Below are 72,089 nucleotides of genomic sequence, written 5' to 3'. Positions count from 1 at the left end.
TAGTGTCCCTCTTGAACCTCATGATGACCTTATAAATTAGATGTTACCATGTTACTGTGTGATTTCCAAGTTAATATTCAGGGCCCAGAAAGGCTGTGTCCCAGGTTAAAAAAGGTAATATAACACTGCAAAGCAATGACATAAAACCACAATGACTGACTTTAACCTACTGCACACACATTTACCCATAATTTGAACTACATTGTATCAGTAACAAGAAGATAAAAGCCTATGTTGATAATAATGACTATTAGAAACTTTGAATCTACAATTTGCAAATTTTATTTCCTGCTACATTTTAAGTAATGTTATAGTCATTTTGACATTCATAACGGCACAGATTCTGGTATAAAATGATTTCAGTTTTATTTTACCTATTAATCGTATTAATCTTTCAATAGCCTGGGAATCTTTCAATGGCCTCATCTTCAAAATATTCTCACATAATTCAAGGTGAAAATACACTGCCAAATAACACAAACAACCTCACGGGAAAGATTATAACTTTACCGGAAATATGGTATTGCAGCCATTATATAAGATGTATTTGAATTTTTTCTATTTATTTATTTGTTGTGTTTTGTTCTTCCTTGGTCTGGTTACTGTGCTCATTACAGAGAGCACAGGCTACACATGACACATTAGAGATGTAGTTCAAGCGTGAGCTCTCTTGGCCTTAATTTCTCTCTGCGAGGTATAGTGGTGCTGCTGTCTTGTCAGGAAGGAAAACACTGAATACTGCACACGTAGTTAATTGTCACTAGTGTTTTCATCACCTGGATACTCCTCTTGCTTTGTTCTATTTTAGTCAGTTATTTTTCATAATTCATTTCCATTCTTTCTGATGAAGCTCCAGAGGTAGTTTCTTTCCTTATAGCCAGCATTATTTTTGTAGCTTTGAACATAAGAAATTTATGAGGAGGAGTGATTTTTCAAGCTATACTTTTTCTATTCCTTTTTTTTAATAGATAATTTTTCAGTCATCACTTCCTTTCTTTATCAGCTCATCAATATACATTAGTCTCACTGAAAAATATTTATTAGGTTAATTTCTGAATAAAAATAGCTCAGCAGACTTATGTCACTTTAAAAAGTAATGATTCCTAAAGAAAAATGGAAGGTCAGGTATAACATTGAAACCTAGTTTGTTCAGATTTAGTATCTATGCCCTGAGAAATATAGTAGTATATAGACTACAACCAGAATCAAACCAGTTGCCATCAAGTTGATTCTGACTCATGGTGATCCCATGTGCACAGAGTAGAAATGCACTCCACAGAGTTTTCAAGGATGTGATCTTTTTGAAAGCAGATCATCAGAGCTTTCTGAATCCGGGGAGCCTCTGGGTAGATTCGAACCACCAATCTTTCAGTTAGTAGCTGAACACTAAGCCATATGGACCACCCCAAACTCTAGTATATAGAATACTATAGATTATTTTTTAAAGGTATTGTTGAGGTATAATCCACATACAACTCACCCACCTAAAGTGTAAATTTAATAGATTTTAATATATTCACAGAGTTGTTCTGTCATCACCACAGTCAATTTTAGAATAACTTCAACAGCCCAGAAAGAAATCCCGTGACCACTAGCACTCTTTCCCCATTTTCCCCAACTCCCTCTAGCCTCCGTTCCAGCTTTAGAAAATGCACTTTCTGTTTCTATAGATTTACTTATTCTGGACATTTCCTACAGATCCAATAATAAAATCTTTTTTTTTTTTCTCTGACTGGCTTATTTCACTTCACATAATAATTTCAAGGTTCATCTATGCCGTAGTGAGCATAAATATAGCATTCCTTTTTACAGTCATTGTGTGGCTCTACCACATTTGTCTATTCATCAGTCCCTGGCCATTAGGATGGTTCTCACTTTTTCGTTATTATGACTAATGCTGCTAAGAACACATTTTATGTAGCATATGTTTTCATTACTCCTAGTTAGATACAAAGGAGTGTATTTACTGGGTCATAAGGTATGCTTCACCTTGTGAGGAGCTATCAGACTGTTTTCCAAGTGGTTATGCCATTTTACTTTCCCTCCAGCAAGGTATGAGGGCTTCAATTGCTTCAAATTTTGTTAACTCTTGTTACTATCTGTTTGTTTTTTAATAATCATTTCTTAATGGCTAATGATATTAAACACTTATTTGTGGGGTTGTTGGCTATTCATATATCTTCTTTGGAGAAATGTGTATTCAGATCCTTTTCCTGTTTTTTGTTTGTTTGCTTGTTTTTAATTGAGTTTTTTGTCTTTTTTATTATTGAGTTGAAAGAATTCACTTTCTCTCATTTTGTATGTTGTGATTTCAGTTCCTAATGGTATCTACTTAAGCACAAATGATTTTAGTTTTGATGAAGCTAGGTTTATCTTTTTTTTTTTCTTTTGGTTTCAGGATTATCTATAGCTAAGAATATTTCATCCACCCAACGTCAGAAAGACTTAATGGTATATTTTCTTCTAAGCATTTTAGTTTTATGTCTTACACTTAAAGCATTTTGAGTTAACTTTTATACATTTTCTTGTTTCTCATGTGAGTATCTGGTTTTTCCAATACCATTATTTGGAAAAAAAAAAAAAGTTGTTTTTCACTTTTGGATTATTTTGGCACCCTGGTCGAAAAGCATTTGGCTCTAAATATGAGGGTTACTTTCTGAATCTCGATTTTATTCCCTTGATATATATGTCCATTTTTATGCCAGTTCCTTTTCTACCCACACACTTCAGTAAGTTCATTTCATATATATATATAAGTTAGATTATTTTGTTGCATTTTTCATTCTGTTATGGGATCCTCTGACCTCCTAACTGTTTTATTTAAAATAATGTATATTGAGGACTTAAAGGAGGTATGTATGGTGATTCCCACCACATTCACATTCAGTTTACTTATTTGGCCTCTGCTGCAAAGAGAGAGATTTTGGAGAATGACAATGAATTATCATAAATTTTAATAGATGGCAACTCCAATTTCAACTGCTCTTCCTGATGTGGTTTTATTGCTTGAGCAAATTCATACATCCCCTGGTATGCAGCTATCAATCTAGCAAGTGCATTCTTCAAGATGTCTGTTAGCAATGACCACCAAAAGTAGTTTGCTTTCAGCTGGCATTGCGAGCAATACACCGTCACTACCCTACCTCATAGATACATCAGCTGTCCAGTCATCTGTCATAATAAAAAAAGCCTGTTGCCAAGGCATTGATTCCAACTCATAGCGACCATATATGACAGAGTAGAACTGCACCATAGGGTTTCTAAGGAGCACCTGGTGGATTCGAACTGCTGACCTTTTGATTAGCATCTGTAGCTCTTCACCACTACGCCACCAGGGACTTTAATTGTCCTTACTGTCACAAGACATCATACTTGCCCATTCATTACATTGATGACAATATGCTGTTGAACCTAGTGAGCAAAAAGTAGCAACTATTCTAGTCTTATTACATGTCAGAGAGTGGAAAATAAATCCAACAAAAATTTAGAGAGAGAATGTATATGTCTGTCTATCTGCATTGCACATTCACGCACGCCGTGCTGTTAAATTTCAAGCAGCCAAAGACTGCTAGGAATGAGACACATACACCCACTGGCATCAGCCACTCTGTGGATGTTATGTTCATCTGTGATAAAAATAGACACATGAGATACTTACACAGTGTTGGCAAGGTGAAAGCCATTATTATATTTATAGGTAGCAAACAGTAAACAATAACAGATTCTCAAAAGGAGAACCGCTTACCCTTCACCAAATTGTCCATGTCAATCTTATCTTACCAGAAAGGTGTGTGTGGTTCAGGTCAGATGTCAGATGCTGTTTTTCACATCACCACTGCTTCTGACTACCACTATGCTGCTCGGAGGGCCTGCACAGATTCCAACACTTCTGCTCTGCTGCCAGGTCTTGTGGTCTCTGCTGCCAGCTTCTGCCATGCCACCTGGGCCTGTGGAGCTCTCTTGCCACCTGCTGCCCAGGGGAAAAAGCATGAAACCCCTTTCACAGGGAACACTTAGGCCTCTCTTGCCCTGCACAAGCAAGTGTTTTGGCTCTTTTAGCTGTACTGGCAACCTTTCTGCCAAGAGGTATTCAACTCCTTCCTGATGTGGGAAGACCCCTGCACAGGATCCTCCAAGGTAACCCCTGCACAGGGCAAATTCATGCCTCTGCCCCGCACAGGCAAGTATATAGCTCTTTTAGGTCTGCTGACAAGCATCCTGCCTGAAGGTATTCAGCTCTCTATCTGTGGGCCACCAATGCCACCATAGCAACCTCACTCCCACCTCTATCTCTCACCGTCTTGCACCATCTTCAATATTTGCTCTTCCTTCTGTGTCTAGCAGGTGCTCAGCTCAAGAGCCCCATGTCCTTGGTCCAAAGGACATGATTCTCTCCCGATTCTTGTTCTTGATGGGTCTTCTGCACCTCTGTGGGGTTGATCTTTACATAAGCCTACTCCTTGTCAATTTCAAGGCATGGTACTCTCCACTAGGACCACAAACTGGCCAAGCCCTTCAGTAGACCATAAGTTACTCAATTTGCATAGTAAACTGACCAATTCCTTGCAAGACTGTGATGCAGCCAATCATTTTCGGGGAGTTAGAAGACCATGTAAAAGCAATTCAGTGCAGTGAAAAGGCTTTCCACCTTAGTGAAATTTCTAAAGTTCCAGTGATGTAAGACATGTCAAGATATCACTTCTACCATGAAAGACAAGTTGTTGCATCTGGCCTTTCCTACAGTCAAAAAGAGCCCAATACCTAGTAGGTCTCTTTGGATTTCTGAGGCAATATGTCTCTCATTTAGGTCTACCAAACCAAAAAGACCCAAACCTATTGCCATTGAGTCAATTCCAACTCATAGGAACCCTATAGGACAGAGTAGAACTGCCCCATAGAGTTTCCAAGGAGTGGCTAGAGGATTTGAACTGCTGACCTTTTGGTTAGCAGCCAAGCTCTTAACCATTGTGGCACCAGGGCTCCTTAGGTATACTACTCCAGCCTACTTACTGAGTCACCTGAAAATCTGCTGGTTTTGAGCAAAGCCAAGAATGAAAGAAGGCTCTGAAACAGATCTATGCTGTGGTGCAACCTGCTTTGCCACTTGGGCCATATAATCCAGCAGATCCAATGTTGCTTGAAGTGTCAAGAGCATATAGAGATACTGTTTGGAGTCTTTGGAAGGACTCTCATCGTTGAAGGGGCAGCATTTCGTTCTTACTGAAATAGACATTCTCAATAAGGAACTATCTTCTCTGAACACAATATTCCTGCTCAAATTATCATCTGTGGTCTTAAAGAAATAACTTATCCAGTGTCATGGCATGCCACACAACATTGCTTCTCATCAAGTAACTAACTTCACAGCAAATAAAGTGCAGTAATTGTTCCATGGTAATGGAATTCACTGGTTTTACCATGTGCCTATTATCCTAAAGTAGTTGGGCTGATAAAATGGTAAAATGGCCTTTGAAGACAGATTTTTCTTGTAGTAAGTACAGGAGTGATAATTTCCAAGCTAGGCAGAAAAACATTGTAGATCCAGGGCAATATTCTCTTAGGACATGCTGTAAATCAGTATCCAGTATACAGTGCCATTTCTCCCATAATTGGGATTCGTGAGTCCAGGAATCAAAGAGTAAAAATGAAAGTGGCATCACTCACTATTACCCCTAGTAATCCACTGGCACAATTTTTGCTACATGTCCTGTGATTTTATGCCCTGTCGGTGTAGTGATCTTGACTTCAAAAAGAAGAAGGTTTTCACCAGAAGACACAACCATAAGTTCATTGAACTGAAAATTGAGGCTGCCAACCAGCCACCGTCGGCTTTGAACACCTTGAAATTGGCAGGAAAAGGAGGGAGTTACTGTGCTGATTGAAGTTACTGATGCTGATCACAAAAGAGAAATTGGGCCTCTACTGCACAGTGGAAGCAAGAAAGAGTGTGGCTAGAACACAGTAGATCCCTTAAGGTGTCTCTTAGTACTATCATGCCCTGTGATCAAACTCAGTTTATACAGGACTACTCATGGCCCAAATCCTTCAGAAATAATGCTTTGGATCACGCCTCCAGACAAAGAAACTTGACCAGCAGAGAGAGGTGCTTGCTGTGGGCAAGAGAGAAAATGGAATGGGCAGTGGAAGAAGGTAGGTTTTTTTTCTTTGTTTTGTTTTGTTTATTTTTATACTGCCCAGTACTTCCTTACATATCTACATCATTACCAGTGTATGTCCTTGAAGTCCTGATCCATGCCGACTATGATTTTTCCCCATTAATGAGACAAGGTAACTGGGAGAGAGGGATCTTTCCTCATCCTAGCTGAGATAAGACTCTAGCAAAATTTTTTTTTTTTTTTTTTTCTGGTGTGTAGGTCTTTGTTCCATGAGAACCTGGTGGCACTCCTGGAGGTGAATCCTACAAAAGTATGGGGATGTTCCTAAGACTGTGGCCTCTTGTCTTTTCTTATTCTCAAGCTAGTCCATACTCAGCCTCCATCAGTTCATCAAAATTACCAGTTAATTGTTCACACCAGTTTATGGTGCCAACAGCTTTTGTTCTAAGTAAGCAGATTGGTTACATCTCTCTGAATGCCCCTTGATTTTGGAGTGCTAGTTTGTACTGTGATCTCCTGAGAGTTATATCAAAATTATTAATTTTCAGTTTGTCCAGCATTTTTTTTTTTTTTTTAGTAAGGACAGGAGTAGTAATTTCTAAGCTGTTTACACATCAGAGCTGAAACCAAAAATCCCTGGTAGTATTTTTAAAGATTTTTATTTAACACTGCAAAGGATCCACTTGGTAATTACTCATTTCCAATTAAAAACAAAGAAGCAAAAACAAAACAAAACAAAACAAAACAAAAACCTCAAGTGTCATCATAATACTGTAATAGGTAATACATTTGCCCCAGATAATCCACTTCATAAATTATTGTTTCATGGGTTTAGGCTTAATTTCCTATGCCTATATTTCCCGGTGATATCTAGAGTACTGGCCCACAATTTTTGTCATTAACTTTTCTTGAGAGGTAAAAGTAACATGGAATATTACATGTCACATACATTAACATGTGGCACAAAACCAATACAAGAAATGATAAATTCTAGATGATCTCATTTTGCAAATGTATCAACATATTTGATACATGTATGTATGCGTGCAATACGTGTGCATGTATTTTTGTGTCTATGTAATGCATAAATATACAGTTGCTATTTTTCTTATGTGGTAATGCAAAACATTAAGGTTCATTCACTTTTATGGTTTACCTCCTGAACCTTCTTAGCACTTTACACAAAGCTGATTCTTGGAAAACCTCCAAGGTGTATATTTTGATGTCTGTGTTTGTTCAGTTATTCTGTCTTACCTTACACACATCAGCACAAATTATTTTTCTTTATAAAAGGTCGTGAAGCTTTTTCTTCTTGCGTTTTATGAAACCACTAATAGGCTGTAGTTGCTGACCATATAGGCTGCTCTCCAACCTGAACATACAAAACATTGTGTGCTCTCAAATATCATGGGGGTAGTGGAAACTAATCCCTTAACCAATGAAATCCATCTTATCTTTCTCTCTCTCTCTGTTTTTTTAGTTTTCTCTTATCTTTTTTTTTTTTTTCTCTTTTGTTCAGACAGTTGCTTTCCATCAGTGCTTCCAAATTCAGTTTTCTGGTTGCTTTTGTGCTTCTACCTTCCAGTGTTTCCTTATAAAATTATATAATCAAATCTATATTATCCTTTCACATTCAATAATAACCGAATAATAGCAAAGATAGAAAAGCAAGGAGTTATTGAAGAAAGATATGGTTAATAAAAATAGAAAATCAATATTGCTAAAGATAATTTTATAACTCCAATGTAAATAAAATCTTAATAAGAAAATTTATTTTGTGTACTGAACTATTTCTAGACCTACAGTTTTTAACCTTATTCAGTTATATATATATATATATATATATGTACTTATGTGCTGCATTTTTTCATGTTTATTCTTTGGCCTTATCCACTTTTCTACTTCTCATGCAATATTCTTTCCCCAAATGATGTTTCTCTTATCTAGGACTTCAAATGCCATTTAAAGTTATTCTCCTAAGAATATAAACCAAGGTGACAGTTCATGGCATAATCTGAGTTTCAGGAACTCTAAACAACTGCCTGCTTGTCATCTCATGCAAATATCTCTTAAGTATTTGAATCAAAATGTTAAAGCCTGAATTCGTCACAATTCCCTAACAGGGGGAAAAAAAGTAAAACTAAAAGAAAATGAAATAAAATTTATAGTGTTTTGTGCCTCACTGAATGGTGACATCATTCATTCTATGCAAAGGCATTTGACTGTGTGAATGATAATAAATTATGGATAACATTGTGAAGAATGGGAATTCCAGTGCAGTTAATTTTTTTTTTCCTGAAGAAGCAGTACATAGACCATGGGCAGTCATTCGAACAAAACAAGTGGGAACTGCATGGTTTAAAATCAGGAATGGTGTGTGTCGGCACTGTATCCTTTCACCATACTTATTCAATACTTATGCTGAGCAAAAACTCCAAGAAGCTGGACTATATGAAGAAGAATGAGACGTCAGAATTAGAGGAAGACTCATTAACAACCCGCTGTATGTAGATGACACAGATTTGGTTTCTGAAAATGAAGAGGACTTGAAGCATTTACTGATGAAGATCAAAGACTCTATCCTTCAAATGGATTACACCTCAGCATAAAGAAAACAAAACTCACAACTGAACCAATAAGCAACATCATAATAAATGGAGAAAATATTGAACTTGCCAAGCATTTTACTTGGATGCACAATCAACACCCATGGAAACAGCAGTCAAGAAATCTAAGGATGTATTGCATTGGGAAAACCTGCTGCAAAAAACAAAAACAAACTTTTTAAAGTGTTAAAAAGCAAATATGTCACTTTGAGGACTAAGATATGGCTTACCCAGGCTGTGGTATTTTCAATAGCCTCATATGCATGCAAAAGCTGGACAATGAACAAGGGAGACTGAATAAGAATTAATGCATTTGAATTACGATATTGGTGAAGAATATTGAATATACCATGAACTGCCAGAAAACCAAATAAATCTGCCTTAGAAGAAGTACAGCCAACATGTTCCTTATAAGTGAGGATAGTGATACATCGCTTTGCTCACTTTGGACATGTTATCAGGAGGGACCAGTTTCTGGAGAAGGACATCATGCTTGGTAAAGTAGAGGGTCAATGAAAAAGAAGAAAAACACAAGCAGATGTATTGACACAGTGGGTGCAGCAGAGGCCTCAAATATAGCAATGATAGTAAGGATGGAGCAGGATGGGGCATTGTTTCATTTGGTTGCTGTGATTGGGAACCAACTAGAGGGCACGGATTTGTCTTCCTGCCGTCGCTCTCCACTTCATCAAAGTCAAAAGTATCTTTTTTAAAAAGTAAAGAATGATAATGTCGCCACCTGCTTAAGAATCTTCTGTAGTTGCTCATTGTTCTTCATCTAAATCCTAAACTTTTACCTTTTACTTGAAGGTCCTGCAGGATCTAGATTTTGCCTACTATCTGGTACTGACATTGTACCATTTTCCCTTGCTTTTTTATTTCTGTTCAGATTTTCTTTGTCTCTGTTCCTTAATGACTATATTTCTTTCTGTTTTGAATACTTCCCCAAAGCCATTGAGAATATCTCCCTCCACCTTTCCTTTTTTCTGTTAGTTCAGACTCAAATATTCATAGCTTACCTAAAATGACTCTTTTTGTTTTATTTTTTTTAATTTTTGTTGTGCATTAGCTGAAAGTTTACAGAGCAAGTTAGTTTGCATTCCACAGTTTGTACATAAAGTGTTTCATGACATTGGTTTCATTCCCCATAATGGGTCAGCACTCTTCCTATTTCTACCTTAGTTTCCCTGTTTCCTTTCTTGCTGATTTTCTCCCTCTTCCTGCCTTCTCATCTTTGCTTTTGGGCAAATGTTGCCCTTTTGATCTATTATAACTGATTGTTCTAAGAAGCACATTCCTCTAGGGTGCTTTTGTTTACTTTATGGGCGTATCTATGGTTGACTGAAAATTTGTCTCCAGGGATGGCTTCAGATTCAGTTTAGAAGGGTGGCTTGGGGCTGTAGTTTCAGGGGCTCCTCCAGTCTCTGTCAGACCGGGGAGTTTGGTCTTATTTGTGAATTTGATTATTTGTTCTATAATTTTCCTCCTTTCTCTCCAGGACCCTCTGTTGTGATCCCAGGCAGAGTGATTGAAAAATTTTTTTTTAAAAAAGACTCTCCTTTGAACTTTTAGTCCTGATTTGGTCTTCTTCTTATATGTCAGCATAGTACTATTTTAATTTTTACAATTGCTATTAAACAATTGGTTGTGTATATTAAAATTAAAATTACTGTTCAATACAGTGGGGATTATATATTTCCTTTTCATTGATTTAATCTTAGATAATAGCATAATGCTTGCTTTACAGTAGAGCCTCTGTTAATATTTGTTGAACAAACGATAATGCTAACAAAGTACAAAACAGAGACATTTTTCCAAGTGTATTAGCCATTTAATTCTGTTTTAACCCCCAAAGTTTGAAATCTACATATACTGTTGTTACTGTATGCCATGGAATCAATTCTGATTAATGACATATATTAAAAAACCCTAATTCTAGACTTCCAGCCAACATGGTGCCATAGACAGAAGCACCACACTGTCTCTCCACAGCAAAGACCCAAAAAACTAAGTAAAACAGAGACAAACATCAATCCTGGAACCCAAAGTGTCAAATGAAGAGATAAAGAACTCAGCCAAACAGTGAATGGAATAAGAAACTGACAGAGAACAGAGAGTGAGGAGAGCTATGTTCAGAGGTTCCCCATTGGCTAACACAGGACAGGTTTCCATTTCTTGGACTTCCGTCAGAGATGGGCAGACAGGGAGCATGGGAAAGCAGATTCATAGAGCTCTCAGCAAGAGACAGAGCACCCGGTAACCAATGATATATACTTTCCCACCCTCCATCCTCTCCATACTGCTCTGTCTCCATGCTTCCTGGCTAGCAATGGTGGCTCAACTGGCTGGAAAGTGCAGCATCTGTGCTGCTTGGATTTGCCCCACCCACGCAGAGATTGAGGGACAGGAGTATGGAAAAGCAGCTTCATAAAGTTCCCAGCAGGAGACAGGGTACCTGGTAATCAGCAATATATGCTTTCCTAACCCCCAGCCTTTTTCCCCCTCCCCCTTGGCCTCCTCTGCTCCCTGTTGGCCACAGTCTCTTGGCCCAAAGAAATCTGCTTTGGTCCCAGACCTCTTGGATTCACCCACCCACAATGAGTGCCACTTGTCTGTTGCTGGAGTTGCTTCTTTCAGTTTCTTTTGTTTTCTTCTGTGCCTCCCACCACCCCCCCCCACCTTTCTCTCAAACACCTGGCTTCATGTGCCACCTTTACTTCTTGAAAGCCTGTGGAAGCGCCACTTGACTGGAGAACCACTGTCCTGGCCCATGACACCATGCTGGTGGGATCCCCCAGTATTTTTTTTTTTTCCTTTATTTTGTTTTCCTTTACTTTTCGTGGCTTGGGAGCCTCTTCTAGCTGGGCTGCAATGTACAGTTTAGAGGCCACTTTCCCAGTCTTCACAGCCGGGTCAATAGGATCCCTAAGAGCATTTCCTTTTTCTTTCCTTTTTTCTCTTTTTTTCCTTTTTGTCTTTCTTCATTTCTCATCTCTCTATACTTACCTCCTTTTTCTGTTTCCTGAATAGCTGGTGCTGTGTGACATCTGCACCCCTGCTAGCCAGGCTATACTGTGCAGCCTGGGAGCAACCTACCCTGTCTTCACAGCCACACCATTGGGTCCTCTGGAGGCTTTTCTTCTTCTTCTTTTTTTTTTTTTTTCCAAATTTTTACCTGGTTATTTTTCTTCTTTTTCCCTTTTTCTCTCTTTCTTTTCCTCCATTTCTCAATTTCTCATCTCTCCACTCAAATGGCAAGCTCCCTTAGCACTCTTTTTTTCCTTTTTGTTTGTTTTTGGTTCCTGATTCTCCTCTCTCTCCCCTTTCCTGTACCCATTTTAGCTCCACACAACACAACCTCACCCCTCCTTCTAGCCTACCTGCACTGTGAGCTGAACGGCACACCCATGAACAGCTCAGGCACAGCCTACCAGAACTTACCCTGCACTAATCCCTGGCCTGCAATGTCAGTACTACTGCCTGCCACAAACAATGCATTCCCAGCTCCTCCCCTTCAGCTGGACCTGCTCTGCTCCCCCATAGCTGAGTGACTGGCCCTGCCCATTGGACAAAGAGTTGAAAAGTATCATGATCACAGATGAGTAAACAACAAAGAACACACAGCCCACCTGCTCAAACATAAGCAAATAAAACAAAATGCAGGACAAGACAAAGAGATCTACAATCAATAAATGAAGAAAATAACTGATGGATGTCTCTAAGAAAGCAGACAATATCGAAACTGAAAAAAAAAAAAAGCAGGACAGGATGGTTCCAGTAGGTGTCCAATCTAAAACACCAGATAACTTTTCAGTAGAAGAAAAGGCACTAAAACTACCTGATAGGGAATTCAAGTCTCTAATATTCAGAGCTATCTAAGAATTGACACAAAAAGCAGACAAAAATGAGGGAAAAAATAGACAAATTCATGGGAAATACCAACAAAAATATAAGAATTCAGGAAAATAATAGAGAAACAAAATTCCAAAAGCAATTCACAACTAGAATCATACAAGAACAACAATTAGAAACCCAAAAGATAAACAACAAGATTTCAGAAATGGATATTGTCATAGAAGGGCCAAGGAGTAGGTTTGAAATGATGGACGACAGGATCAGCAAAGTTGAAGACAAACACTTGGATACAACACTGTTTGAGGAAAAAAATCTGAAAAAAGAAAGATGAAAAATGAAGAAACCCTATCAAAAGCAAAAATTTGCAAGGACTTGGAGTTCCAGAATAGGAGGAGAAAACAGAAAACACAGAGAGGATCATTAAAGAATTGCTGACAGAAAACTTCCCTGATATCATGAAAGACAAAAAGGTGACAATCCAAGAAGCTCAACGAACTCCATATACGACAGACCCAAAAAGAAAAACACCAAGGCATATCATAATCACTCTTGCTAAAACTGAAGACAAAGAAAAAATCCTGAGAGCAGCTTTAGGAAAACATCACATCCACAGAAGAAACAATAAGACTAAGCTATGGTCATTTGACAGAAACCATGCAAGCAAAAGGCAGTGGGATGACATATATAAAACCTTGAAAGAAAAATATTGCCAACCAAGAATCACATATGTCACAAAATGCTTGTTCATATATATGATGGTGAAATTAGGACATTTCCAGATAAACAGAAATTAAGGGAATATGTAAAAACCAAACCAAACTTACAAGAATTGTTAAAGGGAATCCTTGAGTCTGAGACCAAATGGCTTCACATCACAGCCTGAATCTGTGACTCAAGATGGTACCAGGCAGGTATCAACCAAGAAAAGGAACTCTCAAGGTTCCAAAATTGAAAAAAATTACAACAGGGAACCAGAGAGGTTAATCTGTAAAGGACAACAGTATCAGAAAATAAAAGAGGGAATAAATGGTGTAAGTATAGAACTTTCTAATGGAGCAGAAGGCAAGATGATACAAAGTTATAATAGACTGGTTCAAACCTAGGAAGATAAGAGTTAATTTCAACATAAACACAAAGAAAGTTAACACGCCTACACATCAAAATAAAGGAGAAAAACATGGTCTCAATAAGAACAAAACACACACACACACACAGAAATGAAAAAGAAATCCATAAACAAAAGGAATTCAGCACAGGAACATAAGAGGAACAAAGAAAATGTCAGCACCACAGAAAAAAGCACTACAAAATGACAGTGTCTTAGTAATCTAGTGCTGCTATAGCAGAAATACAAGTGGATGGTTTTAACAAAGAGATGTTTATTTTCTTACAGTAAAGTAGGCTAAAAGTCCAAATTCCAGGTGTCAGCTCCAGGGAAAGGGTTTCTCTCTCTCTGTCGGCTATGGAGGAAGGTCTTTCTGGTCATTCTTCCCCTGGTCTAGGAGCTACTCTGCACAGGAACCCAGGTCTTAAAGACATGCTCTGCTCCTGGTGCTTCTTTCTTGGTGGTATGGGGTCCACAACTCTCTGCATGCTTCCCTTTCCTTATATCTCTTGAGAGATAAAAGGTGTTGTAGGCCATACCCTAGGGAAACTCCCTTTACATTGGATTAGAGAAACTACCTGAGTAAGGGTGGTGTTAAAAACTCACCCTAATCCTCTTAACATAGAATTATAATCACAAAATGGAGGACAACTACACAATACTACGAATCATGGCCTAACCAAATGACACATATTTTCCTTTGCGGGGGGACACAATTACATCCATGACAGACAGCAATAAACTCATACCTATCAATACTTGCACGGAATGTGAATGGTCTAAATGCACCTATAAAGAGACAGAGTGACAGAATGGATTAAAAAAAACAAGATCCATCCATATGCTGTCTACAAGAGACACACCTTACAGACAAAGACGTATATTTCTTAAAACAAAAGGTTAGAGGGGGCCAAGACGGATGACTAGGTAGAAGCTACCTCGGATCCCTCTTGCAACAAAGACTCGGAAAAACAAGTGAATCGATCAAATACATGACAATCTAAGAACCCTGACTGTCAAACACAGATCTAAAGAGCTGACCTGAGTGACAGAGACTGAGAATGAACAACCATGGGGAAGCAGTGACTGTTTTCGGAGCCTGGAGCCAGCGTCCCAGTCAGGAAACCTTGGCGCCGGGCTTTGGACTAGGCGCAGGGTAGTTGAGCACGGCATCCTGAGATGCGCAAACACGGGACGCAGCCCTAGCCCCCAGAACTGACCTCGGGGGAAGCCCAGCCAGTGCACGCAGGCAGCGCAGCGATGTGGCTGATAGGAGGAAAAGTCACCAGGAGGCAATGACTGGTTTTGGAGCAGGGAGTGTGGCGTCCCAGCTGGGGAACCTTGGCACAGGGCTTTGGACTGGGAGTGGAGGAACTGACCACGGCTTCTGAAACAGCACAAGCACAGGTCACGGGCCTGACCCTCGGTGGCAATCTCGACCCAGCCAGTGCACAAGTTGATGAGCCCCTCAGGAATCTAAGATAAAACAGTCTTCCCAAGCAACATAAGTAACTTTGTCTATATTCCGGGGTCCTGCTCTCTCCTATTTATCTGAACCCTCCACTCCCCTTCCCAGGCGGCTTCATTAACATTGGAATTTCCTGAGCCAGAGAGTGAAGTGTGCTGTGGATTTTCCTTTTCTTTTTTTGGTCTTTTCCTAACCCATTCTCCTGGCCTGAGAGAAGCAGCTACAAAAAACCCAGGGACCAAAAATCCTTCCCTAATTGGACTAAAAATACAGAACCAGCTCCAGCCAAACATATGTGATCTATAGTCTTGGGCTTTCATCCCTACAGGGAACAAGGTGGCTATTATAATGCAAAGGCAATTCTGATAGTGATCTGACTGTAATTGTTTTAGCGGATTACTGGAAAGACAAGTTTCCCAGGTCTGATATCTCTCCCTTTCCAACAGAGTCCTCACTGACCCCCAACAGGGAACTGAGGGCTGAAGCTCCCCCAAGACCACCTAGCCTCCTGCCTTAGGGGTCTATGGAGAGTTACACCTACCAATCTGTAGAGGTACTTCCATTGGGGGCCAAAGGTACAGCTGCAGAGCCCACCCACCAAATTGCTTTAGGAATAGAGACACACCTACCTCCCTGGCACTTGGGGGAAGCCTGTCAGCATCCTGCCCTCCCCCACCCCCGGAGTGCGAAACCCTGCTGCTACTAGAATCTGGTGCACACAACTATCACCACTACTTCTCTAGGTGGATAGGTGACAGTCTGAACCACACACTTGATGACCCCAAATCAGATTCTACTCAAGAATAGTAAATGGACTCTTAGGCTTATATATCTGGTAACAGCCCAGACCAGCTGGTAATAGGACATAAGAGATTCAAGGACTAAAACAATAAAGGCAGTGCAATCTAGTAGCCCATCTACGTATATTGAAAGAAAATAAAACAAGACAAGATTCAGTGAGCAAATATAGAATAAATCACTACAATATCTTAGAGATGGCTTGGAGACAGCAGTCAATATCAAACCACATAAAGAAGCAGACCATGACTGCTTCTACAACTCCCCAAACTAAAGAACCAAAATCTTTCCAAATAAAGATAAAATCCTGGAATTGCCAGATACAGAATATAAAAAACTAAATTACAGAATGCTTCAAGACATTAGGGATGAACTCAGAAATGAAATAAGGCAATCTACAGAAAAAGCCAAGGAACACACTGATAAAGCAGTTGAAGAACTCAAAAAGACTATTCAAGAACATAGTGGAAATATTAATAAGCTGCAAGAATCCATAGAGAGACAGCATTCAGAAATAGAAAAGATTAACAATAAAATTACAGAATTAGACAACACAATAGGAACTCAGAGGAGCAGACTCGAGCAATGGGAATGCAGGTTGGGGGATCTGGAGAACAAGGAAATTGACACCAATATAGCTGAAAAAAAAATCAGATAAAAGAATTAAAAAAAAATGAAGAAATACTAAGAATCATGTTGGACTCTATCAAGAAGAATAACTTGAGTGTGATTGAAGTCCCAGAACAGGGAGGTATAACAGAAAATACGGAGAGAATAGTTAAAGATCTGTTGGCAGAAAAATTCCCTGACATCATGAAAGACGAAAGGATATCTATCCAAGATGCTCATCGAACCGCATTTAAGATTCATCCAAAAAGAAAATCACCAAGACATATTATCATCAAATTTGCCAAAACCGAAGATAAAGAGAAAATTTTACAAGCAGCCAGGGATAAAAGAAAGGTCTCCTACAAAGGAGAGTCAATGAGAATAAGTTCAGACTATTCAGCAGAAACAATGCAGTCAAGAAGGTAATGGGATGACATATATAGAGCACTGAAGGAGAAAAACTGCCAGCCAAGGATCATATACCCAGCAAAACTATCTCTCAAATATGAAGGCGAAATTAAAACATTTACAGATAAACACAAGCTAAGAGAATTTGTAAAAACCAAACCAAAGCTACAAGAAATAGTAAAGGAAATTGGTCAGAAAACCAATAATATCAGACACCAGCACAACGCAAGGTCACAGAACAGAACATCCTGATACCAACTCAGATACAGAAATCACAAAAACAAATTAAGATTAATTTTAAAAAGAAAAAATTCTCAAAACAGGGAATCATTGATGTCAATATGTAAAAGATCACAATAATCAAAAAGAGGGACTAAATACAGGTGGCATAGAACTGCCATATGGAGAGGGACAAAAGGCGATATAAGACAATACAAGTTAGGTTTTTACTTGGGATAAATATTAAGGTAACCACAAAGAGGTATAACAACTCCATAACTCAAAATAAAAACCAAGAAAAACGTAACGACTCAGCAAACATAAAGTCAAATACTATGAAAATGAGGAACACACAACTTACAAAGAAAAACGTCTCAGCAAAAAAAAGTAAGTGGAAAAATGAAACTGTCACCAACACACATAAAAAGGCATCAAAATGACAACACTAAACACATACTTATCTATAATTACGCTGAGTGTAAATGGACTAAATGCACCAATAAAGGGACAGAGAGTCTCAGACTGGATAAAGAAACACGATCCATCTATATGCTGCCTACAAGAGACACACCTTAGACTTAGAGACACAAACAAACTAAAACTCAAAGCATGGAAAAAAATATATCAAGCAAACAGTAAGCAAAAAAGAGCAGGAGTAGCAATATTAATTTCTCACAAAATAGAATTTAAAGTTAAATCCACCACAAAGGATAAAGAATGACACTACATAATGATAAAAGGGACAATTGACCAGGAAGATATAACAATATTAAATATTTATGCACCCAATGACAGGGCTGCAAGATACTTAAATCAAATTTTAACAGAACTGAAAAGTGAGATAGACACCTCCACAAATATAGTAGGAGACTTCAACACGCCACTTTCGGAGAAGGACTGGACATCCAGTAAGAAGCTCAATAGAGACACGGAAGACCTAATTACAACAATCAACCAACTTGACCTCATTGACTTATACAGAACTCTCCACCCAACTGCTGCAAAGTATACTTTTTTTTCTAGCGCACATGGAACGTTCTCTACAATAGACCATATATTAGGTCATAAAACAAACCTTTGCAGAATCCAAAACATCAAAACATTACAAAGCATCTTCTCAGACCACAAAGCTATAAAAGTGGAAATCAATAACAGAAAAATCAGGGAAAAGAAATCAAATACTTGGAAACTGAACAATACCCTCCTGAAAAAAGATTGGGTTATAGAAGACATTAAGAAGGGAATAAGAAAATTCATAGAATGCAACGAGAATGAAAATACTTCCTATCAAAACCTCTAGGACACAGCAAAAGCAGTGCTCAGAGGCCAGTTTATATCGATAAATGCACACATACAAAAAGAAGAAAGAGCCAAAATCAGAGATCTGTCACTACAACTTGAACAAATAGAAAGTGAGCAACAAAAGAATCCATCAGGCACCAGAAGAAAACAAATAATAAAAATTAGAGCTGAACTAAATGAATTAGAGAACAGAAAAACAATTGAAAGAATTAACAAAGCCAAAAGCTGGTTCTTTAAAAAAATTAACAAAATTGATAAACCATTGGCTAGACTGACTAAAGAAATACAGGAAAGGAAACAAATAACCCGAATAAGAAACGAGATGGGCCACATCACAACAGACCCAACTGAAATTAAAAGAATTATATCAGATTAATACGAAAAATTGTACTCTAACAAATTTGCAAACCTAGAAGAAATGGATGAATTCCTAGAAAAACATCACCTACCTAAAGTAACACAATCAGAAGTAGGACAACTAAATAGGCCATAACATCATTGAAATGGTAATCAAAAAACTCCCAACAAAAAAAAGCCCTGACCCGGATGGATTTACTGCAGAGTTCTTCCAAACTTTAAAAATAGGGGTAAATATTAAGGTAACCACAAAGAGGTATAACAATTACATAGCTCAAAATAAAAACCAAGAAAAACGTAACGACTCAGCAAATATAAAGTCAACTACTATGAAAATGAGGAACACACACTTATCTATAGTTACGCTGAGTGTAAATGGACTAAATGAACCAATAAAGAGACAGAGAGTCTCAGACTGGATAAAGGAACACGATCCGTCTATATGCTGCCTACAAGAGACACACCTTAGACTTAGAGACACAAACAAACTAAAACTCAAAGGATGGAAAAAAATACATCAAGCAAACAATAAATAAGCCAACTTTGCAAACCTGGAAGAAATGGATGAATTCCTGGAAAAACACTACCTACCTAAACTAACAAAATCAGAAGTAGAACAACTAAATAGACCCATGATAAAAAAAAAGATTGAAAAGGTAATCAAAAAACTCCCCCCCCCCAAAAAAAAAAGCCCTGGCCTCGATGGCTTTACTGCAGAGTTCTACCAAACTTTCAGAGAAGAGTTAACACCACTACTACTAAAGGTATTTCAAAGTATAGAAAATGACTCATTCTATGAACTCTATGAAGTCATTCTATGAAGCCACCATATCCCTGACACCAAAACCAGGTAAAGACATCACAAAATGGAGAATTACAGACCTATATCCCTCATGAACATAGATGTAAAAATCCTCAACAAAATTCTAGCCAATAGAATTCAACAACATATCAAAAAAATAGTCCACCATGACCAAGTGGGATTTATACCAGGTATGCAAGGCTGGTTTAATATTAGAAAAACCATTAATGTAATCCATCACATAAATAAAACAAAAGACAAAAACCACATGATCTTATCAATTGATGCAGAAAAGGCATTTGACAAAGTCCAACACCCATTTATGATAAAAACTCTCAGCAAAATAGGAACTGAAGGAAAATTCCTTAACACAATAAAGGGCATCTATACAAAGCCAAAGCCAACAGCCAACATCACTCTAAATGGAGAGAACCTGAAAGCATTTCCCTTGAGAATGGGAACCAGACAAGGATGCCCTTTATCACAGCTCTTATTCAACATTGTGCTAGAGGTCCTAGCCAGAGCAATTAGGCTAGACAAAGGAATAAAGGACATCCAGATTGGCAAGGAGGAAGTAAAATTATCTTTATTTGCAGATGACATGATCTTATACACAGAAAAGCCTAAGGAATCCTCCAGAACACTACTGAAACTAATAGAAGAGTGTGGCAGAATCTCAGGTTATAAGATAAACACAGAAAAATCAATTGAATTCCTCTACATCGACAGAAAGAACATCGAAGAGGAAATCACCAAATCAATACCATTCACAGTAGCCCCCACAAAGATAAAATACTTAGGAATAAATCTTACCAAAGATGTAAAAGATCTATACAAAGAAAACTACAAAGTACTAGTGCAAGAAACTAAAAAGGACCTACATAAGTGGAAAAACATACCTTGCTCATGGATTGGAAGACTTAACATAGTAAAAATGTCTGTTCTACCAAAAGCCATCTATACATACAATGCACTTCCGATTCAAATTCCAATGACATTTTTTAATGTGATGGAGAAACAAATCACCAACTTCATATGGAAGGGAAAGAAGCCTTGGATAAGTAAAGCATTACTGAAAAAGAAGAAGAAAGTGGGAGGCCTTACTCTACCTGATTTTAGAACCTATTATACAGCCACAGTAGTCAAAACAGCCTGGTACTGGCACAACAACAGGCACATAGACCAATGGAACAGAATTGAGAACCCAGATATAAATCCATCCACATATGAGCAGCTGATATTTGACCAAGGCCCAGTGTCAGTTAATTGGGGAAAAGATAGTCTTTTTAACAAATGGTGCTGGCACAACTGGATATCCATTTGCAAAAAAATGAAACAGGATCCATACCTCACAGCATCACAAAAACTAACACCAAGTGGATCAAAGACATAAACATAAAGACTAAAACGATAAAGATCATGGAAGAAAAAATAGGGAAAACCTTAGGAGCCCTAATACAAGGCATAAACAGAATACAAAACATTACCAAAAATGGGGCGGGGCCAAGATGGCTGACTAGGTGGACGCTACCGCGGATCCCTCTTGCAACAAAGACTCAGAAAAACAAGTGAATTGATCACATACATAACAATCTACGAACCCTGAACAACAAACACAGATTTAGAGACAGAGAACGAACAAATACGGGGAGGCAGCGATTGTTTTCAGAGCCTGGAGCCAGCGTACAAGTCAGGTGACCTTCGGCGCCCGATTTGGGGCAAAGCCCAGGGGGGCAGAGGGCACAAACAAGGGGCCTAGCCCTGGCCCTCGAACTCATTCCGGGAGGGGGCCCAGCCGGTTCGCACGGGCGGCGTGGCTACGCAGCCGGTGGGAGAAGTCCCCGGGAGGCAGTGACTGGTCTTGGAGCGGGGAGAGCAGCGTCCCAGCCGGGGAGCCGTCCCGCCTGGATTTTGGCGGACCCCCAGGCACTGCATAAGCGCCGGGAGCAGCTCCACCCCCCTGAACTGACCCCAGAGGGGGCCTAGCCGGTTCGGGAGGGCTGCGTGGCGACACAGCTGGTGGGAGAAGTCCCCGGGAGACAGTGACGGGTCTTGGAGCAGTGAGAGTGGCGTCCCAGCCGGGGAGCCGCCCCACCGGGATTTTGGCGGGGCACGGGCGCGGGGAGCTGCTCCACCCCCCTGAACTAACCCCGGGGGGGGCCCAGCCTGTTCGTGCGGACGGCGTGGCAACACAGCCGGTGGGAGAAGTCCCGGGAGACAGTGAAGGGTCTTGGAGCGGGGAGAATGGCGTCCCAGCCAGGACGCGCAGTCGTGGCGCAGGCGCGGGGAGCTGCTCTGCTTGCCTGAGCTGACCCTGGGGAGGATCCCATCCAGTTCACGGGGGTGGTACGGCGACGCGGCAGGCGGGACAGGGAGTCCCCGGGAGACAGCGACTGATTTTGGAGTCGGGAGTGCACAGGCCCAGGTTGGCAGCGGAGGATCTGACCATGACTCCAGCAGGCCAGACCACCCGGGGGCAATCTCCACACAGCCAGCACACATAGGTGACGTGCCCCGCGGAAATCTCAGATATAATAGTCATTCCAAGCAAGACAAGCAACTCTGGTTATATTCTGAGGTGCTACTCTCCTATCTCTCTGATCTCTCCACCTCTCTCCCCAGGTGGCTTCATTAACATCTGAATAGCCTGAGCCAGAGGGAGAACTCTGATAGGGATCTGACTGCATTTTTTTAAGTGGGTTTTCTGGAAAAACTAGTTTCACAGTGATGGCTCGGAGATAGCAGTCCATATCAAACCACATAAAGAGGCAGACCATGACAGCTTCTCCAACCCCCCAAGCAAAAGAATCAAAATCTTTCCCAAATGAAGATACAATCCTGGAATTATCAGATACAGAATATAAAAAACTAATTTACAGAATGCTTCAAGACATCACAAACGAAATAAGGCAAACTGCAGAAAAAGCCAAGGAACACACTGATAAAACTGTTGAAGAACTCAAAAAGATTATTCAAGAACATAGTGGAAAAACTAATAAGTTGCAAGAATCCATAGAGAGACAGCATGTAGAAATCCAAAAGATTAACAATAAAATTACAGAATTAGAAAACGCAATACGAAGTCAGAGGAGCAGACTCGAGCATTTAGAATGCAGACTGGGACATCTGGAGGACCAGGGAATCAACACCAACATAGCTGGAAAAAAAACAGATAAAAGAATTTTAAAAAATGAAGAAACCCTAAGAATCATGTGGGACTCTATCAAGAAGGATAACCTGCGGGTGATTGGAGTCCCAGAACAGGGAGGGGGGACAGAAAACACAGAGAAAATAGTTGAAGAACTCCTGACAGAAAACTTCCCTGACATCATGAAAGACGAAAGGATATCTATCCAAGATGCTCATGGAACCCCATTTAAGATGGATCCAAAAAGAAAAACACCAAGACATATTATCATCAAATTCACCAAAACCAAAGATAAACAGAAAATTTTAAAAGCAGCCAGGGAGAAAAGAAAGGTTTCCTTCAAGGGAGAATCAATAAGAATAAGTTCAGACTACTCAGCAGAAACCATGCAGGCAAGAAGGGAATGGGATGACATATACAGAGCAGTGAAGGAGAAAAACTGCCAGCCAAGGATCATATATCCAGCAAAACTCTCTCTGAAATATGAAGGCGAAATTAAGATATTTACAGATAAACACAAGTTTAGAGAATTTGCAAAAACAAAACCAAAGCTACAAGAAATAATAAAGGATATTGTTTGGTCAGAAAACCAATAATATCAGATACCAGCACATTACACGGTCACAAAACAGAATGTCCTGATATCAACTCAAATAGGGAAATCACAAAAACAAACAAATTAAGATTAATTAAAAAAAAAATAATAATACACATAACAGGGAATCATGGAAGTCAATATGTAAAAGATCACAATAATCAAAAAGAGGGACTAAATACAGGAGACATTGAACTGCCAGATGGAAAGTGATACAAGGAGATATAGAACGATATAAGTTAGGTTTTTACTTAGAAAAATAGGGGTAAATAAAAAGATAACCACAAAAAGGTATAACAACTCCAGAACTCAAGATAAAAGCCAAGAAAAACGTAACGACTCAACTAACATAAAGTCAAACACTATGAAAATGAGGATCTCAAAATTTACTAAGAAAAACGCCTCAGCACAAAAAAGTATGTGGAAAAATGAAATGGCCAACAACACACATGAAAAGGCATCAAAATGACAGCACTAAAAACTTATTTATCTATAATTACGCTGAATGTAAATGGACTAAATGCACCAATAAAGAGACAGAGAGTCTCGGACTGGATAAAGAAACACGATCCATCTATACGCTGCCTACAAGACACACACCTTAGACTTAGAGACACAAACAAACTAAAACTCAAAGGATGGAAAAAAATATATCAAGCAAACAATAAGCAAAAAAGAAGAGGAGTAGCAATATTAATTTCTGACAAAATAGACTTTAGACTTAAATCCACTACAAAGGATAAAGAAGGACACTATATAATGATAAAAGGGACAATTGATCAGGAAGACATAACCATATTAAATATTTATGCACCCAATGACAGGGCTGCAAGATACATAAATCAAAGTGTAACAGAATTGAAAAGCGAGATAGACACCTCCACATTTATAGTAGGGGACTTCAACACACCACTTTCAGAGAAGGACAGGACATCCAGTAAGAAGCTCAATAGAGACACGGAAGACCTAATTACAACAGTCAACCAACTTGACCTCATTGACTTATACAGAACTCTCCACCCAACTGCTGCAAAGTATACTTTTTTTTCTAGCGCACATGGAACGTTCTCTAGAATAGACCACATATTAGGTCATAAAACAAACCTTTGCAGAGTCCAAAACATCGAAATATTACAAAGCATCTTCTCAGACCATAAGGCAATAAAACTAGAAATCAATAACAGAAAAACTAGGGAAAAGAAATCAAATACTTGGAAACTGAACAATACCCTCCTCAAAAAAGATTGGGTTATAGAAGACATCAAGGAGGGAATAAGGAAATTCATAGAATGCAACGAGAATGAAAATACTTCCTATCAAAACCTCTGGGACACAGCAAAAGCAGTGCTCAGAGGCCAACTTATATCGATAAATGCACACATACAAAAAGAAGAAAGAGCCAAAATCAGAGAACTGTCCCTACAACTTGAACAAACAGAAAGCGAGCAACAAAACAATCCATCAGGCACCAGAAGAAAACAAATAATAAAAATTAGAGCTGAACTAAATGAATTAGAGAACAGAAAAACAATTGAAAGAATTAACAAAGCCAAAAGCTGGTTCTTTGAAAAAATTAACAAAATTGATAAACCATTGGCTAGACTGACTAAAGAAATACAGGAAAGGAAACAAATAACCCGAATAAGAAACGAGAAGGACCACATCACAACAGAACCAAATGAAATTAAAAAAACCATTTCAGATTTCTACAAAAAATTGTACTCTAACAAATTCGAAAACCTAGAAGAAATGGATGAATTCTTGGAGAAACACTACCTACCTAAACTAACACGTTCAGAAGTAGAACAACTAAATAGACCCATAACAAAAAAAGAGATTGAAACGGTAATCAAAAAACTTCCAAAAAAAAAAGCCCTGGCCCGGACGGCTTCACTGCAGAGTTCTACCAAACTTTCAGACAAGAGTTAACACCACTACTACTGAAGGTATTTCGAAGCATAGAAAAGGACGGAATACTACCCAACTCATTCTATGAAGTCACCATCTCCCTAATACCAAAACCAGGTAAAGACATTACAAACAAAGAATATTATAGACCTATATCCCTCATGAACATAGATGCAAAAATCCTCAACAAAATTCTAGCCAATAGACTCCAACAACACATCAAAAAAATAATTCACCATAATCAAGTGGGATTTATACCAGGTATGCAAGACTGGTTTAATATCAGAAAAACCATTAATGTAATCCATCACATAAATAAAACAAAAGATAAAAACCACATGATCTTATCAATTGATGCAGAAAAGGCATTTGACAAAGTCCAACACCCATTTATGATAAAAACTCTTACCAAAATAGGAATTGAAGGAAAATTCCTCAACATAGTAAAGGGCATCTATGCAAAGCCAACAGCCAATATCACTCTAAATGGAGAGAACCTGAAAGCATTTCCCTTGAGAACGGGAACCAGACAAGGATGTCCTTTATCACCGCTCTTATTCAACATCGTACTTGAAGTCCTGGCCAGGGCAATTAGGCTAGACAAAGAAATAAAGGGTATCCGGATTGGCAAGGAGGAAGTAAAGTTATCACTATTTGCAGATGACATGATCTTATACACAGAAAACCCTAAGGAATCCTCCAGAAAACTACTGAAACTAATAGAAGAGTTTGGCAGAGTCTCAGGTTATAAAATAAACATACAAAAATCACTTGGATTCCTCTACATCAACAAAAAGAACACCGAAGAGGAAATCACCAAATCAATACCATTCACAGTAGCCCCCAAGAAGATAAAATACTTAGGAATAAATCTTACCAAGGATGTAAAAGACCTATACAAAGAAAACTACAAAGCTCTACTAGAAGAAACTAAAAAGGACCTACTTCAGTGGAAAAACATACCTTGCTCATGGATAGGAAGACTTAACATAGTAAAAATGTCTATTCTACCAAAAGCCATCTATACATATAATGCAATTCCGATCCAAATTCCAATGTCATATTTTAAGGTGATGGAGAAACAAATCACCAATTTCATATGGAAGGGAAAGGAGCCCCGGATAAGCAAAGCATTACTGAAAAAGAAGAAGAAAGTGGGAGGCCTCACTCTACCTGATTTCAGAACGAATTATACAGCCACAGTAGTCAAAACAGCCTGGTATTGGTACAACAACAGGCACATAGACCAATGGAACAGAATTGAGAACCCAGATACAAATCCATCCACATATGAGCAACTGATATTTGACAAAGGCCCAGAGTCAGTTAATTGGGGAAAAGATAGTCTTTTTAACAAATGGTGCTGGCATAACTGGATATCCATTTGCAAAAGAATGAAACAGGACCCATACCTCACACCATGCACAAAAATTAACTCCAAGTGGATCAAAGACCTAAACATAAAGACTAAAACGATAAAGATCATGGAAGAAAAAATAGGGACAACCCTAGGAGCCCTAATACAAGGCATAAACAGAATACAAAACATTACCAAAAATGATGAAGAGAAACCCGATAACTGGGAGGTCTTAAAAATCAAACACCTATGCTCATCTAAAGACTTCACCAAAAGAATAAAAAGACCACCTACAGACTGGGAAAGAATTTTCAGCTATGACATCTCAGACCAGCACCTGATCTCTAAAATCTACATGATTCTGTCAAAACTCAACCACAAAAAGACAAACAACCCAATCAAGAAGTGGGCAAAGGATATGAACACACATTTCACTGAAGAAGATATTCAGGCAGCTAACAGATACATGAGAAAATGCTCTCGATCATTAGCCATTAGAGAAATGCAAATTAAAACTACGGTGAGATTCCATCTCACTCCAACAAGGCTGGCATTAATCCAAAAAACACAAAATAATAAATGTTGGAGAGGCTGCGGAGAGACTGGAACTCTTATACACTGCTGGTGGGAATGTAAAATGGTACAACCACTTTCGAAATCTATCTGGCGATATCTTAAACAGTTAGAAATAGAACTACCATACAACCCAGAAATCTCACTCCTTGGAATATACCCTAGAGATACAAGATCCTTCACACAAACAGATATATGCACACCCATGTTTATTGCAGCTCTGTTTACAATAGCAAAAAGCTGGAAACAACCAAGGTGTCCATCAACGGATGAATGGGTAAATAAATTGTGGTATATTCACACAACGGAATACTATGCATCGATAAAGAACAGTGACGAATCTGTGAAACATTTCATAACATGGAGGAACCTGGAAGGCATTATGCTGAACGAAATTAGTCAGAGGCAAAAGGACAAATATTGTATAAGACCACTATTATAAGATCTTGAGAAATAGAAAAAACTGAGAAGAACACATACTTTTGTGGTTACAAAGGGGGGGGAGGGAGGGAGGGAGGGAGAGGGTTTTTTATTAATTAATCAGTAGATAAGAACTGCTTTGTGTGAAGGGAAAGACAACACTCAATACATGGCAGGTCAGGTCAAGTGGACTCGAACAAAAGCAAAGAAGTTTCCGGGATAAAATGAATGCTTCAAAGGTCAGCAGAGCAGGGGCGGGGGTCTGGGGAACATGGTTTGAGGGGACTTCTAAGTCAATTGGCAAAATTATTCTAGTATGAAAACATTCTGCATCCCACTTTGAAATGTGGCGTCTGGGGTCTTAAATGCTAACAAGCGGCCATCTAAGATGCATCAATTGGTCTCAACCCACCTGGATCAAAGGAGAATGAAGAACACCAAGGTCACACGACAACTAAGAGCCCAAGAGACAGAAAAGGCCACATGAACCAGAGACCTACATCATCCTGAGACCAGAAGAACTAGTTGGTGCCCGGCCACAACCGATGACTGCCCTGACAGGGAGCACAACAGAGAACTCCTGAGGGAACAGGAGATCAGTGGGATGCAGACCCCAAATTCGCATAAAAAGACCAGACTTCATGGTCTGACTGAGACTAGAGGAATCCTGGCAGCCATGCTCCCCAGACCTTCTGTCGGCACAGGACAGGAACCATCCCCGAAGACAGCTCATCAGACATGAAAAGGACTGGTCAGCGGGTGGGAGAGAGACGCTGATGAAGAGTGAGCTAATTATATCAGGTGGACACTTGAGAGTGTGTTGGCAGCTCTTGTCTGGAGGGGGGATGGGAGGATAGAGAGAGAGGGAAGCTGGCAAAATTGTCACGAAAGGAGAGACTGAAAGGGCTGACTCAATAGGGGAAGAGCAGGTGGGAGTACGGAGTAAGATGTATGTAAACTTATATGTGACAGACTGATTGGATTTGTAAACGTTCACTTGAAGCTTAATAAAAGTTAAAAAAAAAAAAAATTACCAAAAATGACGAAGAGAAACCAGATAAGTGGGAGCTCCTAAAATTCAAACACCTATGCTCATCTAAAGACTTCACCAAAAGAATAAAAAGACCACCTACAGACTGGGAAAGAATTTTCAGCTATGACATCTCCGACCAGCGCCTGATCTCTAAAATCTATATGACTCTGTTAAAACTCAACCACAAAAAGACAAACAACCCAATCAAAAAGTGGGCAAAGGAGATGAACACACATTTCACTAAAGAAGATATTCAGGCAGCTAACAGATATATGAGAAAATTCTCTCAATCATTAGCCATTAGAGAAATGCAAATTAAAACTACGATGAGATTCCATCTCACTCCAACAAGGAACACAAAATAATAAATGTTGGAGAGGCTTCGGAGAGATTGGAACTCTTATACACTGCTGGTGGGAATGTAAAATGGTACAACCACTTTGGAAATCTATCTGGCGTTTTCTTAAAAAGTTAGAAATAGAACTACCATACAACGCAGAAATCCCACTCCTGGGAATATACCCTAGAGCTACAAGAACCTTCACACCAACAGATATATGCACACCCATGTTTATTGCAGCTCTGTTTACAGTAGCAAAAAGCTGGAAGCAACCAAGGTGTCCATCAATGGATGAATGGTTAAATACATTATGGTATATTTACACAGTGGAATACTATGCATCGATAAAGAATCATGACATATCTGTGAAACATTTCATAACGTGGAGGAACCTGGAAGGCATTATGCTGAGCGAAATTAGTCAGAGGCAAAAGGACAGATATTGTATAAGACCACTATCATAAGATCTTGAGAAACAGTATAAACTGAGAAGAACACATACTTTTGTGGTTATGAGGGCGGGGGGAGGGAGAGAGAGTGGGAGAGGGTTATTTACTGATTAGTTAGTAGATAAGAACTACTTTAGGTGAAGGGAATGACAATACTCAATACACGGAAGGTCAGCTCAACTGGACTGGACCAAAAGCTAAGAAGTTTCCGGGATAAACTGAATGCTTCAATGGTCAGCGGAGCAAGGGAGGGGGTTTGGGGACTATGGCTTAAGGGGACTTCTAAGTCAATTGGCAAAATAAATTCTATTATAAAAAGATTCTGCGTCCCACTTTGAGATGTGGCGTCTGGGGTCTTAAATGCTAACAAGTGGCCATCTAAGATGCATCAATTTGTCTCAACCCAACTGGATCAAAGGAGAATGAAGAACACCAAGGTCACACGATAGCTATGAGCCCAAGAGACAGAAAGGGCCACATGAACCAGAGACTTACATCATCCTGAGACTAGAAGAACTAGATCGTGCCCAGCCACAATCGATGACTGCCCTGACAGGGAACACAATGGAGAACCCTGAGGGAGCAGAAGATCAGTGGGATGCAGACCCGAAATTCTCATAAAAAGACCAGACTTAATGGTCTAACTGAGACCAGAAGAATCCCGGCGGTCATGCTCCCCAAACCTTCTGTTGGCCCAGGACAGGAACCATTCCCGAAGACAACTCATCAGACATGGAAGGGACTGGCCAATGGGTTTGAGAGAGATGCTGATGAAGAGTGAGCTACTTGTATCAGGTGGACGCTTGAGACTGTGTTGGCATCTCCTGTCTGGAGGGGAGATGGGAGGGTAGAGAGGGTTAGAAACTGGCAAAATCATCACGAAAGGAGAGACTGGAAGGAGGGAGTGTGCTGACTCATTAGGGGGAGGGTAAGTGAGAGTATGGAGTAAGGTGTATCTAAGCTTATATATGACAAACTGACTTGATTTGTAAACTTTCACTTAAAGCACAATAAAAATTATTAAAAGAAAAAAATACTAAAGGGGCACCCCAGCCCTGGGGCAGGGACTAGAAGGCAGTAGGGGATAGGAAAGCTGGTAATAAGGAACCTAAGGTTGAGAAGGGAGAGTGTTGACATGTTGTGGGGTGGTTAACCAAAGTCATAAAGCAATATGTATACCAACTGTTTAATGAGAAACTAGTTTGCTTTGTAAGCCTTCATCTAAAGTCAATAAAAATAATTTAAAAAAATAACTAAAAGAATAGAAAAAAAAATCAAGCAAATAACTACCAAAAAGAGCAGGAGTGGCTATACTAATCTCAGACAAAATAAACTTAAAAAAAAAAAAAATCCACCATAAAAGACAAAGAAGGGCATTATAAACGATTAAAGAGATGATCCATCATGAATCCTTAACCATAATAAACATCTATGTTCCCAATGACAGGCCTCCAAAATACGTAAAACAAACTCTAACAGCACTGAAAAGAGAAATTGACAGTTCCAAAATAATTGCAGGAGACTTCAAAACACCACTGTCATTAAAGAACAGAGCATCAAGAAAGAAACTCAACAAAGATATAGAAGAGGTAAAGGGTGCAATCAGCAGCTTGATCTCATAGACATGTATTGAACACTCCACCCAATAGCTTTTCAAATGCACATGCAACATTCTCCATAATGGGCCACATGTTAGGCCACAGAGGAACCCTCAACAAAATCCAAAACACTGAGATAATACAAAGTAGAAAGTGACAACAGGAAGAGTAAGGGGGAAAAAAAAAGTCAATTTTGTGGAAACTGAATAACAACTGGCTTAAAAACCCCTGGGTAATAGAAGAAATCAGAGGTGGGATCAAAAAATACCTAGAATGAAAAGAGAATGAGAACACATCATACCAAAATCTTTGGGACACAGCAAAGGCATTCCTCAGAGGTCAATTTATAGCAATAGATGCACAAGTCAAAAAAGAAGAAAGGAATACAATCAAAACATTAGCTATACAACTTGAACAAATAGGAAGAGAACAGCACTAGAAGAAAAGGTGTAATAAAGATCAGAGCAGAAATAAATGAAATAGAGAATACAAAAGCAATAGAATCAACAAAAGGAAAAGTTTGTTCTTTGAAAGGATAAACGAAATCCACAAACCACTGGCCAAATTGACAAAAGAAAAACAGGAGAGGACACAAATAACCCAAATAAGAAATGACATGGAGGACATTACAACAGATTCAACTGAAATAAAAAGGATCATAACAAAGTATTATGAAAAATTATACTGCAACAAATTTGAAAACCTAGAGGAAATGGACAAAATTCTAGAAGCACAATACCTACCCAAACTAACATAAAATGAAGTAAAAAATCTGACAGACCCATAACAAGTGAAGAGATTGAAAAGGTAATTAAAAAAAAAAAAAAAAAACTCCCAATCAAAAAAAGCCCTGGCCCAGATGGCTTCACTGGAGAATTCTACCAAACATTCAGAGGAGAGCTTAAGCCAGTACTGCTCAAATTATTTTAGAACATAGAAAAGGAAGTGATACTTCCAAATTCATTCTATGAAGCCAGCATAACCCTGATATCAAAACTAGGCAAAGACACCACAAAAAAGAAAATTACAGACCAATATCTCTCATGAATATAGTTGTGAAAATTCTCAACAAAATTCTAGCTGATGTAATTCAGTATCATATCAAAAAAATAATGCACTTGGACCAAGTAGGATTCATAACAGGTATGCAAGGATGGTTCAACATTACAAAATCAATCAACGTAAACCACCACATAAATAAAAGGAAAGAAAAGAATTACATGATCATCTCAATTGAGGTTGAAAAAGGCATTCAGCAAAGTCCAACACACATTCCTGATAAAAACTCTCAATAAAATAGGTATAAACCCAGCACCGACAAGTCGATTCTGACTTGTAGCGACCCTATACAACAGAGTAGAACTGCCCCATAGAGTTTCCAGTGAGCACCTGGCAGATTCGAACTGCTGACCCTTTGGTTAGCAGCCATAGCACTTAACCACTACACCACCAGGGTTTCCAAAATAGGTACAGAAGAGAAATTTCTCCACATAATAAAGGGCATCAATGCAAAACCAATGGCCAACAGCGTTCTCAATGGAGAGAGGCTGAAAACATTTCTCTTGAGAATAGGAACAAGACAATGATGCCCTTTATCACCACTCCTATTTAACATTGTGCTGGAAGTCCTAGCTAGAGCAATAAGGCAAGAAAAATAAATAAAGGACATCCAAATTGGTAATGAAGAAGTTAAACTGTCTGTATTTGCAGATGGTATGATGCTATACATAGAAAACCCAAAAGACTCCCAGGGAAAACTAGTGGAACTAATAGATTCAGCAGAGTAGCAGGATACAACATAAACATAAAAAAAAAAAAAATCAGCTGGCTTTCTATATATCAATAAAGTGAATGATGAAAAGGAAAACAATACCATTTATAATAGCCCCTAAAAAAATAAAATACTCAGGAATAAATCTAACCAGGGGTGTAAAGGGCCTATACAAAGAAAACTACAGAACACTATTGCAAGAAACCAAAAGAGATCTACATAAAAGGAAAAGCATACCATGCTAATGAACAGGTAGACTCAGCATTGTGAAAATGACAATTCTACCCAAAACGATTTACAAATACAATGCAATCTTGATCCAAATACTAACAATATTCTATAAAGAGATGGAAAACCTTATCAGCTAGTACAACAGATACATTGACCAATGGAACAGAATTGAAAACCCAGATGTAAATCCATCTACCCGTGGTTATCTGATCTTTGACAAGTTCCCAAATCCATCAAGTGGGGAAAAGACAGTCTTTTTAACAAATGGTACTGGCAAAACTGCATGTCCATCTGCAAAAAAATGAAATAGGACCCATTACTCACACCATATAAGAAAACTAATTCAAAATGGACCAAAGACTGAAATACAAAGCCAAAAACTCTGAAGTTCATAGAAGAAAAAATAAGATCAGCACTGGAGGCCCTAATACACTGCATTAACAGGATACAAACCACAACCTACAACACACAAACTCTAGAAGACAAACTAAATAACTGGGATGTTCTAAAAATTAAACACTTATACTCATCAAAGCACTTCACCAGAAGAGTACAAAGGAAACCTATAGATTGGGCAACAAATTTTGGCTATTACAAGTCAGATAAACGTCTAATCTCCAAAATCTACAAGAAAATCCATCCTTCTACAACAAAAAGACAAATAATCCAATTAAAAAATGGGCAAATGAACAGACACTTCATCAAAGAAGATATTCAATTAGTCAACAGATACATGAGGAAATGCTCGTGATCACTAGCCATTATAGAAATGCAAATCAAAATCAGGAGACACCATCTCACCCCAGTATTATTGTCACAAATCAAAAAAAAACAGGAAATAACAAATGTTGGGGAGGCTGCAGGGAGATCAGAACTCTTATGCACTGCTGGTGGGAATGGAAAATGATGCAACTATTTTGGAAAAAGATACGACACTTCCTTGGAAAGCTAGAAATAGAAGTACCTTATGATCCAGAATCCCAGTCCTAGGAATGTATCCTAGAGAAATAAGAGTTGTGACACAAATAGACATATGCACACCCATGTTCATTGCAGCATTGTTTACAAAAGCAAAAAGGTGGAAACAACCTAGATGCCCATCAACAGATGAATGGATAAACAAACTGTGGTACATAAACACAATGGAGTATCACACAATGTGAAAGAATAAAGATGAATCTGCGAAGCACCTCATAACATAGATGAATCTGGAGGGCATTATGCTGAGTGACATAAGTCAATCACAAAAGGACAAATATTGTATGAGATCACTACTGTAAAAACTCATGAAAAGGTTTACATACAAAAAGAAACAATCTTTGATGGTTAAGAGGGAGAGGAGGGGTGGGGGGTGGAAAAACATTAAACGGTCAAGGTAGCTTAAAAAAAAAAAGTAAAGGATAAAACAGTAAACAATACTGGGGAAGCCAGCACACCTTGTGCAAGGCAAGACCATGGAAGCTCCCTAGACACATCCAAACTCCCTGAGGGACCGAATTGCTGGTCTCAGGGGTGTGGGGACCATTGTCTTGGGGAACTTCTAGCTCAATTAGCATAACATACTTTATAAAAAAATGTCCTATATTCTACTTTGGTAAGCAGTGGCTGCGGTCTTAAAATCCTGTGAGCGGCCATCTAATATACACCACTAGTCACACCCCTTTGGGAGCAAGGAAGAATGAAGAAAACTAAAGAGATCAGACTGAGTCCAGTACAACTAGATGGTGCCCAGCTACCACCACTGACTGCTCTGACAGGGATCACAATAGTGGGTCCTGGAGAGAGCCGGAGAAAAATGTAGAACAAAATTCTAACTCACAAAAAAAACCCAGATTTGCTGGCCTGACAGAGACTGAAGAAACCCTGAGAGTATGGCCCTGGGACTCCCTGTCAGCTCAGTAATGAAGTCACTCCTGAGGTTCACCCTTCAGCCAAGGCTTGGAGAGGCCTATAAAACAAAACAAGACTAAAGGGGCACATCAGGCCAGGGGCAAGGACTAGAAGTCAGGAACCACACACAACACCACACCCACTGCCGTCAAAGCCAGGAGGGGTCAGTGAAGTTGGTAATAGGGAATCCAAAGTTGAGAAGGGAGAGTGTTGACATGTTGTAGGGTTGTTAACCAATGTCATAAAACAATTTGTGTACTCACTGTTTAATAAGAAACTGTTTTTTTTTTTTTTTTCTGTAAACCTTCATCTAAAGTACATAAAAAAACAAACCTAATTTTTAGTTGAGCAGCGTTTCAGTGAATTGGAAGAAGACTCTCAATGAGATGGATTGACACAGTTGCTGCAACAATGGGCTCAAACATAGCAATGATTGTGAGGATGGCTCAGGACGAGGCAATGTTTCGTTCTATTTTACATAGGGTCGCTACGAGTTGGAATTCACTTAAGGGCACCTAACAACAACGATGTTTAGTTGATAACACATTGAGAATACTGCTTCAAAATTTTTAAACCTTCTAGAATCAAGGTAACTTTTTCAAGAACTACCAGTAAAGAATATCAAGTATTTTAAGTTTAGAGTTTTTGAGTTAGGATGCCATTGAACTTTCACAAGAGCTTGGTTTTGGACCTCATTTTCTGAACTCATTTTTTTTTTTTTTTGGCTAGGTAATGAAGTAAGCCGATCTGTCATTTGAATAAAAATCTGATCTTATTGAAACTAGAAGAGGTTAAGTAATATCATGTTTCCACTTGTTTTCCTTTGGCTGTCATTTATCCTACTTTCTTTGTGTCCCTTTGTGAAACCCTTAACAAATCGTTATTGCTCTTTTCTATATCCACTATACAAAACTATATATATCTCATATCTCATATATCCACTATAAAGCTTAAACAAATGACTTGATTTTTTTAGGTCATTACTTGAAGTTATCTTTTGAGATCGTATACTAAATTTCAATCAGGCAAGGAAGAACAAACCTACTATATGACCTAAAAATAACATTCACTAATTTTAAGTAATTGACGAAAGTAGAATCTGAATTAGTTACACAAATTTGAAGTTATAGATTTTAAAATATGCATTTTAATTAATTTAACCACAATTACCAAAAAATGGTTTATAAACAAATTGCCAAGTAAAGGTACCATTGTTGTTGAAACCTCAACCAGTTTCTTCATCTCTAAAGTGGAAATCACTTAGTGGCAACACCTCTATGGAGACAAGCTTGATTTTATCTTCTAGTAATTTGAGCTCCTAATGAGCAATGCACTCTATAACAGAGGCTTGGTTGAATTTTTTTTTTTTAAGTGACATTTAAGTTGTACCTGACACTTTAAAGTATTATTGTAGTTACGTCCAGGACTTTGGCATTGTAAACACCTATTTGAAACCCTACTACTATTGGATTAGGCTCGGACTTTTGAGTTGTTTGAGAATCGTGTGTAATCAGAGTCCACAGAATATCAGGTATATTAAATGAAGAAACATTTTAATCCTGGTTGGTTTGTTATGGTTACAGCCTATAAGATTTACGTAACATTATTCTGAATGAAGGAACTCTGCTACAATATTTGTATTTAAGAGATTTATTTCCTTTTTGTTCTGATATTATGTCTTCACATTGTGTGATTATTTTAACTAGATATATATTAGAAAAGTACGCTCACAAACATAACTTGGGGAAAAAATCTGCTTCTTTGAATCAATTACAAAAGAATTTTTTATTTGGAAAGGTAAAAAACCTACTCTGTACAGTTGGAACCATGATTGACTAAAAGCAGGACAAGAGCAGATAATTTCTATGAAATGACATTTTTATAAATACTAAATTGATGCTTTCTAAGGTTATCAATTAAATCATATTGACCAGAATATGATATATATGTGTGTGTGTATGTGTATGTATACATATATATTTTGTTTCCTGATGTCACCTGCAATTCTCCTACAGAAAGAAGAATGTAGCCTAAGGCTTTCTTTTCAGATAATAGTTATGTTCCTGGCCTGTCCTTCCAATTGGTCTCCCTGTCTGTTGTATTAAAGTCCTGGGTGAATTTATTTATAGCCATAATCTTTTCTTTGATAATAGCTAAACCTAATGGTGTATCTTCTGTACAACCCTGACAGTCTATCTTTCTTGATTCCTCAGGGTAGCTATCGCCTGTACCTCATCACTCCATTGGATCTCTGAACAGACATCATCCTTAAAATCCCATTTGTACCATTTGGATCAGGTCAGGAAGAGTAATAGCTCTAATCTTCTTGGAATGATATTATTAATCTTGAGCAGGTGAGCTCCAAGGTACTTTCTCTAACCTACACATTTAGAAAGCAGAAGCTTTAGGGCTGTAATGAATAAAGCTAAAATGGAAGCCCGCAGCATGAGGGGAAAAGGTTGTAAGAATAAGCTGTCCTTTAGGTTTGTACTTAAACCTTGTTTACTCTGTTAAATCAAGAGCTTTGAGAAAACTAAAGAGAAGTATTAAATGGCTTCCCATCTCAATTGAGTCACAATATTTTTCTATTTTTAGTACAATTTATTTCTTCAAAACAGAGATTGTGCAAAAATCATAGTTAAATAAATTTAAAAAGTCTAATATCCTCAGAAAATTTCCGTGGTTTCTGAAACGTCTGCCTTTTATTTGTTCATAAACCTCTTTCTATAACTGACAAAATAAGCAAATACGTTTATGAGCCAAAAAAAAAAAAAAAGGTTAATGTCCTTGTTTTTCCTCTTCTCCATTCTATTCATAAACCTCATGCTTGCTGATCTAAATCCATTTCCCCTATACATGGTAGAAAGAGGTGTGTCACCTTTTTGTGACATATGCCTAGTCCTTTTCATAGGAACCAATTTTACTCGTTAATGCCTCAGGTACTCCCCCCATAGATTTATTAAATAAGCTTTTATCTTCAAATTCTGTGTTCTTTTCTTTCTAAAGCTCATGTCCTCTACACTCAAGAAGCTTCAATCACCTAATTTTCAGTGAAATATTAGAGGATATAATGTCAAATCAAATACAAATGTATAAGGTGTTGATGAAAATGTTGAAAAGTTTCAAGGTATTTCTTTTGACTAGATGTTTAAATATTTAAACGTAAATGAAAATGAATTTTCTTACATTGCTATTATCTTTTTGTGTCTATTTAGTGAAATGGTAAAAGATAATTTTGCTTATTAATAGAGATATATTTGTATTGTGGCCCCATGATTCTTTAATCATGTTATCAGGCTTTCAGATCTTATTAGCCAAGATGGTTATATGTATTTTTAAGCTGTAAATAACAACCTCAAAACTTAGACTCCTGACTTTATTTGTTATGAGTATAGATGGATGGGGCCCTAGTGGCACAGTGCTTAAGTGCTACAGCTGCTAACCAAAAGGTCGGCAGTTCAGATCCACCAGGCGCTCCTTGGAAACTCTACGGGGCAGTTCTACTCTGTCCTCTTGGGTTGTTAGGAGTCAGAATCAACTCAACAGCAACGGGTTTACTTTTTTGACTTACAGATAGATAGTCTTAAAGATTCCAGTACGTTCCACATAATAGGTGTAATGACCATAAGCAACTTAAATTCTGTTTTAATTTTAACATCTGCACGATGGACTATACAATAATATTTATATAGTTTAACTAACAGATAATGGAACACTTACTATAACCCGGCTATTGCTCTAAGTATTTTATGGTAATCATCCTATCAACTCTATCATCTCCATTTTACATATGTGAAAACTGAGGCACAGAGAAAACCCAGTTGAACCCATTGCCGTTGAGTCAATTCCGATTCTTAGAGACCCCATAGGACAGAGTAGAACTGCCCAGTAGAGATTCCAAGGAGCGCCTGGTGGATCTGAACTGCCGACCCTTTGGTTAGCAGCTGTAGCACTTAAGCACTACGCCACCAGGGTTTCCTAAGGCACAGAGATGATAAGTAATTTCATAGCTACTAAGGAGCAGAATCAGGATTCAAAGCCAGAAATTCTGGCTTCAAGTCCTAAGTGCTTAAGTACGACTTTACACTGTATCTGCACTGGCTAACACATAAGGTTTATGGAGTTACAACAAATATACAAAATACTGTTTAGAACTGTTGCTTAGAACATTGAATAGGTCATTATACATAAGAGCTACAAAATGCTGATCATTATTATTTTATTATTATTTTTCATAACTACTTTGTGCCAGGCATTATGCTAAACAGCAGGTGGCGGCTCTAGAAAGATTTATTTCTGTTTTTTCTTTAATTAAAATAATTCAGGATTAAAATTCTAGGACTGTATTTATCTAATAATTTTATCAATGGCATTGAAATGAAGCTATTTAGTTTTAATCATTCAAGAAGACTAGAATGCAATTTCTAAGACTTCAGAGCAAAATAGAAGCATGATTAAAGCAAAGGATCTTAAAAAGACTAAAAAATAAAAAATAATAATAACCCAAAATGGCAAATTTTCCAAATTAAGAACATTGATAAAAACAAAAAGGTATCGAAATTGTAGAATGAGAGCCTTCTAATAATTGTCATCATTAGTATAAACTATATAATATGTGCAAAATGCCACATATGCTGTAGCTAAGAAAGTCTAAATTCAAAGGAGGAAACATGCAGCATAAAACAGGAATTATTTTTCTTTGGGATACTTTCTTATAGTAAGAAAACAATTTGCTGCAAGTAAGTATTTGATATTTACAAAAATTGAATAATTAAAATTAAAGTGAAGGTGTTTTGGTAAAGTTTTTGAAACCCTTTAAAAAAACACATCTGTTGAGCTTTGTCAAACTGAATTTATTGTGATATATTTGGAGTTCTTTCTACCAGGGTATACTGTGTATCATAAATTGTTACTTTTTCCACCATTTTTATAACTTTCTTTGGATTTTTTTTATATTTACTTTCAAATAATTTCCCTCCTACTGTTTTGAAGTTATACACTTTATTCCATTCTTATAAAAACTTCTCATGAATTTTTAGAATGCATACTCCATCTACTAATGTCTAAAGTTAGGCAATGTTTTTACCTTTCTCCTGAAACTTCAGGACTTTATAATCTTTCACCACCAGTCATCTACCCCTAACTTGAATGTTCCTGTTTGTGAGGGTCAAATTTTTGTGCCAACTTGGCCAAGCCAGTTTTTTAGTTAAACATTCTTTTATGTGTTGCTGTGAAGGTATTTTGTAGAAGGTATTTCATAGATGTGGTAACATCTGTAAACGGTTGACTTTAAGAACGTCAGCTTTAATAATGTGGATGGGGTTCGTCCAGTCAGTTGGAAGTCCTTTTGATCAAAAGCTATACTCCCCAAGAATGTGTTGTTAAGTGCTGTGGAGTCAGTTCTGACTCAAAATAACTCCATGTACAAGAGAACGAAATGCTGCCCTGTCTCGCACCATCCTCATGATCATTGTTATGCTTGAGCCCATTGTTGCAGCCACTGTGTTGATCCATCTCATTGAGTGTCTTCCTCTTTTTTGCTGACCCTCTACTTTATCAAGCATGATATCCTTCTCCAGGACTGTCCCTCCTGATAACATGTCCAAAATATGTGAGAGGAAGTCTCGCCATCCTCACCCCTGAGGAGCATTCTGGCTGTACTTCTTCCAAGGCAGATTCATTCATTCTTCTGGCAGTCTGTGGTATATTCAATAATTATAGCCAAAGCCATGGTTCAAATGCATCAATTCTTCTTCAGTCTTCCTCATTCCTTGCCCAGCTTTCACATCCATATGAGGCTATTGAAAACACCATGGGTTGGGTCAGGCACGCCTTAGTCCTTAAGTGACATCTTTGCATTTTAATACTATAAAGACATTTTTGCAGCAGATTTGTCTAATGCGATGCATCGTTTGATAACCTGACTGTTCTATGGGGATTGATTGTAGATCCAAGTAAAATAAAATCATGACAACTTCATTATTTTCTCCATTTACCATGATGGTTTTTTTTTGGTCCAATCGTGATGATTTTTGTTTTCTTTATGTGGAGGTGTAACCCATACTGAAGGCTATAGTCTTTGATGGGCATCAGTAATGCTCAAAGTCCTCTTTGCTTTCAGAAAGCAAAGTAGTGTCATCTGCAAAACACAGGTTGTTATTGAGTCTTCTTCCAATCCTGATGCCCCATTCTTCTTCATACAGTCCAGTTTCTCAGATTATTTGCTCAGCATACAGATTGTATAAGTACGGTGAAATGATACAACCCTGACATAGACCTTTTCCTGACTTTAAACCACGCAGTAGCTCCTTGTTCTGTTTGAACAACTGCATCTTGGCCTATGTACGTGTTCTACGTGAGCACAATTAAAAGTTCTGGAATTCTCATTCTTTTCAATGCTATTCATAATTTGTTATGATCCACAGAGTTGGATGTTTTTGCATAGTGAATAAAGCACAGGTAAACATCTTTCTGGTATTCTCTGCTTTCAGCTGAGATCTATATGACATCCATAATAGTATAACCCTAGTTCTAGATTCTCTTCTGAATCCACGATGAATGTCTGGCAGTTTCCTGTCTATGTACTGCTGCAACTGCTTTTGAATGATCTTCAGGAAATTTTACTTGGGAGTGATATTAAAGATATTGTTCAATAATTTCTGCATTCTGTTGGATCACCTTTCTTTGGAATGGGCACAAATATGCATCCTTTCTAGTCTGTTGGCCAGGTAATTTTCTTTGAAATTACTTGGCATAGATGAGTAAGCACTTCCAGTGCTGTGTCTGTTGAAAGATTCCAGTTGGTATTCCATCAATTCCTGGAACCTTGTTTTTCCACAATGTCTTCAGTACGCTTAGACTTCTTCCTCCAGTACGATCAATTCTTGGTCATATGCTACCTCCTGAAATGGTTGAATGTTGTATGTTCTCTCCGGTACAGTTACTCTGTGTATTCCTTCTGTCTTCTTTTGATACTTCCTGCATCCATTAATGTTTTCCCCTTAAAAAAAAATCCTTTACTGTTAAGCCAATTCCAACTTACAGTGACCCTATAGGACAGAGTAGAACTGCCCCATAGGGTTTCCAAGAAGTGTCTGGTGGAGTCAACCGCTGACCTTTTGGTTTGCAGCTGAACTCTTAACCACTGTACTGCCATGACTCCATTTTTCCCCTTGGAATCCTTTAATATTGCAACTCAAAGCTTGAATATTTTCTTCAGTTCTTTCAACTTAAGAAATGCATAAGATGCTATTCTTATTGGTTTTCTTACTCCAGGTCCTTGCACATTTAATTATAATACTTTGTCTTCTCTAGACCCCTTTGAAATCTTCTGTTCTGTCCTATGATTTCATCATTTCTTCCTTTCTCTTTAGCTACTTAAAGTAATGTGTGAGTTTGAGTCTCTTCTGACATCTGTTTTGGTCTTTTCTTTCTTTCCTGCCTTTTTAATGACTTCTTGCTTTCTTCATGTTTGATGTCCTTGATATATCCACAATTCATCTGGTCTTTAGTCATTACCGTTAAACACATCAAATCTAGAGATGGTCTCTAAATTCAGGTGGGATATACCCAAGGTCATATTCCGACTCTCACGGACTTGTTTAATTTCTTCAGCTTCAACTTAAAATTGCATATAAGCAATTGATGGCCTGTTCCACAGTTGGTCCCTGGCCTTGTTCTGACTGATGACATTGAGTTTTTCCATCATCTCTTTCCACAGATGTAGTCGATTTGATTCCTGTGTATTCCATCTGGTGACGTTCACGTGCAGAGTAACTGTTTATGTTGGTGAAAAAAGGACTTTGCAATGAAGAAGTCATTGGTCTTGCAAAATTCTATCATGCAATTCCTGGCATCATTTCTATCACCAAGGCCATATTTTCCAACTACTGTCCCTTCGTCTTGGTTTCCAACTTCCCCTCACCCCCATTGTATCTATAAATTTGTCATACTGTGGTGGGTTTTGTGTTGCTGTGATGCTGGAAGATATGCCACAAGTATTTCAAATACCAGCAGGGTCACCCAGGGACAAGTTTCAGCTGAGCTTCCATACAAAGACAGACTAGGAAGAAGGACCTGGCAGTCTACTTCTGAAAAGAGTTAGCCAATGAAATGAATAGCAGAGGAACATTGTCTGATATAGTGCCAGAAGGTGAGCCCCTTAGGTTGGAAGTCACCCAAAATATGACTCCTCAAAATAGAGATGATCCTAAAGACCTGAATGGAGTCAAGCTTTTTGGACCTTCATTTGTTGGTGTGACAACTCAAAGTGAGAAGAAACAGCTGCAAACATCCATTACAAATTGGTTGTTTTTGTTAGGTCCCATCAAGTTGGTTTTGACTCATAGTGACCCTATGTAAAACAGAACACAATATTGCCCAGTCCTTAGTCACCCTCATGATCATTGTTATGCTTGAACTGCTGTGTTACTCCATCTCATTGAGGGTCTTTCTCTTTTTTGCTTACCTTCTGCTTTACCAAGCATGAAGAACATGGAATGTAAGAAGTATGAATCTAGGACAATGGGAAATCAACAAAACTGAAATGGAACTTATAAACATTTATATCCTAGGCATTAGTAAACTGCAACAGACCAGTTACTGGCCATTTTTAGTTGGACAAACTTGTGGTTTACTATGCTGGGAATGATAACTTGAAGAGGAATGAAGTTGTAGTCATCAACAAAAAGAACATTTCAAGATCTATTCTGGAGTACAGTGCTGTCAGCGATAGGATAACGTCCATACACCCACAAGGATGACCTGTTAATACAACTATTATTCAAATTTATATACCAACCACTGACTCCAATGATGAAGAAATTGAAGATTTTAACCAACTTTTGCAGTTTGAAATTGATCAAACATGAAATCAAGATTCCCTAGAATATTCCAGCATAAATTCTACACTGCCATAGTTCCCTTCGACCTGCTTTCTTGCCTACAGATTTCAGACTAAAGACTGCAATGTCAACTCCTGTCGGGTTTTTTGATGATTTCAGACTTAAGAGTTCAACTTCACTCATGCTTGAGTTTTCAGTTGCTGATCTGCCTTACAAATTTTGTACTTGCCAGCCCCAACAATCATGTGAGCCAATTCCTTAAAAATCAATGTCTTGATATTTATACTATTGCTTCTGTTTCTCTGGAGAACCCTGACTGTATTTTCAAACTATATCATAACATTACACATGTTGTAATAAAAAATTTTGTTGATATTGGTGTACATAAAAAAGTGTGCAGAAATTGTAAATCTTTGGTTCAGTGATCTTTTTCATAGAGATACAAAATCAACCAACGAAATAGCAGAGTAGAGAAAGAGAGTCATATATTTAGACAAAGATAACATCACATACCATTTGGAAAAGTATGGCTTATTTAATTAATATTGCTGGGGAAAATGTTTATCCACATGGAAAAATAATGAATTTAACCTTATGTCACACAATAAAAATAAATTCTTAATGAATCAGAGAAAAAATTAGAAATTATTAAAATAGATTATGCTATCATTGGCATAATGGTTAAGTGCTATGGCTGCTAACCAAAAGGTCAGCAGTTCGAATTCACCAGACCCTCCTTGGAAACTCTATGGAGCAGTTCTACTCTGTCCTATAGGGTCACTGTGAGTCGGCATTGACTTGACGTCAACGGGTTTGGTTTGTTTTGGTTTATTATTTCAGGGTAGGTAAGAATTTATTTAAGTGAATACATTAAAAATATATGTACATGTTAATAGATTTGATTAAAAAGACATCATTTATCAGAAGACAGTATAAGAGAGTAAACCCAGTGCCATCGAGTCAATTCAGACTCATAGTGACCCTGTGTATATGTATACATACATAGGGTCGCTATAAGAGAGTGAGAATATAAATAACAAAGTGGGATAAGATTTTAGCAAAGGCATTTGTAATATTTCTTAAGGTGGCTAGTTGGTACATGGGTATTTGATTTATTATTCTTCCTACACTGAATTATAATATAAACAAAATAAAACGTTCAAAAATTGCCTTATTTTCATATTTATGCAGCTCTTACATTTGTTACTATGTTTTGTTTTATAGGTATTATTACTTTCCCATATTTGGGTGAAATCTATTTTCATCATTCTATTTTGTGCCATATCCTAAATCATCACAGAATCTTACCATTGTCCATGAAAATGATCATTCTTCTGTTTGGGTTACCATGTGCATTTGGTAATGACCATGCATATTTTTTAATAAAATATAACCATGCAAAAAACATAATTTTAAATTATTTCTAATAATAACTTATAATTAACATGTTTATCACAAAATCTATTTATCATCCATTTCTTCTAGGATAAAAAACAAATATTTTTAGAAATATAAAACTTACATATACATACAAGAAAGAAAACATATATATTGTCTAAATGTAAGCAATTAACTCTTTGTGTGCATTTTCATTGTCCATTTTTTTAAACTTTATAATATTCTTCCCAGCCTTCATGTGTGTTTTTTGACTTCTGGATTTTAAAATTCTAAAACAGGTCATGCCATGTCTATTACCACAGATTATCACACCATGGCATACAAATTTTTATTAGTAAAAGTATATTTTTAGAAAGTTTTCTTTGTTAAAATGCAATTTATTTTAGAAAAAAGAAATGGCTCTGAATCCAGGGTTAAATATTATAGCTGCTCCTTGTTTGTTGTAACTTGACATTTTTTTGATCTTCAGCTTCCTTATTTGTGAAATGAGAAAGGTATATTTTCCCTACTTAATTCTTCAAAATAATTCAGTAAAATGCACCATAAAAAAGTGGAACCATTCTTGAAGACAACTCATCAGACATGGAAGGGACTGGACAATGGGTTGGAAAGAAATGCTGATGAAGAGTGAGCTACTTGTGTCAGGTGGACACTTGAGACTGTTGGCATCTCCTGTCTGGAGGGGCGATGGGAGGGTAGAGAGGGTTAGAAACTGGCAAAACGGTCACGAAAGGAGAGACTAGAAGGAGGGAGCGGGCTGACTCATTAGGGGGAGAGTCAATGGGAATATGTAGTAAGGTGTACATAAGTTTATATGTGACAGACTGACTTGATTTGTAAACTTTCACTTAAAGCACAATAAAAATTATTTAAAAAAAGTATAAGCTGATGATTAATATATAAACAATTGCAGTGTGTAAAGATTTTTTGTTTTGTTTGGATGGCCTCTACTTATCTTAATCTGTCATATAGGGGTACATCTTACGCTTTCCTGATCATAGTTAATTCTTTAATTGAAATGACTTTTTCAAAGTAAGATGCCATGATTAGTTTGAAAATTTGAGTGACAAGTGTTCTTCAAACAGACTGAGATTCTTCTTTGGGATTTGCTGGGCAGATCAAGCTCAGATTGACAGGTCTATTCTCAAATTTTCTAAACCCTTTGACAGTGGAATATGTTGTTTGATAACACTGTGAAAATAACTCAGGATTTGAGCCTTGACATACAATATGTGATTCTGTCTTCGTTGACAGAGTTCTTATGTTGTGTGTATGCACGTGTTTGTGTGTGTGTGTGTGTGTGTGTGTGTGTGTGTGTGGTTAGCAAGACTTTTGGCTAAGTGAATCAGCGAACAACCATCCTAAGATTAACAAACAAAACGTCATTGACTTGGTGTGATTGTTCTTCCTTACAAGTGTCAATGTTTATTGTGCTTTGGGGGTATAGTCACAGCATGTGCCATCAAGAAATTCAAACTAGAGTATTTTATGCAAATAGCCTTCTGTGTTTGCCAACCAAGCAAGGCATTTTCATAAGCCCCATCATGTCAATTTTTAAAAAGTATTACAGCAAAAAAATTAGTAAAGCATGCTTACAAAAATGCCTTGAAGGAGGAGGGCATGGTTGGAAAACAAACACAGAAGGCCCCCATTTTTTTGTGTAAAAATACAGTACTCCAAATAGTGGGATCATTACTTTGAGTTATAAAAGAAAGTGAGATGAAAGAGACCATGGAAGTAAAACCTCATTTAATACATTTTGTCACAAGGTAAAAGGTGAAGATAATAAGCAATATAGATCAGCATGAGAGAATGTATCTTTAAAAAATATATTTTTCCATGTTTAGATAATTTTGCATTATTGGAAAATACTTTTATGAATTTAATAGGAAAATAAGATTAAGCTGTTAATAAAAGGGATAAATTCTAGACTTAAAGACATTCCTTAAGGCAATTTCAGCATATTGATACTAAATATTAAGAAAAAGAAAGCTTTTTATAAAGCAGCAAAGTTTTATAAAATATACAATGGTTAGGGTTAGAGTAGGATATGAATATTTTCATATACTCCTGATAGCAAAAATTTTAGAAATATTCATTATGTAAAGTCTTTGTATTTCAAAGAAAAATTGAAATTCATAAATAAAATTAACTCATAAAATATTGATATAATATTAATAAAATAAAACCAAAACCAACCTGTGTCCAAGAATGGAGGGAAGGTTGTATCGTTTATCTTGCATACATGTTGGAATAGTATACAACAATTAAAATGCTTACGAATTATTTTCAATAGTAGAGAGGAAAATATCTTACTATTATATATAAAATGTAGAAACATGTTTGCTGTAAAACCTTAACTGTATAATAAATTCATAAAATGGAAGCCACCAGGTTTCCCCAGATACATTAGTGAAAACAGCTAGCACTTTGTATAGATTTTCCACTTTAGATTTCTTCTTATATTTCCTGATTTTCAAAGTTTACTACAATAAACAAGATTTTATTGTCAGAAAAACAAAGATAATCAACAATTAAACACAAACAAACAACCTGGACCATGATTACCTGTATTATAGAGCCCAATGCCCCAAATCAAGGATCATTCTTGATTTTTCTCTTCCTATGGAAATGCACACTTAACTCAATAGTAAATTCTGCAAACTCTGTCTTAAAACTATACCTCTAATCTAACAATTCTCTGCTTCAAATGCCATTATTGTAGTCTAGTTCTTCCATGCCCTGAAGCCAGTATTCTCCTTATCCTCTCTGTTTTTGCACCTATTCACATTCTAATCTTTTCTCCACACAGCAGTCAGAATTATGTGAATACGTATATAGAGGAAAAACACTTCTTTGATTAAAATTCAGTTGTTTCTTTAGAACAATCAAGGCTTTTAGCATAGCCTAGAAGCTTCTGTGTGGTGAGTCCAGTCTACCTGTCCAACCTCATCACATTATGTTACAATGTTTCTTTTGCTCATTAACCTTTGATTCTGTCAGTCTTCTTTCTATGCCTTGTATGCCATCCCTCTTCTCCCACCTCAGTTCTGTGTATCTCCTCTGCCCCAAATATTATATCTATTGACTAGCTCGTTGGGGAAGCCATGATAATTCATCTTTCAGATTTTCAACCCAGGGAATTTAATTGACCTAAGGCCTCAGCTGCTGCTCTCTGAAATCCATTTCTGAGTTTGCATTGAGGCCCATGCTTCCCACAAGCTTTTTCTAGCCAAGGAATAGGCATGGCAAGGATACTAAGGCAGGCTGATCCCTGGGAAACATAATAACGTTCTGCTGGCTGACTTTGGTTCCAGGTCTCTGCAAAGTAATCAGAACACATTCACCCATTTTTTCTTTCCTTTCCCTTAGACTTTGGGTTAGACTTGGATCACCATCTGATGGCTGTCCCAGACTCACCTGGTCCAGCCCTATTTTCTCTCTCATAGGCATTTCTCCTATGAAAATTCACACACATTTAATGCCATCTTGGGGTCTGATTGGTGGAGTATCTGCACTCCTTCATATTTTCTTTCTGGGCAAAAGTTATTTGATGTATACTTCACTGGTTTCTCTGTGTTCTGTTATCTTTTTGTCTTATTTTGTTTAAATAGCACTTTTTAAGATATAAGATACACAACTGTGTATTTACTTTTACATATTTATTTTTGAAATATATTTTCCACCACTAGAATTTAGCTTCATGAGAGCAAGATTCTTTTTGCCGCATTTGCCAGTACATTCTTATAGTATCTTACACATAGTACATATTCAAAAAATATTGGTTAAATTATTTTATATCTAGCCTCTCACTTCTCTGTGGCCAGTAAATAAAATGGACTAATTGCAGTTGAAGCCTATATAGCAGTTGATTAGATCAACAAAACATCCCTTCAAGTTTGCTGAGGTACTGTCAATTTGTTTATGTCAACACAGAATGGTATGACTCTAACCTATAGGCACATATGTGAATACTTTGACAGTTTTTAAGTCAACTCTACAAGTTGGAGTCATATTTTGAAACTAAAGAGGAAAATAGGAAAAAGAAATTCTATCAGCTTTCTATTTTCTCACCTACTGGGAGCGCTTTGCAGTAAAAATTCTCTGTGCAGTTTAAAAAATTTGGACAACTTATTTAATGTCTACTGGTCCTAGTCTTGTTACCTAAAAATATGAGGTAAACATGTAGGTATTGATATAGATAATACATACAGATATAGGTATATAAGAACTCGACAATAAAATTGCTAAATAAATACAAAACAGGTTAATGTCCCAGAGAGTAAAAAAAAAAGTCAAGTTTTTGTTTTTCTACTTGAAAAATATCATTTGCATTTTATTAATTTTCCACAAGTTAATATCTTAATTTATGAAGGCTAAGTAAATTTTTTTTTAAGTAAATAGTAAATGACAATTCAGAGATAGTTTCATTTTCCTAGTCTGTTTATGCTTAGATGAACTTATTAGAAAATGATTTAGTACAACATTTCAAAGACGTTCTTTTTTCTCTTATTTACAGATTTGTATTTTTTTTTTTTCTTTAAAACTGTTAGGGACCATTTAGTAAAGATTAACTTACTGACTTCTTACTAAGTAGCTATTTCTATTGAACAGATAGTTAAACTCAGTTAAAATTTCTACTATTGGTGCACAGAGTAACATAAATTTTAATCTTAGTAGTAAGCTGTCTTTTAACAATATTACATTGGTCATTAATAAAACAAAATTTTTTTAACTTTAAAGAGTTCAAATTCATACCATAGAAATTAATTTCTACCTCACACATTATTTTATTGTCATGTGAAATAAGTCTTTGTCATTTGATTCATAATTTTCTTAAATCATATTTAGTGAGTGATATATACGGGTAGGTATTAAATATAAAATAAACAGGGTGTTAAATAATACAGAGTTGGATGCTAAAGGAAAATGAGATTGTTTAACAAAATGTTCCCATATGCCAAACGCTTAAAATTTATTTTTAAAATTCTATTAATTATGCAAATAACCAAAATAAAATTATTATATAAGAGTACTCTTATGGATTGAATTGTATTTCCCAAAAATATGTGTTGGAATTCTAGCCCCTATTTCTGTGGATGTAATCCCATTTGAAATAGGGCTTTCTATGTTATGTTAATGAGGCCATGTCACTTTTGAGATATAAAAAAGGCAGATTAGGCACACAGGGAAGCAAGAACAAATGGGGGAAAGATAGATGCCATGTGGCGATCACCAAGGAACTGAGGAGTGAAGGGCCTGCGGAAGCTGAGACAAGAATCTTCCCCAGACAAAAAGCCTTCCCGCATAGCCACTGCCCCGAATTTGAACTTTTAGCCTCCTAAACTGTGAGAACATACATTTCTGTTCATTAAAGCCACCCATTTGTGGTATCTCTGTCACAGCAGCACTAGCTATGACAGGATGTTAAAATAGTAAAATTAGGGCAATTAGTGTTTAAGGAATATAGAACTCCACGCTGAGTTGATAAAGAAAGACTTTGGCAAAAATGGACATAATCCAGGGTTTGAAAAAATGGGATGTTGTAGAAAATAACAATTACATTTTGATCGCTTGTTATCAATATTTTATATTGTGTTCAAATTCATATGTAGTCCAGAGATCAGCAAATCCACAATGTTATTGTTGCAATTGGGTGTCTTTGAGTTGATTCCGACTCTGGTCTGACTCATAGTAATCCCATGTGACAGAGTAATCCCATAAACACATGTATATATGCACACATACACATATAAAAATATGTATCATATATATGTATTACATCATGAGTTGCAATCAGAATGGAAATGAGACAGAAGTGAAGAAACTGATGACTTTTCAGACCAATGCCCTACTTGCATTTAAACATCCAGGAATTTATATGTCTCTTGGGAAGAAAAGAAAAGGAAAAAAAAAAAAAACCTTGAATTATATTTTTCCTAAAAGCAAGACTGATAAAATGACTAAGTTCACCTTTTATTGGCAAGATTTTATTTAAATCATCAGTGGAAATGGAAGTTTAAGAGCTAAGTGAAATTATAGGGAAATAATTGTTGAGTTATGATTTATTTATTAACTTATCAAGTAATAATTATGCACATAGAGCAATCATGTTTCTTTTTGAATTCTTGAGATTATGCCTGTAAAATTACCTCCCAGGCCCATCTCAAATTTCTGGTTGACTTTGCAAAGTCATCCAAGGGACATCTTCTTTTAAGCAACATATAGTTTGTATTCTATCTGAGCTTCTTGGATGAGTAAAGAGAAAAGGAGAGCTTTCGGAGGGAACTGGGATTAACATAGTACATAGGTATTTCACCTGTAAAATGCAAAGATGTTTTAGGGGGAGAAATGAAGGAAGATTTTATGAAAAAGCTGAGGCAGGTTTTTCCCTGCCCTACCCTCAGCGTTGTATTCAATACCATTGTCCCCTGTGTTTAAGCAGAGGTCATCTTTTTTTTCAATATTCACTTTCCTGAGTGAGGTTAAACGTTGATATATTAGAAATAAACAGTCAAATTTGTTTTAGATATTTAAAGTGGACATTGTCTCAACTATTTGAAAGTTATGTCTCTACTTGCTTTCTTGTTTTTTTTTTAATTGTTTTGCCTTTTTTTTTTTTTAAACTAAGGACTGGCTTTGAATAGTAAGGGTTAAAGAGCTTGAGTTATACCATAAGCCGAAGAGTAGAGGAAAATGGGTAATGACATCTCCCATTAAAAAAGGAGGGTGGAAGGGAAGTAAAGGCTAGTATGTGCCCGATAAAGCTCTCTAACCATGCCTCTTTCTCAAGTCTGAGGTACTAGGCAATTGAAACACCAGTTGGGGTGACCCAGATCAGAGAAAAACTTTGCTTCATTTTCTTGGGGAAGCCAGAGAAAGCAACTGGTTTTGTCAAGATGAACTACTCAAAAATTAATTAAATTAAAGATAAAGAATAATAGTCATATTATGGGGGATATTGTGCCACGTTGTGCTTAGAAAAAAAATTCTTAAGCCATTCCCCGCCTGAGTTGTACATGTACAAAATCCTCTCATGCTTCCCATTAGGGGTGAGCAAGAGAATGGCCCTAAGGATCTGGAGTAGTCTCAAGGTCTTTCTAAAATTTAATATTGTTTTATCCATTCTTATGTAAAATCCTTTAATTACTCTATGATTTCTCCAAAGTAAAGTCCACACTCCTGGCAAAAGCATGCAGATTCTATTCTCCAGGACCTAGTATTTGACTGCATCTCTCAGCTTACATCTTGCTCTGACTCCATCAATGCATCTTACTTCATGCACCACACTGCCTAGTGCTTGCCAACCTAACTCATACGGCTCTCTTTGCCTGTAATGAATGTTCTTTCCCTCATCATTGGCCCAGACTACCTCTTCTCCTCTTCAAAGGCTATCTCTGCTATGATACATTATCTGATTCCTCACCAACCCCCTCTCCTAAGTAGCATAGAACTTTATGCCTTTGCCTCCCTTGAACTTGATAGACATTTCTATCATAATATCTATAATGATTTATTACACTGAAACATTTGCATTTCAGTCTTTCTTGACTAGACTGAATGATTCTGCTTTGTTAATGTTTGTATCCCCCAGGCAAGTGGTTGACATATATAAGACTTGGGATCATTTTTCCCTGAATGAATTAATTCATGTCAAAGTTTCAATTCCACAGCTACATTGACTCTGAAAATATCAAATACATGTGAAAATGTCATTCTCAAATATTGTATTGCTGTAATGTAATAAAAGCACCTTAAATGGAATGCTGCAGTGAATATTATGATGTGTTGTCCAGATTTCCTTTCAGAACTCAGTTACCAACTGTGCTTCTGGAAAATAGACCTGGGCTGTGAGATATCTTTAAAATTGTCTGCTTGAAGAGAACCTCTTTACTCAGGGAATGTTTCCTTCCTGGAGTAACCCAGCAAGGCCCAAGCCCTTCACCCTTACCTAGGACAACTCTGAAGGGCCAAACATGTTTCAGAGCTCACCTTGGGTCAGCTGAAACTTTTGATGAGGCAACATTCCATCTCAATTCCTCTTCTGAACAGTGCTTATTGGGAAATTTATAGCTGTAATATCCTACATTAAAAAAAAAGAAGAAAGGTCTCAGATCAACTACCTAATCTCCCACTTTAAGGCATAAGAAAAACAAGAACAGACTAAACCCAAAGTAGGCTCAAAGAAGAAAATAATAATGATAGGAATGGAAACTAATGAGATAAACAATAGAGAAACTTAAGAAAGCAAAGTTGATTCTCATTTTTTTTAACTGAAAAACCTTTAGCTAGAGTGACCAAGAAAAGAAGACAGAAGATTCAAATTGTGAAAACCAGGTATTAAAGAGAGACCATTATTACTACCAGCTCACAAAAATAAAAAAAGAATAATAAGGGAATGCTATGAACAATTGTATGCCAACAAAGTAGATAACTTAGATTGAATATACAAAGTCCTAGAAAGACACGTACTGACTCAACAAGAAATTAAAAACAAAAAACTCTGAATGTGTCTATAACAAGGGACTGAATTCCTAATAATAATGATAATAATAATAAATAATAAATCTTCCCAAAAAGAGAGCTTAGGACCAGATATTTTCACTATTGAATTCTAACAAACACTTAAAGAAGAATTAATGCCAATTATTCACAAACTGTTCTAAAAAATAGAACAGAGGGAAGATTTCCCACCTCATTATATGAATCCAGTATTACCCTGATCCCAAGACTAGACAAATAAATCACAAGGAGAAAACAAACAAACTGTAGACAAATATCCTTTATGAATAAGACACAAAACCCCTCAGCAAAATACTGTCAAATTAAATATAGCAATATATAAAAAAGAATATGCACCTTGACCAAGTGGGGTTTATCCCAGGATTATAAAGTTGATTTAACATCATAAAATCAACTAATGCAATACCAATAAAACCCAAAAAACCAAAAACCCATTGCCGTCGAGTTGATTCCAACTCATAGCAACACTATAGGACAGAGTAGAATTGCCCCATAGAGTTTCCAAAGACTACCCGGTAGATTTGAACCACTGACCTTTTGGTTAGCAGCCATAGCACTTAACCACCACGCCACCAGGGTTTCCAGTTTATGCAATATACCATATTAAGAGAATTAAGGGCCCAGCTACATGATTATTTCAACAGACCTAGAAAAAATATTTGACAAAATCTAACACGCTTTCACGATAAAAACTTAACAAATTAGTAATATATAGAACTTCCTCAACCTGATAAAGGGTGTCTATAGAAAGCCCATGGGTAAGAGCATACACAATGACGGAAGACTGAATGCTTTCCTCTTAAGATCAGGAGCAAGAAAATGAGGTCTTCTCTACCCAGTTCTAGTCAACATTGTACTGGATGTTTTGGTCAGGGAAATTATGCAATAAAATTAGATAAAAGGCATTCAGATATGAAAAGAAATAAATTATCTCTACCTGCAGGTGCCATGAATTTGTATATGTATATATATTAAAAAAAAAAAAAAAACTAAGAAACCAACTAGAAGTTATTAGAACTAACACACTAAAAACCCCAACTAGTTTGTCAAAATTACAAGATAGGAGCTCAATAGATAAGAAGTTAGGGAAAATATTTCAAAATTATCAAGAAAACTATTTGAAATATAGATTTGCAAACAATTAAAATGATATTGTGTTAACTTCTTAGGTCATGATGTAATGCATATGTATATTATGTCTCTTTTCAATTGAGGCCACTTCTGGCAGGCTTATTGAAAATTGCACCTCACCCCAAACTTTTCTACCCTCCCTTCTTGCTTTATTTCTTACTTTAGCTCTTATTGCATTCTAACTTAAGATATATCATTTTCTTATTTTTTTTTTATGGTCTGTCTACCTCAGTTGCAGTATTAATTATACAATGACAGGGATTTTCATCTCTTTTGTTCATTATCTTATCTCCAAAAACTTCAGGAAATATATTTGTTGAATAAAAGAAAGAATAATAAATCTTTTAATTAAATTACTACATATGTATTGCAAGGGTATATCTATCTATCTATCTATCATCTATCTATCTATCTATCTATCTATCTATCTATCTATCTATCTATCTATCTATCTATCTATCTATCATCTGTCTATCTACCTGTCTACCCATCCATCTATCCATCCATCCATCCATCCATCCATCCATCCATCCATCCATCCATCCATCCATCCATCCTTCTATCCATCTTTCTATCTTTTGAAAGATACGTGCAAGTAAAACATTTGGACTCAACTTCTTAAAACATTGAAAATTTAAAACCACTAAGCTGTTACCAGAATCATTAATAAATGTAATATGCAGTTTGAGCATAACTCAATTCCAAAATTTTAGTCTATATGACCACCAAAGATGTTAAATCCTATTCTAGGGAGACCTACTGGGTGAGGTTGTGACAACTTCATTCTATGTAGAGAGAAAATGACCTTCCTCATATGGCTCACTCCTGCTAACTGCTATTATATTATGCCAACTTTATGAAAAGCTTAATTTAATCTCCACGTTTAACTATAACCTAAGAGATTACGTAGTTTACATGTAATTATTAGCAGATTGTCTCAGAATTCACCATCAAGACTGCATTCTGGAAACTTTTGCCATTAAGTTCTCTGAAGTTACAGTCTTCATTTCCTTAAGCACCGCTTTCATCATACCACTCAGGAATTAGAAGTAGGTGCCTACATTACCACCCATAAAATCTAAATGAGAATTCTACAGAGAATTTCTGTAGTGGACTAAGATTTACACTCCACAAATCTCCTCTGCTTTAGTCAATTCTGATGTAATTTAAACAAATATGATTCTTTCAACTAAGCTAACCGCTTGTTATTGGCTTTACCCAGGTTACAGTTCTCAATGTTTGCTTGTAATTATTACAACATCAGTTTGTTTCTTTTTATCTTATATCCACTTCTTTCTTATGCCTTCATTATACAATGTAGAATCATTGTGCCTTCTTTTTTTGTTGGCTTCAAATAAAAATATTATTTCAGAAAACATTCCTAGAGTATTAAAAAAAATTACTGGTTTTCATAATAAAATATGACTTCCTTTGGACATTATTAAGAATATGACAAAATTTTTAAGTTATAATATTTAGTGAAAAGTGCAAGAAATGCAGCAGAATCAGTTATATGCATTTCCAGACAAAACTCCATTATCAGAAGGTGGGGCCAAGATGGAAGAATAGCCAGACGTTCTGGTGATCCCTCTTACAACATAGACCTGAAAAAACAAGTAAAATGATTACATTTATGACAAGCTAGGCACTCTGAACATCAAAAGCAAAGTTAGAAATGGACTGAGGGGCAGGGGGTGGGAAAGTCAGTTCAGAGGCAGAGAGGAGTTCCCAGACCTGAATCACTGGGAGCTCTCAGGCACCACTCTCGGGAGCAGCTGTGGTGGGCTGGTAATAGCATACAGCCACAGTTTCCTCAGGGAGAGGCAGCCAGCCACACAGCCTACTCACACCTCTGGCACCAGAGAAGAATGGCTCACTGGGCAAAAGCTAAGCACTTGCATATATTTTACCATACACCCCACCCCGAAGCTGGTTTCAGAGGCTGTTGATATCTTTGGGCCTCAGAGAGGCCCTGTTGAGTGCCTGGAGCCATCTTTCTGGCCTTGGAGAAGGAATGAATTTGCAATTGGAGGGAAAAGATAATTTGCCAGCTCCAGTAACTGGGGGAGCTCCAGACAAAAGTGGCTCCTGTACAGGCATAAATGGTCCGTGGACTTTGAATAACTTTCCCCCCTGGATGCACCTGTGTGGGCTTATTTCATGAGAATAGGCCCTTGTTGGTAGACTGCAACTCTTTCAGCTGTGGTGGAGAGCTGGGTGTTTGATGATTGACAACACTTTGCCTATTAAATAGGGTCCTCACCTACCCACATCAGGGGCCTAAGGACTGGTGACTCCACTCAGGTCACCCAGCCACCCATGACAGTGGTCCAAGGATAAGTGGTACCTACCAGTCCTTACAACTAAAAGCATTAGGTGCCCATGGTCCATCTGCAGAACCCACCCACCTGTATGCTCTTGTGAAGAGGGACACACTTTCCTCACAGACACTCGGGGAATGGTTCTCAGCTCCCTGCCATGTTGAGAGCCTGACCCCTGCTGCAACCAGGTACTGGTACCTATAGCAATCAGCTCTGCCCCTCTAAGACTGTAGGACAGAGCCTCTACCACACACTTGATGATCAGCTACCTGGACACCTGAGCTGAATTCATATAAGAAAAGTGAATGGACTCCTAGACTGATATACCTGATAACAGATCTAAACACCTGGTGACAGGATGTCAGAGTTTCAAAGGCAAAAATAATCAAGGTAGCTCACTCAAGTAACCCGTTTGAACATATCAAAACAAAACAAACCAAGAAGCTATGATAGAGTAAACAAACATAAAATAAATTAATACAATAACTTATAGATGGCTTGGAAACAACAGTTGATATTAAATCACATAAGAAAAAAGACCATGATGGCTTTAACAAGCTCTCAAAACAAATAATCAAGGGATCTTCTAGATGAGAATGGAATTATCAGAGGCAGATTACAAAAGATTAATATACAGAACCCATCAATACATCATGAAGGAGATCAGGCAATATGCAGAACAAGCCAAGGAACACACAGATAAAACAGTTGAAGAAATTAAAAAGGTTATTCAAGAACATAATGAAAAATTTAATAAGCTGCAAGAAATCATAGAGAGACAGCAATCAGAAATTCAGAAGATTAACAATAAAATTACAGAATTAGACAACTCAGGAGAAAGTCAGAGGAGCAGAATTGAGCAAGTGGAAGGCAGAAGGGTGAGCTTCAAGATAAAGAAATTGGCATCAATGTATCTGAAGAAAAATCAGATAAAAGAATTTTAAAAAATGAAGAAAACTTAAGAATCATATGGGACTCTATCAAGAGAAATAATCTATGAATGATTGGAGTGTCAGAACAGGGAGGGATAACAGAAAATACAGAGAGAATTGTTGAAGATTTGTTGCCAGAAAACTTCCCTGATATTGTGAAAGATGAGAAGATATCTACCCAAGAGGCTCATCGAACTCTACATAAGGTAGATTTTAAAAGAAAGACACCAAGACATATTATAATAAAACTTGCCAAAACCAAAGATATAGAGAGAATTTTAAGAGTAGCTAGGGATAAACAAAAAGGCACCTACAAAGGAGAGTCAAGAAGAATAAGCTTGGACTACTCAGCAGAAACCATGCGGGCAAGAAAGCAATGGGATGACTCATATAAAGCATTGAAGGAATAAAATTGCCAGTCAAGGATCATATATCTAGCAAAACTGTCTCTCAAATATGAAGGTGAAATTAGGACATTTCCAGATAAATAGAAGTGTAGAGTACTCATAAAATCCAAACCAAAACTGCAAGAAATACTAAAGGGAGTTCTTTAGTTAGAAAATCAATAATATCAGGTATCAACCCAGGACTAGAACACTGGACACAGCAATCAGAGGTCAACAGAGACAAATAAATCACAAACATAAATCAAGATTAAAAAACCTCCCGCAACAGGGAAACAGCGATGTTATTATGTAAAAGAATACAACATTAACACAAGAAAGAAGGACTGAGAAATGGAGTCAGATCTTTCAAATGGAGAGGAAGACAAAGCAATGTAAAGAAAAAAATTTAGGTTTAAACTCAGAAAAATGGTGGTAAATATCAAGGTAACGACAAGGGTAACTAACTCTCCTACTCATCAAAATAAAACACAAGAAAAACAATTGAGATTCAGAAGAAACAAAATCAATGAAAATGAATAAGAGGAAAAGACAATATATAAAGATAAACTATTCATCACAAAAAACTAAGTGGGAAAAAGAAACTGTCCACAGCACACCAAAAAAGACATCAAAATGACAGCACTAAACTCATAAAAAAAATACCTATCCTTAATTCCAATGAAAGTAAATGGACTAAATGCACCCATAAAGTGACAGAGAGTGGCAGGATGGTTAAAAAACATGATTCGTCTACGTGCTGCCTACAAGAGACACACCTTAGACTTAGAGACACAAACAAACTAAAACGCAAAGGATGGAAAAAAAAAATATATCAAGCAAACAAAAATCAAAAAAGAGCAGGAGTGGCAATACTAATTTCTGACAAAATAGACTTTAAAGTTAAATCCACCACAAAGGATAAGGAAGGACACTGTATAATGATTAAAGGGACAATATACCAGGAGAATATGACAGGGCTGCAAGATACATAAAACAAACTCTAAACAACATTAAAAAGTAAGATAGACAGCTCCACAATTATAGTAGGAGACATCAACACACCACTTTTGGTGAAGGACAGGGCATCCAGAAAGAGGATCAATAAATACATGGAAGCTCAAGATGCCACAATCAACCAAAGTGACCGCACAGACATATACAGAACACTCCGCCCAACAGCAGCCAAGTAAACTTTCTTTTCTAGTGCACATGGAACGATCTCTGGAAGAGACCATGTATTAGGTCATAAAGCAAGCCTTTGCAGAATCCAAAAGATAGAAATATCAAAAAGCATCTTCTCTGAAAATAAGGCCATAAAACTAGAAATCAATAACAGAAAAAGCAGGGAAAAGAAATCAAATACTTGGAAAGTGAACAATACCCTGTGTTATAAAAGACATTAAGGTTGGAATAAAGAAATTCATAGAATTCAATGAGAACGAAAACGATTCCTATCAGAACTTTTGGGACACAGTGAAAGCAGTGCTCAGAGGTCAATTTATATTAATAAATGCACTTATACAAAAAGAAGAAAGGGCTAAAATCAAAGAATTATCCCTAAAACTTGAATAAACAGAAAGAGAGCAACAACAACAACAACAAAAAGTCAGGCATCAGAAGAAAGCAAACAATAAAAATTAGAGCATTATTAAATGAAATAGAAAAAAGAAAAACAATTGAAAGAATTAACAAGACCAAAAGCTGGTTCTTTGAAAAAATTAACAAAATTGATAAACCATTGCCAAACTGACAAAAGAAAAACAGGAGAGGAAGCAAATAACCCAGATAAGAAATGAGATGGACGATATTACAACAGACCCAACTGAAATGAAAAGAATTATATCAGATTACTAAGAAAAATTGTACTCTAACAAATTTGAAAACTTAGAAGAAATGGATAAATTTCTAGAAACACACTACCTACCTAAGCTAACACAAACAGCGGTAGAAAAACTAAACAGGCCCATAACAAAAGAAGAGATTGAAAACGTAATCAGAAAATTCCCAACAAAAAATAGCCCTGGCCTGGACAGCTTCACTGCAGAGTTCTACCAACCATTCAGAGAAGAGTTAACACCACTTATACTAGAGGTATTTCAAAGTACAGAAAAGGGTGGAATGCTCCAAAACTTATTCTATGAAGCCAACATATCCCTGATACCAAAACCAGGTAAACACACCACAAAAAAGAAAATTAGAGACTTATATCCCTCATGAACTTAGATGCAAAAATCCTCAAAAAATTCTAGCCAATAGAATTTGACAACATATCAAAAAAATAATTCACCATGACCAAGTGGGATTCATACCAGGTATGCAGGGATGGTTCAACATTAGAAAAACAGTTAATATAATCCATCATATAAATAAAACAAAGGACAAGAATCACTATTTTTTCAACTGATGCAGAAAAGGCATTTGACAAAGTTCAACATTCATTCATAAAAAAAAACTCTCAGCAAAATAGGAATAGTAGGAAAATTTCTCAACATAATTAAGGGCATTTATGCAAAGTGAAAGGCCAACATCGTCCTATAGGAGAGAGCCTGAAAGCATTCCCCTTGAGATCGGGAACCAGACAAGGATGTCCTTTATCACCACTCTTATTCAACATTGTGCTGGAGGTCCTAGCCAGAGCAATTAGGTTAGATAAAGAAATAAAAGGCATCCAGATTGACAAGGAAGAAGTCAAAGTATCTCTATTTGCAGATGACAGGATCTTATACACAGAAAACCCTAAGGAATCCTCCAGAAAACTACTGAAACTAGTAGTAGAGTTCAGCAGAGTATCAGGATACAAGATAAACATACAAAAATCGGTTCGATTTCTCTACACCAACAAAAAGAACATCGGAAAGGAAATCACCAAATCAAAACCATTTACAGTAGCCCCCCCAAAAGTTAAAATACCTAAGAACAAATCTTACCAGAGATGTAAAAGAGCTACACAAAGAAAATTACAAGACACTACTTCAAGAAACCAAAAGAGGCTTACATAAGTGGAAAAACATACCCTGCTCATGGATAGGAAGGCTTAACCTTATGAAAATGTTTATTCTACCAAAAGCCATCTATAGATACAACAAAATTCTAATCCAAATTCCAATGACATTTTTTAATGAGATGGAGAAACAAATCACCAACTTCATGTGGAAAGGAAAGAGGCACCGAATAAGTGAAGTATTATTGAAAAAGAAGAGCAAAGTGAGAGGCCTCACTCTACCTGATTTTAGAACCTATTATACTGCCACAGTAGTCAAAACAGCCTGGTACTGGTACAACAACAGATACATAGATCAATGGAAAAGAATTGAGAATCCAGACATAAATCCATCCATATATGAGCAGCTGACAAAGGCCCAAAGTCAGTTAATGGGGAAAAGACAGTCTCTTTAACAAATGGTCCTGGCATAACTGGATATCCATCTGCCAAAAAATGAAAGAAGACCCATACCTCACACCATGCAAAAAAACGAACTCAAAATGGATCAAAGACATAAATATAAAATCTAAAATGATAAAGATCATGGAAGAAAAATTAGGGACAATGCTAGGAGCCTTAATACATGGCATAAACAGTATATAACATTACTATCAATACAGAAGAGAAACTAGATAACTGCAATCTCCTCAAAATCAAACACCTATGCTCATCCAAAGACTTTACCAAAGAGTCAAAAGATTACATACAGACTGGGAAAAAATTTTTAGCTATGATATTTCCGATCAGCACCTGATCTCTAAAATCTACATGATATGGCAAAATCTCAACTACAAAAAGATAAATAACCCAATTAAAAAATGGGAAAATGATATGAACAGGCACTTCACTAAAGAAGACATTCAGGCAGTGAACAGATACATGGGAAAACGCTCACTATCCCTAGCCATTAAAAAAAAAAAATTAGCGAAACGCAAATCAAAATGACAATGAGATTCCATCTCACTCCAACAAGGCTGCCATTGATCCAAAAAACACAAAATAATAAATGTTGGAGAGGCTGTGGAGCGACTGGAACACTTACACACTGCTGGTTGGAATGTAAAATGGTACAACCGCTTTGGAAATCCATTTGGCGCTTTCTTAAAAGGCTAGAAATAGAACTACAATATGATCCAGCAGTCCCATTCCTTGGAATATATCCTAGAGAAATAAGACCCTTTACTTGAACAGACATATGCACACCCATGTTCATTGCAGCACTGCTTACAATAGCAAGAAAATGGAAGCAACCAAGGTGCCCATTAAAGGATGAATGGGTAAATAAATTATAGTATATTCACACAGTGGAATACTTACCCAGTAACCCAGTAATACTGCGCGTCGACAAAGAACAGTGAGGAACCTGTGAAACATTTCGTAACATGGAAGAATCTGGAAGGCATTATGCTAAATGAAATTAGTCAGTTGCAAAAGGACAAATTTTTTATAAGACCGCTATTATAAGAACTGGTGAAATAGTTTAAACAGAGGAGAAAATTTTCTTTGATGGTTACGAGAGGGGGAGGGTGGGAGAGGAGTATTCACTAATTAGATAGTAGATCAGAGCTACTTTAGGTAAGCGAAAGACAACACACAATACAGGATAGGTCAACAAAACTGGAATAAACCAAAAGCAAAGAAGTCTCCTGAATAAACTGGTTGCTTCGAAGGCCAGCGAAGCAGGGACGGGGGTTTGGGGACCATGGTTTCAGGGCACTTCTAAGTCAATTGGCATAATAAAATCTATTAAGATAACATCCTGCATCCCACTTTGGAGAGCAGCATGTAGGGTCTTAAATGCTAGCAAGCGGCCACCTAAGACACCTCAATTGGTCTAAAACCACCTAGAACAAAGAAGAATGAAGAACACCAAAGACACAAGGTAATTATGAGCCCAAGAGACAGAAAGGGCCACATAAATCAGAGGCTGTATCAGCCTGAGACCAGAAGAACTAGATGGTGCCCGGCTACAACTGATGACTGCCCTGACAGGGAACACAACTGAGAACCCCTGAGGGAGCAGGAGAGCAATGGGATGTAGACCCCAAATTCTCATAAAAAGACCAGACTTAATGTTCTGACTGAGACTGGAAGGACCCCAGTGGTCATGGTCCCCAGACCTTCTGTTGGCCCAGGATAGGAACCATTCCCAAAGCCAACTCTTCAGACAGGGGTTGGACTAGACAATGAGATAGAAAATGATACTGATGAAGAATGAGCTTCTTGATCAAGTAGATGCATGAGACTGTTGGCGTCTCCTGTCTGGAGGGGAAATGGGAGGGCAGAGGGGCTCAGAAGCTGGCTGAATGGAGTAGAAAAGAGAGTGTGGAGGGGTAGAGTGTACTGTCTCATTAGAGTGAGAGCAATTAAGAGTATATAGCAAGGTGTGTATAAATTTTTGTATGAGAGACTGACTTGAACTGTAAACTTTCAATTAATAAAAATAAACTCAGTTATTATTTATTAGGCTCACTTAGCTTTTGGATTCAGTTGCAAAATACTTAGCTGCTTTGAGTGATTCTGTACACTTAATACGTTTTTTCGGCAAACAGCATAGCATTCAGATAATGATCATTAACATTAACTACATTTTGGGATTAAAAAATGAAATATACTTTCAAAGCATAGTTTTTAAAAGTATTCTCCATTAGAACAAAAATGTTGCTTTAATATTATCTAACAAAACAATTTTTAAAAATATGTGAAAATAAAAACGTATATCACCATAACCTCTCATTTCACATAAATTGACTTTAAGAAATTTCTTTTTTGCTTTTGGACACACACTTTTGAAAATAAGTGTTGCACCCTACTCATTTATTTAAGAAGTTAAATTTAATATAATCAAATATTAGTTAAAATATGATTGGAAAAAGGAAGTATTGGATGTAGAGATTAAACCTTGGAAAAGAAGATTCTATGTGATGGTGTGCCTATACACTGCCTTTAAGACAGCATAAAGATAGTGCATTTTGATAAATGTTTTTAATACTCTTTTTATTGAAGTGAGAGACAGTATAAGAAAGTACCCTATGGTTTCTTGGGCTAATGTATCCCCGGTTATTCCATGTGTAGACATTCTTGTTACTTTCCCTCTACAGTAATAACCCTTTACTTAGAACCATAAAACAAATACTCAAAATCACAAAGGAGGAAAAACCTACAACTACCGTGTTTTAACTTAATATTTCTTACATTTTCACAAGTTGATATTTCTAGAAGTAGTTATGTATTTATTCCTAGAAATTTAGGATCTATATGACCTAGTAATTTTGTAGTAATAAATTTGAAGTAAAGCTTTATAGATGAACCATGCATAATAAAATCTCCACAAATAAGATTAACTGCTAAAATATTTTATGTTGGCTTTTGATACATTTTGATAATTTAGATCATTTTATATAAACGCACATTGCCAAGCTAACTTAACTTGAAAAATAATTCTCTTAGTGCATGCAAGTAGCAATCAACCAAAACAAAAGCAATTTATCGTAATTACTCCATATTTCTTCTAAAGTTTCAGCTGTATCATTTGCATTCCGTTGATTTCATTATATTCCTATTCATTTCTTAATCTTGTCTCATTTTTAAGATCTTTTCTCCCTTTAAAAACACACTTACGTACTGTTGTATACAAGAAAATATATTTTAGTGTCATTAAATATAAGCAGAAATATTGACAAACAGTATTTTATGAAATGTTATTTTTTTGTAAAGCCCATCATTTTTTTTTTGTTTGAATGCTTTTTTTATAGTTTGATTAAAAAGATAAGTATTCTACCATAGATCCCTGAATTGCACAAATTGTTTGTGCCCAACTACTAATCTAAAGGTTGGTGGTTTTAACTCACTCAACAGTGCAAAGAAAACTCTGGGGAGCAGTTCTACTCTGTAAACACATGGGGTCACCATGAGTCAGAAGTTACTCAATGCTAACGGGTTTATTATTATTATGACCATATTCTTCCAAATATTTTCAAAATCATTTAATGATAAACTTTTTTCCGGATGGTTTTATACAGAGCTGCTGCAACAATGTTTCATATGAATATTAAAATTCTTATTAAGAGAATAGGTTGATTAATAATATTTCAGTGGTCTTGATGTGTTCAAGTGAAGCCTTCTACTTCATCTTTTGCTAAGTAAAACAATAAGAAAGAATAACCCCCAACAATTACGAAATGCTTCTTAATATCAATATTTCACAAAAACCTGTTTAAAAATCTCTTCTGTTGTCTGTGAGAGGTTAGTAAATATTCCATCATGATGGAGTTAGAGACAGAAAACCTGGAGAAAGCTGACAGAATTTCAAGAATTGTCTTTATCTTTATTCTTAAGAACACAAGTACAGTAATTTAGATAAGAAAATCATCTATTTTTCCTTCTCAATGCTCAATTCACCAAACTTATATCTTCAGTTATTTATTTCCCATATATAAGAATTGATTATTCATAAGATATTCATATTTAATTATCTATAATACCACACATACATATATATAACTATAATGTGTGCCTATATATGTGTATTTGCACATATGAAACACTGGCTGTGGTATATACCATTCAGCATTAAGGAAGCCAAATCTCTTTACAGTTGATTTGTAAGATACAAGAATACTCAAAGCCATAGATATTACCTAAGTAAGTGAAATGAAGTCAGAATTGCAAATCTCTAGTTATAAAATGTATAAAATATAGGCAAAACCACATAGAAATGTTTTTTGATTTTCCATCACCTGGGATAACAAGAACTCAATTATAATGTTCAATGCAAAACTGTAAGATACTTCTTTCAGTAATAAATATTTAACATATTTGCTTAAAAATAATTTGTTATTATAATACTCTGAAGGAAAAAAATTGAAAAAAAATGTTTTCCTCTCTATTCCATTAGTGCTAAAAACATTGGTTCCACCTCTAGTTTGCCTCTATTTCTCAAGTAGTCCGTGGAATCAATTTTCCAAAAGAGCAAGGTTTTGTATTTGCTTATTGTTTTAATAGAATCTGAGACTAAAACACTTCTCTGAGACAAGGCTCTTCTAATAAGCCATTCCTGTTAGTGATGTCTTCTTCCTTACTTTAGACACCAAGTCTGTAATTCTATGGGCAAACATTTTCCTCTCCCCTTTCTTTTTGTTAGCATTACTTTGATATTTGATTTTCCTTGTAAAGATGATTGTACCTGCCTCCAGCCAGCTTTTCCCTCAGGCCTAAGATTCTACCAGTGTTCACTAGCATCTCAGATTATTAACTCAGAAAATCATTTGGACAAATTTAGGTCCTTAGAGATTAGTTTCAGGAATCTCCTTTTGTATTAACTTGCTCAAGCAAGTTGTCTGCTATCCATTGTCCACTATGACTCATTTCTGAGAGTTTTGCCTATAGTTTTACTGTAAAGAAAAAAGATACACAAACACACACTTAAGTATACACTCTGGAGCAAAATTGACTTCCATCCCCCTTTAGAGTCTATGTAAGTTTTAGAAAAAAATGCAATCCAATTTAGAGTAATGTTACCCCTTTAAAATGGAACATTCCCATTTAAAATGGGCTTTTTCTAAACAATGAGTGTGCATTAACTAAAATTATGTAATGTCAACTCTGGTAATTTTGGTAGAAACTTGGAAAGCTTTGCCCTAGTCCAATGCAGATATAAAGCTTGAGAGCACACATAAGCTTCATATTTAGATCAGTGATTATTTTTGGAAAGAATAAAGATAGGATTTAATATTTCTGCTGGAACCCAGCCTCCCTTGTCTGTCTGTTGTGAGGAAGAGGATTAGATGAGTGGTCTTTTCTTCTTTTTAGCACACGCTCAGGGCCCTCGTTATCCCAGGTAAAGATTCAGTGGCCAGGTTTTCCTAGACCTTCTTAAAACCTAGGGATGCATTTAACGATTTTCAGCTTTTTGGAAACCCTGGTGGCGTAGTGGTTAAGTGCTACGGCTGCAAGCCAAAGGGTCAGCAGTTCAAATCCACCAGGCGCTCCTTGGAAACTCTATGGGGCAGTTCTACTCTGTCCTATAGGGTCACTATGAGTCAGAATCGACTCGACGGCACTGGGTTTCTGGGCTTACCTTGATATTCTACCTAACTTTTTTGTTATGTAATTGTTGCCTTGGTATAATTGAAAACAGAGTTTTGATCTACGTCTTTTGTTTATTCTTGGTTAGTTCAAGTGAAGTAGCCGATGTACTTTTACTCTGCCATTTTTCACCATAATTCTCATTATTATTCTTAATGTACAGTAACTGAGAGATCATCATTAAAGCCAGGAACAAGACATGCAAGTCTATTAGCATGAAAAATGGATTGTGTAGAATGTCATTTCCTTTTCATATAATATTGTTTTGAAAGTTTTAAAACTAAGACGGTGAGACAGGTAATTTATATTAAAAGCTTAATTTTGGGAATTAGGTGTCATATTATTATTTGCTGATGATTAGTCGCCTACCTACAAAACTCAAGAGAATTAATAATAAAAAACTATTATAAATGATTAAAGAATCAGTTAAGGACCGAATACAAAACAATTATGTAAAATTTTACAGTTTCATTCATAAAGTTATAATACAGTTCACTGTTTTCCTTCAAAATTTCCATATTTTTATCTTTTATATTATGTAGAGTTCCCCCCATATAATTAAATAAGTTACTATAATGAAGTGCATATACCCATACACTCCTACACCCATCCACCCTCCCCAATAGTAATTTAATTTAAAGCCAACTCAAAACACCCATCACGTTTCCATATGTATTTCTAAAGGAGAAGGACTTGCTTTGCTTAGTATAACAATATCTTTGATGCAAGTAAAGAAATAACAATAGTTCCTCAATAGAATAAAATATTTGGTTAGTCATTTGAAGTTTTCATTGTACCCGAAATGTTAAATATTATAAACTATTTCAAAATTTTCTTCTCAATCCTGAACATAATTTTCATATTAAGCTTTCGCCTTTACTTCTTTCTAATAATTCTTCTGCAAATCTGACTGTGGCTCAGCTATTTTCCTCTACAATTTAATTTAAAAAAGTAACATAAATAATTAATAAAAAAGTAATTGACTACAACAGTATGTGTAAAGAACTGTTGTCAATGCTTTGTGAAGAAAAGATAATCAAGTCAGAAATTTTAGCACTAGGAAATCAAAATATACTCTCCACAAGTTTCTTTTAGCAGTATGTATGTATATAATAAAATATATATGTACATAAAAGACATTGTTTCCATTGAGTGGCTTCTGACTCATAGTGCCCCTATAGGACAGAGTAGAACTGCCTCCTAGGGTTTGCAAGTAGTGGTTGGTAGATTCAAACAGCTGACCTTTTGATTAGCAGGTGAGGTCTTAACCACTGTGCCACCAGGGCTCCATATATATATATATATATGTATATATATACATACACACACACACATACACACGTGTACATATGTGTGTGTATATATATATATATATATATATATAGTGATTTGTGATTGCTTCATATGACCTTGGCAAGGCCTACCATCTGACTCTGAGAGTGTCCTGATTCAAAACGCCTTTGGCATCTATTTAACTCCCTCTGAAACTTCTTCAAAAGTTTTTGCTGCTCCTCATTCTAATGTCATATACACAAAAATGTGTTTTTCCTGGAGCTAGAAATATATTACTGTAATAGTATAGTACTGTCAACAGTGGCATTCAGAGAAGAAGATATTGATGCAACCAGAGCTGTGTATCTTGAGCTTTGCCTGGAAGCAAATTGATTTGAAAATACTTTTCCTTATGGTGTCCAGTGCTGTTAGATTTTAGGTGTAGAAAATTATGATATATAATGAGCTCCATATCCTGCTCTAGGCTCTAACTGATAGAGTTTAGTCCATTACTCTAAATAAATAGCTTGAATTACAATTTCTAAATGCATTTTTTCTTCTATAGTTTCTACTGTTGGCAAACGAGATATGAGGTTTTTTTTTATTTTTGTTTTTATGTTTTCATTCTTCTATGGATATAAAAACTAGAGTTTATCCTCATCAAATGTATACAGGGTACTGATAGTATACATCATTTTTTCTATTTATAAAGCTTTGTATAACTCATAATATTGTTAATGATATAGGTGGTAGACTGTAAAAAATGAATACACACATGCAGATAAGACTGCATGTAAACATATCTCCACTAGTTTGACATTTCATTAAATTTAAGGAATTATTCAGTAATCTGAAGATTTTCTCTATTTTTTCAAGTTCACTTATAAATTGGAGTTAATTATTTTAGTGAAATGTCAATAAATAATATTAAAATACTGATGTCTTTTTGGTTGAAAAGAAACAATTCTCTGAAAGTAGGTTAGAGTTTACTCATTGCCCAAGAAACACATTGTAGCTTTTATGGCTCAAACTGACCAGTTTTGTAGCATTCATAGATGTGCAAGCATCCATGTATCAATAATTGGTTCAATATTTACTAAAGTCAGTCTTAAAACTGTGTGTCCTATACTTTGTAAGAATTTTACAATGCAGTCAGGAAGCAAACTGAACAAAGATAATTAATCATTGTTATTTTTAGTTGCCATGGAGTCAATTACAACTCATGAAGAACCCAGAGTAGAACTGCTCCTTAGGATTTTCAAGGCTGTAACCTTTCGCAAGGAGATGGCCAGGCCTATCTTCTGAGGAGCCCTTCTTTGGATATGAACCACCAACATTTTCATTAGTAGTCCAGCACTTAATCCTTTGCTCCCCAGCAGTAAGTAAATGTTATTTTTGAGATACGTGCACTGGCTTTTGGGAGCACACGTATCTGTACATGTTTCTAGGACATAAGAAGCAAAACCGTAAGTGTCAGAAGGTGTGACTAGTAATTCATCAAAACCCAAGTAAGTCATGAAAACCTGAGTGCATAAATACTGTCAGAGATCAGAGCAGCACAGAATATATAAAATGTACTCAACATTCATAAGATGAATAAATGAAGGAGGGAGGGTGGCTTTCAAAGCAAGGGGGTGGGATATTAAAACAGAAAACTGTTAAGAGTACACCTATGTGCAATCTAATTAATTGCCTAAGCTCATGCTGCAAGTAATAAGAAAACAGAAAGTAAATCTTAGATCTGTTTGACCTCAATTGACTGTCATGGTCATGATATCATTTTGTATCCAAAGACCAGGAAAACAATTTACTAAAACAATTCACTGCCATGAATAGGACAGAGGTAAGGTGAGAAGAACATAGAGAAAGTCAGAGGCCGATCCCTTACACCTGAGGAAGCTTTCCATCGCATCCTCAATTGCCTCATCTCACTCCTCTGAGATTCACTCTTGACCCCATGTGTTTAATGATGACAATTTTGAGCTACATGTCTTGGCAGTTAATTGAGAGATGGAAATTTTACAACTCTCTCCAAGAGAGACAATAATTACCAGGGGATTCAAATAAGGGAGTCGAATCTGTATGTTGCTGGGAGTATTTAGAGGACATGATCCATAAATAAATCCTAAAAAAGAAAAAGATAAAACACAAACAGAGAAATTTACTAATTTCTCCATCGTACTTAGGAAATAAAATACATATACTCTATCAGGTAATAACATAAGCTAAATGAGCCTTTAAGTCATATTCTTTCATTTCTGCTCTTACTGCAAAACTCTTGTTCTTCCTGTGGCAAGACTGTAATTCACACTCTAGTGAACCCTCTTTCTACCAATATCATAGAATGACTTTCACATAACGAGGTGAAAATGTCTTCAGGAATTTTATCTTATTAATTCTCATAGCCCTGTAAGGGAGGTAGAAAGAATTACCGTCCTTATCAAATAAAGTGCCAAGTTAGGACACTAAGTATTCAAATGGTTACAAAGACCACAAGGTTACAGAGTCCTTTGAATAGAATTGGAGATACCTGATTGTATTAGCACATTAACTATGCGACCGCTGATTTTACAATTTTATATTGACTTTTTTACCTCATCAAGAATTCATCAGTAAATGTCTGAGTGACCTAATTCAAAAACTCCTCCCAATAGCACTTGTTCTCTTCCTCTCCTTCCCTTCTTCATTGGTTTCGTGGTTTCTTCAAATCAGTACCCTCTTATCCATTCTCACTGCCACTACCCTCATTATCTCATACCTAAACTGCCATAACAGTTTCCCATCCAATTGTTGTTGTGATTGTTTCTATTCCAAACTAAATGTTCCCAAAAAGAACCACATCAAGATGTTTACTAATCTGTATACAAATAATTTTAATAGACATTTAGTATTTTAGGAATTTCCTCCTCTGATCAGAACTTACCTTCCAAACACGGTGATTAAACATTATAAATGTCTTTAACTTACATAAACGCTACTGACTGCATGGGGAAACCAAAAGAAAAAATTATTTAATAGCCCTAGAAAAAACTTGTCATTACATTTATAGGGCTTATTCCCATGAGTGACAATGATGAGGGCAGCTTATATCTGCCTAACGCTCAGTGGTCTCAGTTTCATTGTGCTTCTGAAAGCAAAAACATATCTTAATACAAAATAATATTCAGAAGATTTAACAGATAAAGTCTTTGTAAAACACATCCTCTAAACTCATGCCAACCATTTTATAAGAGGTTCAAATGAAGAAATAGTTGG

Source organism: Loxodonta africana, chromosome 11 (genome assembly GCF_030014295.1).
Source record: "Loxodonta africana isolate mLoxAfr1 chromosome 11, mLoxAfr1.hap2, whole genome shotgun sequence".
NCBI classification, from domain to species: domain Eukaryota; kingdom Metazoa; phylum Chordata; class Mammalia; order Proboscidea; family Elephantidae; genus Loxodonta; species Loxodonta africana.
This window is presented reverse-complemented; position numbering follows the sequence as displayed.